At 46.0% G+C, this 72,089-nt stretch overlaps 1 protein-coding gene and 1 long non-coding RNA gene across 2 annotated transcripts in view; one reads left to right on the forward strand and one right to left on the reverse strand.

The window, feature by feature from the left end:
* Positions 1–5,344, reverse strand: part of LOC149327907 (uncharacterized) — a 9,632-nt gene extending 4,288 nt beyond the window's left edge. Inside the window, exons 1-3 of the mRNA XM_089564996.1 lie at positions 5,268–5,344; positions 2,736–2,835; positions 665–785 (exon numbers count right to left, since the gene is read on the reverse strand). Coding sequence (XP_089421122.1) covers positions 665–785; positions 2,736–2,835; positions 5,268–5,344 — 298 coding nt within the window. The remainder of the gene's footprint in view (positions 1–664; positions 786–2,735; positions 2,836–5,267) is intronic.
* Positions 5,345–24,375: 19,031 nt separating this feature from the next.
* On the forward strand, positions 24,376–35,633 carry LOC149327908 (uncharacterized). The gene is made up of 3 exons (XR_016286091.1): positions 24,376–24,876; positions 25,962–26,035; positions 35,406–35,633. It is a non-coding gene; the product is annotated as an uncharacterized LOC149327908 (long non-coding RNA).
* The last annotated feature ends 36,456 nt before the right edge of the window (positions 35,634–72,089 follow it).

A 72,089-nucleotide genomic window follows, 5' to 3' on the forward strand; every position in this document is an offset into this window, starting at 1 on the left:
TAGTTGGCGCTCTGTGGTGTTATTCTACGTTTTGTCCTTGTCTGCCGCGCCGAAGCATTTCTTGAAACAAGATATGCTCCACAGTTTATATCGCGGCACAGTTGTCACAGTGCGGACTGTCCATTTGTCTAAAACGGTATCGTAAGCCGTTTGTATATGCAGCATTAAGACGAAGTCGATGATAAAGTGTTTCCAGATGTCGAGGAATTCTGGGTGAGAGTCTTGATCTAAGATGTGGGTCGATTGAGTGAAGAAATTGGTACTGATATCTCGGCAAACTCCAAAGCCGATACATTTCTTCGGAAGCAAAACTTTTGGCCACCTAGGACGCATCAGATTTCGTAAAAAAACTTCTAATGTATCTCCGATGTTGATGGCCCTTACGGGCCGCTTCATCTGCTCTTTCATTAGCCTGAATGCCACAGTGAGCAGGTACCCACTGAAATGTTATGCAGTGGCCTGCGGGAATAGCTAAATGATGTAGATATCTGATGTCCAGGGAAACTGGCTGGTGATTTGTTTTCTTCAGCAGGTTGGCCAGGATCTGGAGAGATGCTTTTGAATCGGTGAAGATAACCCAACGGTCGGCGCTCGTCCCAGTTATTCTAACGTGAAGACTAGTCGAAGTCGCGAACGACGTGCCTGGACTTGAAGCACCGCTCACCTTGCTGGTCTGCAGCACGGAAAGGCTGATGCTCCGTCGCACAGGCTGCACTGCAACACCTCCCACTGGGGCGATGTGAGGGGGAGGGTGTCCGCACTCGGGCTATGATCTTCTTCTGCACCTGTAACGGCACACAAAAGCAAAAGTGTCGATAAGCGCGCTCATGAAGTCACGCCTCGGGGTACGGGAAGAAGTGGAGTCTAGAGCCGGTGAAGAAGTGCATCTTTGAGGGGTGCTGCAATGGTTAGCATAGCGACAACACGCATCTCTCCTGTTCAGTGTAGCGACTTCCTGCATATGAAGAGCTGCGCGGAGCGTGAAGACTCCACACACAGACGCAGCCATTTGAAAAAGAACACTAAGATAACGTGCTCGTATTTGGATGCAGCGCTATATGGCACGGTGTCGTCAGCGGCTGACACACGCTTTCGAGCTGGAAATTAAACTGTCCCCAGAATATTGTGTCCACACAGTATCCGAAAGCTTTTGAGTTGATCATACCGTTTTTGTATTTATTTGTATGTGCATTGTCTCGTCGTAAAGCAGGCCCAGTAACTCGCAAGCTTAAACATAGTCCGGCCTTTCAAGCTTTTAGCATATAACAGATGGGTAAGATCATGCTTAGGCTAAGTGTGCTTTCATTTTTAGGACTCGTTGACCAAAACGCTCACTAAGCTGCTCGAAGAAATTCAGACAATGTTCGGTTCATTATTTATCTTCATCTCCACCATTACTCTTCGGCAGTAAAAAATAAAAATAACATATTCAGATATCGAGCAACGCAAAAGTAGTTCAGCGCAAAATAATTTTTTTCACTCATGTAATTGTAGGCTTCATTATTTGTGACCCCCATATTCAGCAATCACTATTAATAAACTAAAAGGCGCCACCACCTTTGCAGGCCAACACCTCCTTCAAACACATATTGTTACGAGATGACAAGCCGATGAAGACAGGACTACATGACATATGGCGATGGAATGATTTAATGGCGGCGGCCCTGGCGCGAGCGCTCCTTGCCACGCCAGTGCCCACTTGGTCGTCTTCCATTCCGTGACAATATTATTCTCTGCAGTCTCGGACTTAATAGCTTTGCGAACAACTTCGCCATCAGCAAAATCATTGTTGCTTCCGTAGATTCACTCTCATTGTTTGTTCTTTGTTTATCCACAATATAGCTTTTCCTTTCTTTTTCAAAGAATTTTCACTGAATAACCAGGTTCTTGTTTCCAGGACATATTTGTTTTAATTTCTGTCGTTTTGTGCCTTTTTCTTACACAATCACAATTTTCTTTGTTAATACTGTGCTCACTTCTGCTTTGAGCATATTGCGGTCTAAAACATTAAATAACATTTTTTGCCTAAATTTGAACTTTTATTTCTAGAACCTAAAAAAATCAATAAATGACAGCCGCCATTTCCGATAACGTAACGCCGTAGTACGAAGATCTCGAAGCAGGGCGCTGGTAAAGGTAAAGACAACCATAAAAACCCGACAGACACATTTAAGCCTACTTAAGTGTGAGAAGGCGCAAGCCCCCCCGGTCACTTTATGAACGCGGTCGCCGCGCGCTCTCCGGCGTGATGTAACCCGATGCCACGCAGCTGGCAATTCTACCTCAGCATGGCTCTACGCAGCCGCCGCGGCGCGCTGCCGTCCTGGTGGCGCGCAATCTCTGTGAACGCTGTCGCCGCCGTACTGCGGTCCGCGCTGCACCTTAAGGGCATGACGTGATAGCTGATGGGTTAATGCCCGTATATGCACAGTACAGATTCCTAAGAGTCCTCCTCGCGCAGTGCAGCAGCGGTTAAGCGCAGCGTCACTGCAATGATATGGAAGGTGCTGCCGCCCGTGGAATTTGTTCGATCTAGGTAACTCTTTCCGAGCAACCTCGCGTGACCAATCATTAATTTAACCGCCTTCTTTTAAGTGTGTCATCGAGTGTTATCACACGCGAACAAGCACACACAAAAAGGCAGCTTTCCTCACAATGGGGCAACTAAGGCTGACGCCTGAGTAACAGGGAAAATGATAAGCTGCGTAGCAAGATACTGGTATCATCTGACTGACCTCACTCCACCCTTTCTCCGCTGTGGTGGAATTAGATGGAACCCGGGTTGCCTGCTCCACTCGTTGCGTGGGACTCGACGGGAGAGCTTGGCACAAGTGCCTGCAGTTTGAGAGAAGCATGAGTTTAGCACAGGAAAACTCGGAGTGTGTTCCAGCTTAACGGCGGCGCTGCACACGAGACACCTTTGGATTCTTCCAGAAGGAAGGAACAAATGTACATTGGCTAGCAAGGCCCTTTCTTCGAAAACGCTGAGCGCTTTCACCTTGACCTCATGACAATGCCCTAACAAAACAACCAACGATTATGTCCATACTTACTTGTTTTGCTTACACACGCATACATAGGTAATTTGAGCTTGGAGCATTATGCGCCATTAAACGCAACACAACAAAACACATAGGTAATAACTGAGAGGGAAACAAAAAAATTATCGATGATCACTTCGAACCCTTATCAAGATCCACAAATTCTGTGATGCGAACGAAGGCCGAAATAACCACATTATAATCTTTGCAATGAAAAAGAAAAGGGCTCGTGATAAAGAGCAAGGAACTGGAAGACACCACGGCAAAAATGTGGCCAGCGAAAAAAAATTTGGCGCGAAAAAAATTTTTCACGAAAAAGAAATAGAACTGCCGTTATCGGGAATTTGCGACGCTACTAGCAGCGCCCCTAAGCGTTACGGCCTCATCGTGATTTACATGATGAAGCTTGTTATATGCGCCTTTCCTTGTTGGGATCTTGCTCCCAAATTCGAACTCATGAGATTGTTGCTTCGCATGCATTCTCCTAACGTGAGAGCTCAGTTATCACCGCAAAAACGGTAGCCGCGCTTTCTTTCAAGTGCCACCCGTGCCCAATGGCGCTTATCTTGAAACCAAGCTCAATGCGAAGCTCTGTCTTGCGCAGCACGAAATGCGCGAAGCGAGTGATGCTTTTTACAAAGCACGGATGAGAGCGCTGTAAACGTGGCGCATTCGGGCGCACGGAGCGCGCTGTGACGTAGTATTTTTTAAACTTCGCGGGTTTTCGTTTTCTCCGAATAAAAACGGCCACGCTAAGCATACCTCGTTGGAAGTGCCTGGGTTGGATAATATTTATGGAGCTCCACAACTTTCCCCTTGACGCCTGAACGTTTCAACCTATATTTAAAAACTTAATTTATTTTTCTCTACTAATTAGTCAATAGGAGGAGCGAAAAAAATAGTACTGTAGCTTTAGATAAACCCTAAAAATATCCACGAACTTCAGTTCTGAAGAACGCTGTTTATTTATAAATTTTGGTCCAAGTTAGCTGGGAGACCCATATACCTATTACAAACGTCTTCTTCATAAAAGATTCTATGATTATTTCTTTTGAGTTAGAAGAGCTTTTTCAGCAGACCGATGCGGCCTGAAGCCGTGCTGAAATGCATGTAGCATATTTATTTTGGTGTGGTTATGTTGTCATCCTTGTATGCATTGATATCTCCATGCCTTATGAGAACACAGGTAAAATTGAAATAGGACGGTAGTTATGAAGGTTACTTCTATCGCCTTGTTTAAATATAGGCACCACTTGGGCTACTTGCATATTTTTCAGGAAATACACCAGATGAAAGCATTAGATTGTAGACGTGTGTTAAGAGAGGGCAGATGAATTTAAGCACATGCTTCACACGTACAATCTGGATTTTGTTGAAATACTTCCACTTGCCGTTTTTAGCAACATTACTATATGAAAATACTTCGTCACAGTCTCTCGGGCACAGAAAGAAAAGAGTGCAAACTGGTATTTAAGTCAGGTGCAGAGGTGCTAGCAGGCTCGACTTTCACTACCCTGGAGCACGAAAAGTTAATTAAGGGTATGCGGCAATGCTCTTGCTCCCCAATTTTTTTGCCTGCATGCGCGATAACACTGGGGAAAGTTTATTTTTTTTTTCATATTAGGATACAGAGCAGTGTTCTACTTTTTCCACATTACAAGAGATCAGCCCATTGTGTCGCTGCAGAACGTATTGATACAGTACATGTATTTGGATTTTTTAACATTGCTGTAAGTTTATTGGGGAATGATTTGAACTCTTTCAATATTAATGGACTGTTGATAGGTTAGCAGTTCTAAGGCAGCGGTGACTTTGAGGGCTTCATTAAGGCATTCCTAGTGGGCGAATTCTACATGCTAGGTACACACCTGCTACGACACACACGTTCAGGCAGTCGGGAGGAACAAGCCGTTAAGTTCGCGCTTTAATGCAGATTTCCTGCACGGCATCCAAATATCTTTGGTCATTTTTTAAGACTTATGTATGGATTTGGACAACAAAGATGGTTGAAGTCTGCTTGAGAAAAAAAAATGGATCAGATGAATGTTGCTAACGCTAGAGAGAGACGCGTTGGAGAAAAATGCTTCCACGAATGACTCGGTGTTACTATGAAGTTTAACAGCCTGTGTGCACCAAATTTTGAGATACTATCCACTGATTATATTGAAACTCTTGCCACGTGTTGCATAGCCGAAGCATCGCCGATTTTCAGAACGCCATACATACCGGTCTCTCCATTGGCTCGGTAAGGAGGTGTGGCCTCCGCACCTCCTCGTCGACTGGGCATCGCTCAGGGATATCATGATGACCAGAGAGCACTGACGGCGTTGAAAGCAAGGCGGCTGTCGCCCGGAAGCCTGTGGCATATCCATGCTTTGTGAAATGCCTACCTGAAAAGTACAATCAGTATTTAAAAAAATTATGGTTAATGGTTTATGGGGGTTTAACATCCCAAATTAACTCAGGCTCTGATGGAGGCCATAGTGTAGGGCTCCAAAAATTTTGACCACCTGGGGCTCCTTAATGTGCACAGACCTCGCACAGTGCACGGGCCTCTAGAATTTCGTCTTCGTAGAAATTCAGCCGCCGCGGTCGGGATTGAACCTGTGTTTATTGTTTTGATTACCGACGATGGGCCATTAATGAAACCATTGTTTGTACCTCAAAGTTGATGGAATAAAACAGCATCAAGCAATTTTCATGCTAGTATGATGCAGCAAACAAAATTCATGCACAAGAAATTAAATGCATTATGTTTAATGCAGCCATGTTGAAGCAATGTCTAACTGTCAATAGTGAACGAGTTCCAGAGGATGTGTCGGTGTTCCGGAATGAATACTTGCTTTAAGAGACTAACACATCGCTATGAGCACTCATTTTAGGAGAAGGGATACTTGGTTTGAGTGTGCGCCTAGTTTTATTTGCACGCATATGTGCTCTGCAATGTGCGCAGAGAACGAAGTTTACGCGCATGATTCCATCCATATAACTTTTGTGTCTCCTACAAAAGCAGTATCAGAACTCGCGTCAGCATGCAGTGTGTGGAGGAATCAAAGGGAACGTCTTAACCTCACCTCCTGCACCGCAGCCGCCTGTGGCTGGCCGCAGATGCACCGCAGTGAGTTGCATCCGCTGACGTGACGATGTCCGTGCAAAGGCAGGAAAGTCTCCTTGAGTTGGAGTGATTGAGCCAGACATTGGTTTCCAAGGAAGACAACCAGACTGGAGGGCAGAAGTTAAGCCAAGATTTAGAAATTCAACACAGATCAACTTGGGCATTGCGGCTAGAAGAATTGCATACTACGCGAGACTGACAACATTGTAGCTTCTGCATTACGGTAATTGTGCTCTTGGGTAGTCCCGAAAGTGAACTATATTTGAAATATAGGAGGCGTAATTACTCATCGGCATACACAGAAGTGCAGCTTTAGGGCTCCAAATAAAGCGAATAAAGTGTGAGTAACTTGTTTCAACTGGGAGTAACTGGTTCCAGCTGGAAGCCAACTGGTTCCGCTTTGAAACCCTGTTGCGGCCTAGTGGGCAGCAAATGGGTCTAGTTGGCCGCCAAAGGGGAAACATCATTTCCTAGTCAGAGCTAAATGGGAGGAACTGTGGACCAACTGGGAATAAATGGTTCCATTAGTGGGTCGAGTGAGAGAGAAAAATTTTTATTGAGGGTCAACTGGGCATAACTAGTCATGGGTAAAAACCAAATTGGAAGTTTTAACGCGCTAGCATTAAACAAGGGCCCCATGTCGCAGAAAATCTGGTGTCGTCAGCGGCATTGGCCATGGGCAAAAAATCCCAGAAGCATTGATGAAGAAGATTGAGCAAGAAATTGGCCGAGTCGGGTAATCGAACCAGGGCCTCCGGAGTGCGAGACGAGCAAGCTAACCACTTCGCCACGCCAGCTCAATGGTTTGGAGTGAACAAAGAAACGTCTAGTGAATACGGTGTCTTCGAAGGGTGCTTTAGAGACATGTACTGTGGTGTATATTAGTAATTATCAGCATGGAAATTACAGAAGTCACAATTTAGCGAGCAGGAGAGTACGTTTCTATTAATTTCTCTCTTCGCCTGATGCATACGTAGCGCCACCAGGCGGTGCCCACTTAAACCATTCCCTCCTCCTCCTCGCAATGTACGGTCATCGTCAAAAGTAAATGGAAGGCGACTTCGTCAAAAAAATTTAATTTCTTTAAATCTAAAGCATAATGGTCCATGTTGGTGCACACTGCAATTCGCACAGTCGCAACTCGTCAGCACATATGTATTCAAGGATGCGTGAATTGAGCGGGCAATGATTAAATTTTTTCGTTAATATTGCCTTCCGTTTACTTCTGACGGCACCTGTACGTGACTGCCCCAACAGACAGCGCGCGACGCAGCACTTCCCGCTCGTCTCGTTGGGCGCAGTGGGGCCGTGCGGGGACGCAGAAATCACGTGATGAGCGGCAAACAACACACGGCACATCCAAGTTGCGTTCACCACGAAGCTTGCGACTTGCTGCCCGTTCGTTCGTCGTGGAAGCTATGCTGCCGTTTGTTGCATCGGGTTTGTCGACAACAATGTTGGTTGGTTTGGTTGTTTTATGGGGTTTAACGTCCCAAAGCGACTAAGGCTATGAGAGACGCCGTAGTGGAGGGCTCCGGAAATTTCGACCACCTGGGGTTCTTTAACGTGCACTGACATCGCACAGTACACGGGCCTCTAGAATTTCTCCTCCAAAGAAATTCTAGCCGCCGCGGCCGGGATCGAACCCGCGTCTCTTGGGTCAGCAGCCGAGCACCATAAGCGCTGAGCCACCGCGGCAGCTGTCGACAACATTGTGCCGACGAACTACGGCTGCAGCTCGACTTTAGGTGAGAAGTGAGAAAGAAAAGGAATAGGAAGAGGAAAAAAGAAAGAGAAGGTGCTATCGCGTCTACTCTTAAGGCGAAGCTTAAGCGTCCTCCTATTTTTTTCGAATCCCTGGCACTCTTCCCGTGCAATAACATTATATATACCAAATCACGCCGAAAATTTTGCGCTTCAGTTTCATCGATATTGGAGGTCCTTGTGGCAGCGATTCCATTTTGAGGACCTTGCGCTCAGTAGCGGAACGTTATAGACAAGCAGCCTTGACTTCGGGTGCTGCTGAGCGATTTAAATGTGAATCGTTAATTGTGGCTTTCCAAGATTGATACGTGGGTTGCAAAAGACGGCGCACTTGATGGCTCCATATTGTTTAGACTATGCATGGTTCTTTAACATACGCTGGCATCGTGGATCACATGGGAGCCTTTTACGTTTTGCCCCCATGAAAATGTGGTCGCATGTGGTTTCGCTCGAGGTTAGTTCTCGTGGGGCCGCAACGCATTTCAAACAAACTTTATTGCTACTGCTTAGGCCATGAGCTAAGAAGCAGCAACCAGAAAAGACATGCTGTTTTACAGTTTATGGCAGAAGTTCAGCTGAACTGGAGATTTAGTGCCCTGCGCAGTTAAATTGGCTGATTGTCATTGAAAACACCGTTACTTCCTGGCAGGCTGCTCGTTGAATTCAACAGCCCTGTTTGCATTACGAAAGCAGCTACTCTCTCGTAGGTTGCCTGCTTAATTCAATAGCCTAGTTGACAATACAAAACAGTTGCTCGCTTGTAGGTTACTTGTTAAATTTAATACGCCTGTTGATATTACAAAAATAGTTACTCCCTCGTAAGTTGCTCGTTAAATTCAATAGGCCTGTTGACATTACAAAAACAGTTACTCCCTCGTAGGCTGCCTGTTTAATTCAATAGGCTAGTTGACATTACAAAAACAGTTGTTCACTTGTAGGTTACTTGTTAAATGTAATAGGCGGGTTGACGTTACAAAAACAGTTTCTGTCTTGTAGGTTGCATGTTAAATTCACTTGTTAAATTTAATACGCCTGTTGACATTACAAAAACAGTTACTCCCTCGTGAGTTGCTCGTTAAATTCAATACGCCTGTTGACATTACAAAAACAGTTACTCCCCCGTAGGTTCCTTGTTAAATTCAATAGGCCTGTTGACATTACAAAAGCAGTTACTCCCTCGTAGATTGCCTGTTTGATTCAATAGGATAGTTGGCATTACAAAAACAGTTGTTCACTTGTAGGTTACTTGTTGAATTTAATAGGCCGGTTGACATTACAAAAACAGTTACTGCCTTGTAGATTGCATGTTAAATTCAATAGGCCTGTTGACATTACAAAAATACTTACTCCCTCGTAGGTTGCTTGTTATATTCAATAGGCCTGTTGACATTACAGAAACAGTTACTCCCACATAGGGTGCTTATTAAATGGAATAGGCCAGTTGGCATTACAAAAACAGTTACTGCCTCGTAGGTTGCTTGTTAAATTCAGTAGGCCTGCGGACATTACAAAAACAGTTACTCCCACATAGGTTGCTTGTTAAATTCAATAGGTCTGTTGACATTACAAAAGCAGTAGCTCCCTCGTAAGTTGCGTGCTTAATTCAATAGGCCAGTTGATATTACAAAAACAGTTACTTCCACGTAGTTTGCTTGTAAATTTAATACGCCTGTTGACATTAAAAAAGCAGTTGCTTCCTCGTAGGTTGCGTGTTAAATTCAATAGGCCAGTTGACATTACAAAAACAGTTACTTGCACGTAGCTTGCTTGTAAAATTAATAGGCCTGTTGACATTACAAAAGCAGTTGACCCCTCGTAGGTTGCGTGTTGAATTCAATAGGCCAGTTGACATTACAAAAACAGTTACTTCCACGTAGCTTGCTTGTAAATTTAATAGGCCCGTTGACATTACAAAAGCAGTTGCTTCCTCGTAGGTTGCGTGTTAAATTCAATAGGCCGTCTAATATTACAAACACTGCGCCTCGTAGGTTCCCTTGTAATGAACCGCAGAGGGCAGTATATATGTGAAGTACTATACCGGAAGCTCGAGAATTATCTTTAGCAATTGTTACTAGTGCCATAGAGTTTCATCGAAAGCAGTCGCCTGAAAAATGTGGCGGTGTCCAGAGCGCTGATGAAAGAACTAATGATTTGACAAGAAGCACTCAATCCTTACACAAAGTTAACACCGCCTGATTTTGTACTCAGTCGATGTCATCGCGTTGCGTGGAATCAAATTGTTTTTGGAATTTACTGCCACAATAATATTTTGCCCATGCCCTCACACGACAACCATTTTATTCTCAAAGGGTAGCAGTTACCAATCCTGCAACTGCTGCACTTCCTCACCTTTCAAACACTGCAAGCACAAGCGTCGCCCGGCCATTGGAGCAGCATCCTCTCTTGTGCCGACCGCTATCTAGATAGCACCTCGAACAGCAGCTTCCCGGTGCGGCAGCTGCGCATACGAGGGGAATTGAGATATGCTTTCGAAGGAGGTTATGGCACATTCCAAGACGACGTCAGCTAGTTTATGTAGACGCAGCTCCACTTAAGAAAAAATGGTTTAGAGAAAGTTCATTTCGATACTTAAAAATCGAAAGACAGTTGGAAAGACAGCGGCTAAAGGCTGACGCTGTTTAATTTGCCGCACACAGAACACGCATTGCCGAGCATCGTTGGCTTAGTGTTTTGAATGGAGAACGGGTGAAAATTATACCTCCGATCATCATCGTCTCGGTCCAATGGCCGACGCGCTTGCAAGCTTGTGCTTCTCTGGCACCATTTCTGTTGAGTGACGCATATCTTAACGATGAACAGACCACGGCGCGTGCTGCACTGGGGCCGCGGGTCGCAGGCGCACAACCTGCCTGCAGTTTATCGTACCCTTCTCTTCAAGCTACCTTCGTTATCAGCAGTGGACATGTGCGGAGAATAGCGCGTATATAGCAGAGAGGCCATGCCACCAGCCTAGAATTATCGAACTTTTCATCCCAAAATACAAAAGATAAAGCAAATTTATACAAAATCTCTTAATGATACAACGTTTAACAAAGATGAAGCCGTGTTCTATACAAGAGTACTGTTGAGAGCCGTTTGACAGCCTTCAGTAACTTTCTTCTAAGCTAATTTGTTAAGCGACTAAAAACTTTGTAAATACTGCTATTCGGGTAAAATATAAATTCGCAATCCTTGATCATGTGAAAAAGGAGCAACCTGAAATATTAGGAATGAGGTAGCAGTTATGAACATCTCTGTAAGCGGTCGGCCCTTGCCTCTCTTCGGTCTTTGTGGAGGTTCGTGTCCATGTTTCTTGGTATTGGTGCCACCCTATACCAAGGAACATGGACCCGAACCTCCACAAAGACCGAAGATTGGCAAGGGCCGACCGCTTACAGAAAACACATGCATCCCAGGATACATCAGTGTATGTCGACGCTGCCACATATGCCATGAATAGGGGACAAGGCACCAACAACGCAGTGGCAACTGTAGTCAACTCGGAATTACACGAGATTACCAGCGCCTCACTGCAACATTGCACGATAGCTGAGGCTAAAGAAGCGGCCGTCGCTCTAGCGGCAGCGGAGGGCTATCGGACTGGGCGGTCACTGAAAATTCTTACTGATTCACAAGCAGCCTGCCGCAACTATCTTTGCGGCAGAGTCGGTCACAGAGCGCTCCGCATACTCCGCTCTGTAGACTGCAAGACGCAACAAACACATGCAAAACCACACAAGCCGATCACACATAAGATCATCTGGGTACCGGGGCACACGGAAGGATAGCTCGAGGATATACTAACTACCGAGCATCCAACATCAACGACCTTGAGGAATCCCTGCCAGTACCTCAGGAATACTCGGCCATACTCAACAACTACAAAGGCAGCAGGATGCGGTACCCACCACCGCACAAATCTTTAAACAAAGAAGAGGCTGTCACATGGAGACAACTTCAAACGGGGTCATATCCAAATCTAAACACACTAAGTAAAATTCACCCCACACTTTACGCACACAATTGTCTGTGCTGCCATGAAAAACCTACACTGTATCACATCACATGGGCATGTCAAAAAGTCGACATCGTCCCAGTTATACAAAACCCAAGTGTGCAGCAATGGGAGGGTCTCCTCTCCAGCGACTGCCGCGATGACCAGATCGGTTTGATACGGCGAGCTCAGCTGACGGCAGCATCCAGCGGAGCCCTGGAATAGGGGCAACCGACCGTTGCGGATGGACTCATCTGACCACATAAAAAAAAGCACTTGTGCTAGAGCCAAATAAAGTTATCCTATCCTATCCTAACAGACGAAAATGAAAGCCTGTGGAATACAATAGTGACCACGTGGTAACCGTGTTACTTGAGCGCCCCATGACACGGTATCTCTGGAGAAAAAAAACAGCTAATTATCAAAGTGCGTTCTGCGACATGACTGCGTTTGCAGTGGGCAGAAGATATTCAGCAGTAACTCTCAGCTCGATGGCGGCATTCGTTTTAGGGCGGCTAGATAATGTACAGGCGCGGACAAAAGTAAACGGAGCAGGCAACTGTCTTCGAATATTTTTCACGTGTCACCTAATTTAAATTTTCAGCAGTGGTACGCGCATGCTGGTAGAGGAGGTTGGTGGGCTTTCTTGTAGACAAACAACGTATTTCATTACCAATGGAGAAAGCGTGGTTGCACTTCGAACGCAATAGCGTGCTCCGTTTACTTATGGCCGAGCCTGTACGTATATGGTACCATCTTATAAACATTTCAGACTCCCGTTTGTCGTAACGAACTACAACTTTCGTATGCATGAATTTTTCCCGAAAACAATAGTAAACAATTAAGGTAATAAGCCTTTAGTTTTCACCAGATATAAAAAAAAATTGAGAATTACCGAAGACTAGGACAAACGGCACTCAACATCGCTCTTGGCGCCTATAGCAGAGCATCTTAATTTATTTAAAAACCTGCTTACATTTAGCTGACTCAGCCAGTACATTTTAAACATACGGCTATATTTTCAGTCATTTCATATGGCTCATTACAAAAATTTTATTGCGATTTATGGTCAGAATAATAATTCCTATATTGATATTTATTTGTTCACGTTTGAATTTTTGTTCATTTTGATCAAAATGTAATAAAATTTTTCTATCCCAATATAGCAAGAGCAAGAGCCTATTGAAGAAAAACCATGCTAGATACTTCACCTTGGCTTTAAAACTCCAAAAGTTGCGTCGACAGTCCGTCCACGGGACGACTACGATGCAGATGATGGCGGTCGCTTCATTCGTTGGGTGAGCTATGCGGCGGCCGCCTGCACCAAAGCACTTCCCTTCTATGAAAGGAAGCAGCACTGTGAGAAAACACGTCATAATAGGCTGGCAGTCGATTGTACGTGTCATAATTACAAACACACGGAACGTTATGCTAGGTGACCGCCTTTATTTAACTCCTTTTCAAGAACCGCCGGGGCAGTGTCTTGCAGCAGTCCACCATTCTTCCATATGTGCCTTTTCTTTCTACCGTACGTACATGACTCACGCAGAGCTTGTTTAGCAATGGAAATACGGAGAACAACTGAGCGAACCACGCATGCCTTTCAGCAGTGGTGTTGTCGTGGCATTGCAAGGATAACACAGCCGACAATTCTTCCTCTCCTGGATGATTCTTATCCTGAATGACACAAAACAAGCTTTTTGTTGCTGAACAAGTGGTAAAACTGACGACTTAATATTTTACTTCCATTAACAGAAATGGAACAAACTCCAAGCATTAGGGGGATGTCATATAATGGAAAGGTCCTCGCCAACTACAAACGTCGTGCATGCATTTGATTAGATGGATTGAGCGTCAACTTTGGGAGTGGAGATCTGGAAACAAAGGCTTGTCACAACCGTTCCACCGAGTGCAAGAGCCAAAACTCTACTCCCTTTGCGATTCCGAACAACTTCATTCACTTACTGAAATGAGAAGGAAGGTTATGAACTAAGTGTAGCGCTTGCCGCGCATATCTGAATAATCGGGACAGCCTGTGTTTCAGCAACATGCCTAACAAGTTTCAGCAAAGTCAATGCCCATCCTGTATGAGTGCACTTGCACTCTGTGCCTCAAATTCCACATGCTGGAGCATGGATGACGGAGCTATGGCCGCGTCTACTGCGTGCACAAAGCCGCTGGCAGTCTTCCTCACCTTCAGGATGCCTTTCCCGCCATAGTTGGCAGGGAATGGGCGCTGGACAGGATTCGGAGGTTAGCGGTGCTCACGTGATGATAACAGTCCAGTCACAGCAGGCGCATCTTGCTCCCACACTTGTGGTTGGCTCGTCCCAGAGTCAGACTGTCCATCAAGAGAGAGAATGTCAGTGGCATGGTTCCAGCTCGCGTGTGTCAAGTTTAAAGAACAATGACAAAATAAAGTTTGATTGCGGCATCGACGTTTCTGGCTTCAATTGCAGTCACACTTAAATTATGCGTTTAACATCCCTGAAACGACGCACTTCATATGAGCAGCGTCATTATCGGGGGTCTCAATTAAGTTATACTACCTGCGGCTCTTTAAAATGTGGTAATATAGCAGAGTGCATGCGCACCTTTTAGTTCAGCAGAATGCATATTAATTTCGACTACACACCAGTATGTACTGCTGGGTGGTTAATGCAGCAACAGAAAGGAACATAATTAAACATAAAGATAATATGAGAGGTAAAGCAAAGTTATCAACATACCCATCGTGGTGGTCGCTGCATGAGCCTGACGTTAAACAACAGCAGCAGTCAGCTGCAGAAGAAACAATTTGAAATTAACAGGTGTGCTAACTCACCTGCATTAAACAAACCCAATAGCGCCCTTTGCCTTAAGTGTCGGCACTGTTTCTTTTGACCAGTTCAGGAAAGCTGATATACAGAGGCCAAGAGGAGCCAAATATCATCAATCTTTTCTATCAGCGCCAAATTTGTCACCGTTGGTGCGCAAATATGTACGCCATGTGATGACACATAGAAATTGTTCGTGTTAATTTTCTGCAGAAGGTCCCTGGGACCCACAAACCTTGACAAAATTTTGCCCTGCAGCCACAATCTAGGCACCATTCTCGGAGCTGCCACAAGTATCTCCTACTTCAAGTTGTTCCGATGTTCGGTTTCATTCAAGGCTTCCCACAAAAAAAGCGCTTCGACCGACCTTTTGAAATCGGGGGCTAAAAGGCGCTGTGGGAAAAAGGACACATACGAAAAGTACCTCCAGACTTCAGCAATGCCAGACGTGCACACACAAAATTGCTGCAAAAGTTACAGCACTGTTTCCTAGCCTTGAGCGCTTCCTGTTGTGTTAAATATAATAGAGTTCAACTGAGGAAGCTCTAACCAGGCTTTTAACTGTACAGCTGCTGTAGCGATCCCACTTGCCTCGAGAACAGAAAATTATGGAATCCTTATTTAAAACACGAATACTATTCTTATCAAACTGCGCATTATATAATCATATCATATATAACATAATATACTATATATAATATAACATATTATATATAATTGCATAATATAACACCAACATCTCACCAAAGAGATCTGAACATCGGAGGTGAATATTAAGAATACGAGCATGTTCAGACACATCTAGCTTGTAAGTTAGACCCCCTCTTTATTATAGGCACACCCATGCACGGTTATTCCAGTGAGGAAAATGCTAAACTGAGCGGTGCAGTTCACGCCACTCGTATTTCACGGTTTGCATAAACTTGATTTTGAGTTTTGTGCTGTGGATTTTAAGTTATTACAAAATTCTGCGTACGTTTAGCTTTTTCTGCAGTTTTTAGTTGTGCCTTTCAGACCATGGACCACACAGTCATGTTTGCATCCGCCACGTGGAAAAGGCACGTGCAACCGTACTCACTTCCAGCCACTGCTTCAGTAGGGCTGAGGCACTAGGGGCTGCTGGACTACAGCTGGCCGCCAGGGGCACCCGCGTGATGATAATAATCCAGATGCAAGAGGAGCTCGCGGCTTGGACGGAGGGCTTGGCCAAGGGCTCGAGCTGACAATCAGAACGAAATAACGAGAACGTCAGTGACTCACTTAAGGCAAACATAACTTCGAAGTAATAAAACAAAAAACAGCAGGTGATGCTTTAACGTGCCGAAGCGACTCAGGCTACGGGGGACACAGCAGTCAATAGCTAAGGGTAAATCTGGATGCCGAGGGGGTTAGAAATGGGCAGTGATTGCGCAAAGTATGTGGGCGCTTTTGCGTTTTCCTTCCGACCAAACTCTGTCGCCTCGACCGAACTGAAAAAAAAAAATCGTCCTGCGGTTCAGCATGGAGCGCAGTAACCACCGAGTTGTAATAAAGTGGTTTCTGGTATAGCCTACACATTACATGAAAAAAACTACGCATCATAGTTTGTACGTTATGCACATACATTTTTTACGCAGCAAAGAAAGCTGCAAATACCCTAGTCATTTCCCAGTCATTACTAAATGGAAACAAAATATTCATATTCATCTTCAGGAGATCGGAATGCCTTAAAAGCATAAAGGCAGCAGGCTAGGATATACGCATGAATGATCCGCATCGCACGAATACTTATGAACTAAAAAAGCGGAAACTGCCGCACGGCTTAAGAATGTGCTGGATTTTTGCTGTATAGTATTTGCCAGTGCTATGTAGTGTAATTAAAAGTAAAAAAATGTCCAAGCTGTCACTTAATCCAGAACTCTTAAGGCCAGGCACAAAAACGATTAAGTCCGGTCTGTCAAGCACCTCGGGAATAGAACTGTCGTCAAAAACGATTAAGTCCTGTCTGTCAAGCACCTCGGGAATAGAACTGTCGGTGTTGATGCTGGTGTTAAAACGGTATAACTACCACCCAGCCTATCTATGTCCATGGACGCATTCCAAGGACAAGAATGACTGTTCTTATAGCTCTGGTAAGACACTTCAGTTGCTCCCATGCACTGCAGGATTCCTGTGGAATAACAACTCGCAAAATTCTCTTCTCGCTAACAAAGGAACCTGTGCAGGTTGCTCTGCTGGCCGGAGCAAAGACAGGATGTACAACTCATTTCGTGTTCTTCCCTTTTTATAGAAAAACACTTGAACAGGAAAGTTCAACTAGGGCAGCAGGAGGTTTCCTGGAAGATGACAGATCTGCTGTCGGTTCATTCGCTGTCATTGATGTAAAAATATAGTCACTCAATATATTTATGTCACTTCTGTCTCATGAAAAGCATGTTTCTTGCCCATGAGAGTGTCACGATTCTTCTTGTTAAGAAGTTTAATTCGTCAGATTTTTTTCTGAAGAGTTAAGAAGAGTACAATGTAGTAAATAAACGTAGAAACAGCAATGCAGCAGCTATTGGCACTCACTCGTGTTCATTGACGAAACAAAACATGGCCAGAACGTTTTTTTTCTAGTGCATGTTGTTGTGCTTCTCAGCCATGGAGTGTTGCAGTGAAGGAAGACCTGAAGCTAGCGAGCAAAAGTGCTCATATAGATAAGAGTTAATGAAGAATTCTAAGCAATCTGCAATTCGCTCATGACATCGCCTTGCTTAGCCATTCAGAAGATGAACTGCAAAGCATGATCAATGAGTAAAACAGCCAAGGGAGAACAGTGGGTGTAAAATTTAACGTTGAGAAAACCGAAGTAATGGAATATCGCAAGGGAACAGCAGTTCACAATTGGTTGCGAGGTGCTGGAATTGGTAACGGAATATGCCTACTAAGGAGAGGTAGTGACCATTGATAGGGATCATGAGAGGGAAATAGGTAGAAAAATGGGGTAGAGTACATATGGCAGGTTCTTTCATATCACGAATGGCAGTTCACGGATAACCGTCAAGACAAAAGTATAAAACAGCTGTAACTTACTGGTACTCATCTAGCATGCAGAGAAATAGAAGCTAACAAAAAGGGTTCTGGTTGAGTTAAGAACAACGTAGCGAGATATGGAAGTTAGGAGACCGAAATAAAGTTAGGAAACCAGAAGCGGGCACAGTAGGTATGGCAACAGATGTGAGTTAAAGACATCCTAGTCGAAATCAAGAGGAAGAAATGAGCTTGCGCATGACATGTAATGCAAAGGCAAGGTAACCACTGGTCCTTCAGAGTAACATAGTGGACTCCGAGCGAAGGCAAGCGTGACGGGGGGTAGCAGAAAGTTAGGTGGGGGGATGAGATTAAGAAGTGTGCCGGGATACAATGGCTGCAGCTGGCGAAAAATAGGGTGAATTGGAGAGAACACAGGAGAGGCCTTTGCCCTGCAGTGGGTGTAATCAGAATGATGATGATGATGATGGCGTATATGGGTCGAAAGCAAGCCACGTGACCGGAAGACGAATGGCGCTGCATATGTAGTATTAAATAATAAATACCCAGAGAAAAGAAAGCTTTGTGACAGAGCATAGACTGTTTTGCTGAGGATAGGCCAAATAATAAGTGCTAAAAGATTTGCAGGGCAAGTAATGGCGGAAGAAAATTCGCGTACTGCCTCTTTGCGTGGCATTCAGGCGATAATTATTTATTGCGAAAGACTTTGCTGGAGAGAGCTTTTATTGCAGCTGAGGGTTATGCCTAAGTTCATGGTGATAATTATCTTACGAGAACACACTTTAAAACGTCATTTTTATCAGCGGCACAATTGTTTCGGTAAACACTGACAGCGACACAGTTATGTAAAAAGAGGATTTTAAGAGAATAAAAATTTTTATCAACTTCAAAAGTGACAGACGTTAACAGCAGCCAGTCGTGTACCGAGAGACATTGATGGCGCTGATTTTCGTAGTGAGAGACTTCAATAGCGAAACACATTTTCGGGGACGGAGTGTTTACAGTATTAGATATTTAGGGTAACACCATCACGAATAAAAACAACTTTGACGGTGGCAGGATTATTCGTCATCTCACAACAAATTGCTAAATTTAGTGGCAGAACTGCTACAGTCTAGCCCGTTTATAACGAAGCCACTTATAGCGAAATAGCGGTTATAACGAAGGGATTTCAATTTCCCATTCCCATTTTTGCATTTTCAATACATTTTGGGTCCGGTTTTAACGAAGTAAATAAGAGCGCGTCATCGGATATAACGAAGAGATTTAATACCAACCGAAAAATAATCTGCCATTCAACACATTCTTGCGTCCTTGAGGCGATTTTTTTCCGCGAAAATAAGAGCAAAATTCGGCTGACGGCGTCCTTTCGTGGCGTCGTCTGCTCTCCTGCGGAGCGAAAGGTTGCTTCACTGCATCGCATGTGACGCCGGTCTCGTGTTGCGCCGTCCTTGAACGGCGTCACGGCGTAGAGCGGTAGAGCACGCCGCGCAGGAGAAAAATGTAAAAAAGAACAGAGACGATTTTTTTTTTCGATGACGTCGCAGAGAGCGGCCGTCTTGGCCAATCTCGGTTCTCTATTTCTCCCAGGCAGTCGGCGCCACGGCTGGACTGCAGTCTGCAGGAGGTATGGCAGCGCGCGCTTTGTTTTATGTCGGTGCCGCGGTGCGCAAGGCAGGGAGAAAGCACGGCAGCATTGTGAATGTTGGAAGCGTGGCTCATTTTTATCGTTATCGCGTTATCGCGGAGTTCGACCAGATCTTTGGTTCGCAGTTCGATGGTATGGAAGCCGCAATCCTGAAGTCCGCACTCGCGAAACGTGTTCAGGGGACGCTGGACGACTTCTTTCAGCGGCAATAAATCGGTATGCCGATGTTTGCATTTTTTTTTCGTAGTCCACATATAACGAAATAGCGGATGTAGCGAAGTGATTTCCGATTCCCGCCGACTTCGTTATAACCGGGCTAGACTGTATATGCCTTCATACATACCCGAGGAACGCATGAGCTTTGTCCTTTTGAAAACTTCTATGCAATGTATACCAGGTGCTTCAGGGAGGACGGCCCTACTAATCCGAGGTAAAGAGTTTTTGCGGCAAATAGAAGCTTTAATGGAATAGCAATAAAAGTGTTTGCTGACGTCAGAAAACAACGTCATGTTAAAAATTGAATATTTATAATAGCTAACGTTTCCGAGAGGCACGTGATTGCAATTTGATATTTCTGGCCACTCGTTAGTAATAACCATGCAAGTTTTTAGAATTGTGAAGTCGCGATGTTTCTCGCTCGAGGTGGTTGAAATAATGTGGACCGTTTCTCGCAACATCCGAAAACCATGCGCTCGCGGGAGGGCACAAAGTGACATTAATCCAATTGCGACACTCTGTGCCGCACGTATACCACGGGACACTCTGAGCCCCGCCCAAGCTGCAGTGCACCCCGCTCCTCATTACTTTGTTGCTGCAGTGCTGGTGGGGTAGAGAATATCATGTACTACATGATTCACACAGCGTCGACTTTTGATTGACGCAGCTACCCTGTTGAAAATTCCAGCAAAAGTCAAGTTGGAGAAAACGGTGGGCCGAATGGAAGTGTTGGTTTCCATGTTGGAGAAAACGGTGGGCTGATTGGAAGTGTTGGTTTCCACGCTGGGTGCTGTTGGAGCGAATGGGAGAGATGTTGGATGCACTAATGGCGACTTTGGGCCACCCTGGATTGAGTGGAAATTGTGGTGGCTGCACTGGCACTTCCAGTAAACAATATTGGGCTGAATGGAAACCACGCTGGACACTTCAGTGAACGCGGTGGGACGGGATGGGCTTGGTGGTATCCATCGTGATTATCTCGGTGGGCCTGGCAGGCAACACTGGACTATGTGGAAACCACGGTGGGAGCCTATGGATGTGTACAGTCGCGAGCAAAAAATATTAGCACAGATCACTGGCGATCAGAATTCGTATATCTCACCACGCGGCCCTGCGGTAGGCAGAACTGCCTAACGGGCCGTTTCCATGTTTGCAGCCTACGGGGGGGGGGGGGGGGGGGGGGGCGGCAGGAAGTAAGCTTTATCAAGCGTGCACCGCCCGAGCGTTGAAGTGCCGACCCTACGTGACTGTGCTTGCGGAATTTATTTTGGCTCGGTTATCATGAGCACAGATGGCTTCTTTTTATTACTGTTTTTTTATGTCCGCGATGGTTTGTCAAAAGGAACTCGCGGGAACAATATATGATAGCGCTGCTTTTAGTCAGCAGTTTTGCTGTCCGTGGCAGTCCGCTAATTTGCTGTCCGTGGCAGTCCGCAGTAATTTTACTGTCCGTGGCAGACCCCCTTAATACTGTAGAATGGGAACGGCCCGGCATTCCCGTTATCAGCCTCTCCGCCACCCGCAGTGCCAGGCGTTGTCATTCTGGCGCTCTGGTGTTCCGTCATGTGTGCTAATCTTTTTTACCCACGACTGTACCTACTTGTTTGGCATGGCACAAACCATGGCTGTATTTGAATGGCCGATGCTGGGCAGCAGATACTGCATGCATGTGCCTATATGGTTGACAAAATGAAACTCATCAATGCACTAACAATCTCAGTGGGTCAAATCCATCAAACGTACAGTCTTTGTCAAAAGTAACCAGGCTGCATGGTTGTATAGTGGAGCCCTTGTGTTATTCCTAAGGATCAAAACGTGTTGGAAGGTAATAAGACCCTCAGTCCTTACCTTTAGCTACCATTCCAGCTTTAGGGAAGCTGTGAGGGATCCACTGTACGAGCTAGAAGCAAACCATGCAGCCTGGTTACTTTTGACAAAGACTGTACACTTGGCACTTTATGCTGTTAGAATAAAAACTGCAAGACAAATTTCTCTTTTTTACACGTGCATTTGTTGACTTGACAGTTTCAGAAAATTTTTTTAAAAAGTAACGACTTATATACTTGGGCTTAGATTATCATTAGCAAAATATTTGAGAAAAAGTTTAACTTCATTGTTCACAAAATAATAAATTGCAGGTTTGCAGAGCCCTGCATGCCTGAATCCGAACACTCAATTTCATTCAGAAAATTTTATTGAGCGTGCATTTCAAGACATATACTAATTCAATTAACAAATTGTTAACCACATAGCTGACCACAGCTTCTTTGTAGAAGGGTTACGAATACAAATATATACACAGAATATTTCGACAAGGCTGCACTCTTATACATGCACCTCGGTACACAATTACCAGTACAACACTGTTTTTCAAAATAGAAATGCAGATATATATAAACTCAATATGAGGATATAAATTACACAGCATATTTCATACTAAGAATTGATTTGGTTTTCACGTTGGATGAGAGAACTCCACTATAAAAAATGCACACCTTCACTGTAGTCTCAAGAAAGCATATACCGTGGATTGATTGTAAAACATTTTATTCGCCGGGAAGAGCTTGGCAAGAGGTCGCGTTAAGTGGTCGAGAGTACATAGCCCTCGACGACTTTGTCAGCCCACTCCACCGCCAAAACTTGCGTTCTGGGGTCAGAGCTAGCCAGCACGGTCTCCCACCGCTCGAGAGAAGGAGCTGTAACTAGATCACCCGGAGGTGGCTCTATTTTGCAGTCCCACAGGATGTGATCGTAGGTAGCACGCTGGCCACAGTGTTTGCAGTTTGGGTTGTAAAGATCTGGATAAATGTGCGCGAGGAGTGATGGGGTGCGTATCGATCTCGTCTGTAGACGACGCCACGTAACCTCTTGTTCTTTAGTAAGTCTTTTGTCTGGAGGGGGGAAAATTCTCCTCTCTAGTTTAAAATGATTGGTGAGATCATGATATGTGATCATGGAGTCCTTCGTGAAATTCAGAGAGCCAGACTCATCCACTGCCCGGTCGACGAAACCTCGGGCTTTATTGTGGGCTGCCTCGTTCCCCGGATTCCCCGAATGGGCTGGGACCCATATCAATTGGGAATAATTTGGTGAGAATTTGGTTACGTTAAGGATTCTAAGGGAGATGTTTGTAATTCGCCCTTTAGCGAAATTATTGATACTCATTTTGGAATCGCTGAAGATGATGGTTGTTCTCTCGACGCGCGTTTCAACGCTGCCGCCTCTCACGTCGTGCTGCCGATCAAACAGCGTCACCATGTTTTTACGACAACCTACTCTCTACGACTGCTACGTTGGGTATTTTGTTAGCCTTGCTGATCTCCCATCAATATAAAAAAAAACTTCCCCATACAAACAGAAATCGGCATGTAATTTCGTGAATGAGCAAAGCAGCAAGCCATACTGCCGTGAGAACTCAGGCATTTTTCAACCGCAGCGCAAGCAACAGGTCGTTAATTCGCGCGTTTCTACCACTGATCTCCACTAGGGGAGCTGGATGCCGCATCGGGCGCCCGAAAGTGAAGCCACCGGAAGTAAGTGGCCTTGTCCCGGAAGTCAGCCTTTGGCAGTGCATGAAATCGGAGCTCAGCACGGTTTTTCAGTTCCAGTTTTGTTTTCCCACTTAGCATTTCTTCTTTTCGCCGTTCTCGTCTTTTTCCATGACAATGCCTACCTTTTGCGCCGCCAACTGAGCGAGGAGACCAGTGAAGGACGTTTCAAAAATAAGGGCCCATTGCATTTCAATGGGGCGACACTAGCAGACGACAGGACGCCGCTACGCACAGAAAGTATGGAGCCTCGTCTACTCGGCTCGGTGTCGTCTCGTTTGCCTAGCTTCGCCAACTGTGCTCTTTACTGCGATGCTTGTTCCCACGCTCAAGCCCAAGTTATGCTATCAATGGGGGATAAATATAAGAAAGAATAGGTTGAAACATTCACCAGGCAGCTTACTTTGCCGCGACCATTTTACCGAATTATATTTAGACCGAACCGGAGCGAGGGCTAGGCTACTATCTTGTGAGGTGTCGACGGTGCTCGGTTGGTTCACATTAGCGCCTCAGGTATGGTACTGCTTTTTCGACGGAGCGTGTCATGTACTGTTTCGTGTTGTAGCAAGTTAAGCCTGAATGGTCTTTAATTCGTGGTGCTTGGTGCAGTTGACTTCTAACAGCGCTTCTCACGCGCACTGCACCATTCGCCTTTCTTGTCAGTCGTTCCTCTCGCGCTGTGTCTTTTCTTTGCTGCACGAAAATTCGGTTTTAAGGTGACCTAGCCTCATCGTCATTCCACTACTTCTCCTTTACGCTCGGAATACAAGAACCAGGCAAGAACATAGTGTTTAATGCACGTACCCCTTTGCCGAGGCAGGGTGAGACCTGCATGCCTGTTTTCTTCACTTTCGCAGAAATTACAGGGTTCTGCACACAATGCTCACATTTCTCGCGTTCAGCTTGCTTGTTCCTTTCATATAACAGCAGACATCACACGAAAACAACGCAAAAAACTGAGAACGAAAGGGCGAAAGACACGACTTTTTGCATTGAAATACACAGCAGACACCCGACTTCCGGGACAAGCGGCCCAACTTCCGGTGGCTTCACTCGCGCTCGTCTCGGAAAGCGGGAATGCGGCATCCAGCCACCTAGTGGAGATCAGTGGTTTCTACCAGTGGTAATTGCTCGCAATCGCTGCAATTTCTGTGGATGCCGATACGGCTGAATACCCAATAAAAATACCAAAAATAAAATAAAAAGTAGGATACAAGCTTTTTCACAACGAAACCGAAACAAAAACTGGTTGTCACCGCCAGGTGGCTGCCGGTAGCTGTTTTTCTGTATAACCCTCATGGCGGTTCGGGTGCTGCGTCGCGTTCATCGCGCTTCGGCGCTTGCTACAATTCGCTACTTGGATTGTGAGCCGTCGTGAACTGTGTTGTGGTTTGCGTGTGTTTCTTCTTGCTCAAGGGTGCACAATCGCGCAGTGCTGTCGACGTAGCCTATTCGAGGCAAAGTGTCATTTTTCTGGTCTCTCTAACTTTTCAGTCTGTGCGCTTCTTTGTGTAGTCCAGGATGGGTGTCCGGGCACAAAGACGCGCGGGCAGTGTCGCGGTGGAAATGTTCCAAATAAGGCCCGGAATATTTTCTTCTGTGTGACTACGTGGTAGAGAGTGCCGGCTACGTAGCACTCGTGCTGAAATCTCACTGGTTGGTGTAGTGCCCGTGACACGAAGGCAAACAGCGTTCTGCACGACTACGCAATCATCTGAAAAGGTAAGCAGTACTCGTGCATTATCCGAAGCATATAATGCTGGAACGGTGACCTGTCGTCCTGCTGCAGTATTCGTGTTCAATGCTATAAAAAGCGTTTAAGGCGCTTTTGTTGTCGCCGCGGTGAGTTGCTCTGCCAAGAATTGTCGCTGTCGGTACTTGTTTTGGCGAAGGGGATGCGACCGTGCGTGCGCTAGCTTTGCATGATTTTGGTATGCGCATGTTTGTGCGTTTTGTTTCTTGTTGAGCACAGATTTGTCCTCGTATATGCCTCGTTCTACGCGTTTCTGCCCATGCTTGTTCACACCACCGCGCACGTTTCAAGGACCGGCACTTTGGCTGTGCGTAAAATGTATGATTGTCTTTCAAGATAGCGTTAGCACTTTGAGGGGGATTGAAACACTTTTTATTCGCCGCGGTTTTTGCTTGGCCCTAGACTGTTCAACCTTAGGTCGTGGGGTCGATCCTGATGGCAGTAGCCGCATTTCGATTTAGGTGAAATGAAAAAAAGAATGCCCCTGTGCTGTGCGATGTCAGCTCACGTTAAGAAATTCTAGGTGGTCTAAATTAATCCGGAACCCTCCAATACGATCAGTGCCCATTTTCCGCATCTGAATTCAAACCCCACTATAAAGAAAGCACTGTCTCAGGTTGCAGTTACCAACGAAAGTTAATTTCCGGCCGTCAGGATCTAATTTTTAAATGAGTATGTGAAGATTTTTTTTTTTTTATGATACCGATAGCGTTTCTGGCTACCCAGAGTATAGGATCTTGCATTTTGATCACTCTGCTGTTTGAAAATTGGTTTCTGAGGAAAACAAGTGACGCAATAATTGTCTCAGTTATTACGATGTTTATCTACGCTTTCGAACACAGATTTGTTTTGCTCATAGCAAGATTTCTTTACTAGTGCTAGGGGAACTGATGCATTTTAAACAGGGTAGTTTTCCTTTGTATTGAGGCGTATACTTGGGCAAGTATATTTTTCCTGATCTTTTTACATTCATGTGATATTCACTGTTGGACCGAGTTTGCATGCTTGTTTTTGTACTCCTGTCATAGTGATAATGGGAAATTGGTATCCGCAGGTGGCGCATCTGTCTTCCAGTCCGAGTCAATGGCATGGATTTTGTGGCCACCAGATGAAGTCAAAAGCTGTGTTGTAAGTTGTTACTGCATTGTGCTTTGTTCTTGTGGTTGCCATGAAATGTTCTCTTACTTTCATTGCTCTTTTCCTTAATGCTACTGCTTGGAGCAGTTTGGATAGCTCTGGCCTGATATGTTTACATGTTTATATGAGTAATATTAGTTGGCTGTCAGAATGGGCCGGTTGCAGGCCATTTGAAGTTTTACATTCAATATTGCTCGTCTTTTAACCGTTGCATTCTATGCATGAAGTGCGAAATGTCTGCATGTTTTTGGCTGCATTATGTGATACTATTTGACTACGAATATTAACATTATGATGCATGTGTGTTAACTTAAATATGTGTTTTTATGCCACTCATCGCAGGTCACAGATGTAAAAGAAAAAGTGCACACATGAGAACTGGTTTCATTACTGCTGCCTTGTTTTTGCTAAGCATGGAGAGCTGAGCTAATTGGTTCTGGGTAGAATTATGAGACATCATTCCAGTGTACAAAAACACATGAACGAAGAGAGTAGACTCCATAGACCCCATACTTCAACTGAGGTTGATTTCACAACATGAGCTTTTTACATGCAAAGTGGTACTAGTGACCCCTGTGGCTGAAAAGTGTTTCCTCGACCAGGTAACAATTATTCAATGTTGCAAAAACAAAAACATAGGCGTAAGGTTAGCTTGTCACTCAAGTTGAATGCATTGGCGTGACTAAACATTGCCTACCTGGCTGACCCAACACACATTTGCGTTGAGATAATCTATTTCTTTTTCTGCCTGCCTGCTCCAGTCGCCTTACTTCGGCATTGACGCTGTCACGACTCTGTGACACCATCAATGCGCAAGTAAGGAGACTGGAGCAGGCAGTTTTCACAGGAGAAATTGTAGCCTTAGTGGTAGAAAGCCAGGTTCGAGAGATAAGTGTGCTGGGCAGCGCAAGCCGGAAGACAACGCACATTCGCAACAGTGACCTGTCATTGTGCCGTATTGCCATCAGGTGTCACACCGCCTCAAGAAGGCCAGTGACAAACACGATGTACATGTTGTATTTTCAGCTTGGGAAAGCTGGGATGCATGTGCCACCTGATAAATGACGTTACGAAAAAGCCTGCCTACAAAACTAAGCACACCAAACCCCTCGTTAAACATGAGGTTGACATGGTGTACAGCATCCTCCTTGCCTGTGGCAAACATTACATTAGACAGACGAGGCTTGCATCAATGAACGCTTGCTTGAACATTGCAGGACAGCTGATTCGTTAAGTGGCAGAGGTCATTTAGCTGAGCACATTCGCCTTTGCTCGCACAAGCGAGCATGCAAGGCGTTTTTGAAAGAAACACATGCCTTGTGCAAGTTTAGCACTTGAAAGGGCTGGGAAATTTTTTAAGCCTTTTGTATCTCTGTTGAAAAAGAGAATTACGTCAGCAGCCCTTCTGCAGCGCTCCAGAAAAAGAAATAGATTATCTGGAGGCAAATATGTTTGTTGGGTCAGCCAGGTAGGTGATGCATAGGCGTGCCAATGTGTTTAATGTGAGTGGCAAGATACCTTTACCCCTGTTTTTTTGTGTTTTGGTTTTTGCCGTCCTGAATAATTGTTATCTGGTGGCGGAAATACTTTTCAGCCCCAGGGATCACTAGTACCCCTTTGCACATAAAAAGCCTGTGTTGTCGAATAAACCTCAGTTGAAATATGGTGTCCATGGAGTCTACTCTCTTCATCCGTGTGATTTTGTGTGCCGGAATGATGTCTCATAATTCTCCCTTGTTTTCAGTGAATAAGGAGGGCTTCTGGTGTCTCTTTTTTTGTATGTGATGGTTATAACAAAGTGGCTACCCATAAACTGTCATTTTGGGCTTAATTGAAGGATCCTTGGGAATTTGTTTGACAGCATATTCCATGGGCACTTTCTTGAGAAAAATCAGTTATTTGTTTCCCATTTCACTGCATTAACCATTGCTTCTCATCATGTCTCGAAAGTCATTGATAAGCACAAGCTTTCGAGTACCTGAGGGCTGTGTGAGAAGCCTTCTGACATACTTTAAACTACTGAGGATATCTGAAGACAGATTTTACCAATAATTGTTAGCCAATCCAAACCTCTTGGTTCTATCCCTGACAACCTGAAGCTGACCTGTCAATAATTAAGGCTGGAAACCGTTCTGATCCCCAAACTGTTCTCCTATTTTATTGATGTGCATTTTGCATGAACTGTTAGAGCACGAAATGAGTCCGCATATTACTTGCCACCATAATTCAAACTAATATTTCTATACCAGTCATCACGGCTCCCATTCTGTTTACTAATGTGCAATCCAACTTTTTGAATTCACAACAGATTTTCACCCAAATTTAGATTCTTTATTTTAGGCAAGTGTCATCGACTTGAATTTCTCCAAAGCTTTTCATGTTTGTCATTATAACCTTTTAGCTACACTCTCATGCTTGAGCCTTCATTCTTTGATATTAGTGTAGATTCATTGCTTCCTGTTCTACGGCTGGCCTTAAAAAACTATTGTACTTCTTCTCTTATGAAGCCCAGCATATCAATATGCAAAATCATAAGGCGTCCCTCATCCTGAGTCACTTTGGGATGTTAAACCCCCATAAACCAAACCAAGCACATTACTAAAGTACATTAATATTAGCCATTCAATAACAGTCTTTGTCTGTATGTCCCAACCTTGTCTTTATGACTGCATTATTCAGAAGGATGCCCCAACTATCTCAGCTACTCTGACTGTATTGACTTTTGCAAGACGGATGAATGGTCTTGTTTGTAATTCATCGTGTCAAAACAGCGCAAAGAAGAGAAAGATGAGGAAGGAATGCGACGGTGCGAGTGCTGACTTTCAAGAAGGTTTATTGGAAAGCGCATCAAAATATATACACTGTGGCCTAAAAAAAGAATGAAGAAAGGGCGCCTTGTAACATTCACTTTGGATCTGTCAAAAACAAAACGAAAGTTGAATATGAAGCATTTAAGAGCATGAACTCTTTCTTAGGGAGCGATAAAGAAGGTGTGTTAACACATTGATTGCGTTTTTTCTACAATTTCAGTGGCCTCGATCATCTCATGCACAAACTTTTCTGTGTCTGTCTAGCACAATGCAGCACAAGAAATTACGCCTCACAGCATGAAGGATGTGGCAAACGATCGCAGTCGCGACAAGGAAACATCAGATTCCCCCTGCTAGCTTTGTTCACATCGTAACGGTGGTCTTTTGACCTCTCATTGGCACCTCTGCTAGTTTCTTGCTGAAGTTGATACATTAGCCAGATGGTTCAACTTTAGATTATTACATATAGTTTCTTGGCTCTGGACCATGCTATTAACAAATCAGCTGTTGTGTGACACTTGAACTCAGAATTAACTGCCTCCGTTGCCTTGGACAGAAAGACGCCTTTAGACATGACCACAAAACCACCTTCTTTATCAGCAGTTGAATGCGATAGGGCCCACCGTCTTAAACCCGTTACAGTTCAGCCTGCGGGCAAGTTCCTGGCATGGTTCAAACCACGACACCCCATCAACCAACGCCCCCTGAAACACACCTGTCACGCTCAGGTCCAGGCACAGGAAGGCAAGACGTCAAAGTGTGGCAAACAGCTCCAGAATAGTCCTCTTCGAAGGAACAATGGCAAATTTTGGCCCGTATATGCTTCAAGCAGCAGACGAGGCAGCAACTCAGTGTCGACATTGTGCACCTTGTTTTCAGACACTCGTGCCTTGGCTTCTCTGCTCCGGGCTAGTGAGCGCAAAGTGGCTGCAAAGTGGCATTCCAGATGGCTTTCACCTGGTCAACGGTGCGTGACACCGTCAACCAGCCACTCCCTGGCTTGTTTTCAGGCACAAGAGTTTGACAACAAGGTGCACACCTTCAGCTTGGAGTCGCTGCCTCGTCTGGTCCTTGAAGTGCTTATGGACCAAAATTTTCCGTTCCTCCGAAGAGAACTATTGTGGAGATGCTTGCCATGGTTTGACGAGTTGCCTTTTCCACGCACAGACCTGAGTGTGACAGGTGTGTTTCGGGATGTTTTGATGCAGTGTCACGGTTTGAATCCTCTTTAGGAACTTGCCCACAGGCCGAACTGTGTCGTATTTAAGAGGGTGGGCCCTCTTGCTTTCAACTGCTGATAAACGGTGGTTTTGTGGTCGTATCGAAAGGCGCCTTTCAGTCCAAGGCCACAGATGCAGTGTATTCTGAATTTGAGTGCCACTTACTATCTGATTTGTTAAAAGCAAAGTCCAGTGCCAAGAAACATTAACAATCTAGAGTTTAACCATCAGGCTAATGCCATCAACTTCAGTAAGAAAAATTGTCCAGCTATCTTCTTTACCGCAAAGACCCATAAAGGTGACTGCTCCTTGAGGGTTGTAGTTTAAGAGAATGGAACCTGTCAGAAACAAATCGCCTTCTCTTTGCGACATAAAATTAAGTTGCTGAGCATTGATGACTCCTCTCGTGTAAGATCTGCAGAGAAAGTAACGCAGTTTCTACACAATAACTCTCGCACCAGTTTCATGGGGTGCTATGTTGACATCAAGGATTTATATTACGCCATCCCTCAATCAGGATCAATAATGTGTTGAAGAATTCATTAACCTAAATGGAGCAGTGGCATTCCAAACGTCTCAGGCGTTTTGGTGGATAATTTTGTCGCACTTTTAAGCTCATACCTTCAGTCCATCTTTATTACATTTCAGAATAGCTTGTTTTTGCAAAAAAAACTATTAGCGCCGCTGTTACGTGGCTTATTGCAGGATCTCCAATCCTGACGAAGCATTGTCTAAGGTGAGAGAGGAGTTCAGTCAAAGCCTCAGTCCACTTTGAATCACCACTGAAATTATAGAGGATAATATGTCATCACATTTATTGGATCTCAATCTTGGGTGGTTACACTTGTTGGGCTTACGAGCCAAGGGAAAACAAGCTACTTTTACCATTTTCTTCGGTTCAGTCTAAGCTGGTCAAGAGGTGTCACTAACCTTTGCTTCAAAAATTCCTTAATGAAATCCTGTTTGATTGCCATGACATCCAGTTTTGCCCAGCTCATATGCCGTTTGTCCTTTACTGGATATTCAGAACCTTTGTCAGTGTCTTTAGCCGATTGCTTTAAGCAGAAGTTGAAACATTCTTTTTGTGCCCCCGTCGAGACTGTAACTCCCAAAAGGAAGTTTGTACGTACCTTTCCCTACATCCACAATTGGTCGCACCGGTTAAATAGGCAGTCGAGTTGGCGTCGATATTGTTTTTCTAACCCTATGAAGTTTCAGTACCTGTAGTCAACCGAGATTATCCATCAGAGTCTCTTCGTGCACTGCACAGAAGACATAGTGTGTTCGAACGCCTTGAAATGCGGCTATGTTTACATTGGGAAAACAGGCAAGTGTGTCACTGAGAGGTTTAAAAGACCACCACGACGATGTGAACAAAGCTTGCGGGAGAACTTTGATGATTCACTGTCGCAATTGCAATTGTTTGCCAGATCCTAAACGCTGTGAACCGGAATTCATGTTCTGCATTTTGCCTGACAGACACAGAAAAGTTTGTGCGTGAGATAATCGAGGCCACTGAAATTTAAAAAAAAACCGCAATCACTGTGTTAGCACACCTTCTTTATCGCTTCCTAAGGAAGAGTTCATGCTCTTAAATGCTTCTTTGTCAGTTTTTGTTTTGTTTTACACTCATGCAATGTGGTTGACACAAGGTGCCCTTTGTTCGTTGTTTTTTTAGGCTACAGTGTATATATTTTGACGTGGTTTCCAATACACATTGGCGATAGTCAGCACTCATGCCATCATATTTATTCCTTCGTTGTCCTTGTCTTGTCTGCATTGTTTTGTCACAACGTATTGACCTCCTTTCCCACCTCTAGGGTTAATGGTATGGAGAAACCTTAACCAGATGCAGCCCCACATACTTGGAGCATGTCACGATACATGCTGCTGGCACCACAAGGGCACTCGGGTTTATCAGGAGATGTCATGATCTGTGTGCTCTTGCCATGCTGCGCAGTTTATGCATAAAAATTTTATTGATTCCAAACTGAAGTATTCCCTAGCTCTTTCAATTTTGCACCAAACTGTTTGATGCTACGCCACCAACTCCCTTTAATCCAACAGCGACACTTGGTACAGCATATGTGTAATCAGTCATCTCATTTGACCACCAGACATCACTGCATAAAAGGGGAAACGCTCGTTTAGGTGTGTTCCATATACTCTACAATACTTTTCCACAACTTAATGTTAAATGTTGCTGCCCCGCTTCAGACCAGGATGCCATCACAACTAAATCAAGAAATTTTTCCTGTTCCCATTGAAGAATAAATCAAATCAAAGTTTATTTCCCATCTAGCACTACAGATGGAGGAATCGTAGAAAAAAGCTGCCCTTGGGCAGCTTGACGAGTCTACAATCCTTATTATTGACAGGGAGGCAACGCAAGAGTTTATACAATTTTAAAAAACAAGCACATTAAGGAAGCACCGGAGAATACACGAAACAGCAATATGTATACATAATGAAACTTAAACAATGTTATGCAAAAACAAATTATGTAGTTCATGACATGAAAAAGAAAACAAATCGAGTTTAATGTGGATATACCTATTTAGAAGAGATGGAAGTGTGTACTGAAGGCATTCCCTACCAAGATTTAGTCGAGGTGTTGGCACTGTCCATTCTTCGCCACGTCTTGTTGGATAGACCGATTCTTTTTTCCTTAGTTCTGCAAAATTTTTAAGATTTGTTACATTCTTCTTGATTTCTGTTTTAAAAGTAACACTGAGGCGATATTTATAAAGATTATGTGCTTTAATAACTCTGGAACGACAAAAGAAAGCTGCACTGGGATGTTGGAACGGTAAATTATATGCATTTCGGAGATATCTTTTTTGCATTAAATGAATACGTTCAAGGTTAGTGAATGTTGTAGTGCCCCACACCAACTGGCAATAGTTTAAATGCGAGTTGAATATTGAATTGTATACCAGCATCTTAGTTTTTGTGGGAAGTATGTATTTTAGACGGCCTATAACACCAGTGATTTGAGCTATTTTTTTCAAGATATAATTGACATGATAATCCCATGACATACTGGCAGAAAATATGACCCCAAGGCATTTAAACTGCTCAACAATTTCTACAGCCCGCGAGTTTAATATAATATTCTCGTGCAGTGGGATAACTTTATTTTTCGGCCTAAATATGACAGCTTTGGTCTTACTCTCATTTATTTGCATCAGGTTAACTGCAGACCAGACCTCAAGAGGCATTGTGGCATTACATTGTTTGATAAGTTCATGAACATTTTCACCCGAAAAAAATACGCTCGTATCGTCTGCATAGATGGAAAACTTTGTATTATCGCTAATGTTGACAATATCGTTTCGGTAAATATTGAAGAGTAGAGGCCCTAGCGTACTGCCTTGGGGGAGACCGTAGAAGAGCGGCTTCGGTTCAGACTGTATACCATTTATGTACACCACTTGCTGTCTAAACGACAAATAAGAACTTAACAATGAGAGCGCTTTTCCTCGGATACCATAGTAGTGTAATTTATTTAGTAAGATTTTATGATTTACCAGGTCAAAAGCCTTTGAGAAGTCCACAAATACACCAATGACAATAGATTTGTTTTCAAGTTGCTTTATTATATATTCCTTTTGTTGGAGTAATGCAAGTTCAGTGGATTTGCTTTTGCAGAAGCCAAACTGAAATGGTGTTAGCAAGTTAAATTTATGGATGAAATTTGACATTCTTAGATGCAGCATTTTCTCACATGCTTTCGAAAACGCTGGCAAAATAGAGATTGGTCTGTAGTTGGCGAGGGCGTTGCGATCTCCTTTTTTGTAAAGAACAACAACTTTTGCTAATTGCATTTTTTCCGTAAAAACTGCAGTTTCTAAACAGATGTTAAAGATGTGAGCAAGTATGGGAGCAATTATGTCAACTACATGCTTGACTGGCCGTATTTGGATATCATCAATGTCACAGCTACTGCTATTGTTAAGATTTGTTATCACCGACACTACTTCGTCTACCGTGACTGGGTGCAGAAAAATTGTTTCATCATCCTGAATTCGAACATATTTGCAAGCGTCAGATCCGGCAGCACGTGTTATAGCACGGGTAGCCAAGCTCGTTAAAAAAATATTGAATACATTAGCCAGTTCGACGCCAGAAACTTCCTTTCCATCAATATTTAATTTTGTTAATGCAGTGCGTGAACTGTCCCGCTGCAGAAGTGTATTTAATCTCGACCATAGTACACCATTTCGAGCATTCTTAACATCTAGAAGTGACACGTGATAGGCTGTTCGTGCAGACCGCAGTTTTTTAGTCAATTTGTTCCTATATTTCTTAAATACCGCAAGGTCCTCAACCTTCCGGCTGCTCAAAAATTTTCCGTACAGCTTGTCTTTCATTTGTATTTCTCCGCGAAGCTCTGGCGTTACCCATGGCTTGCGGATTCTGCGACTTTTCACGCGTGTTACAAGAGGAAAGCAGTCGTGATATATCTGTTTACAGCAATCGACAAACGTATTATAGGCAACATTTGCATCATGAAGTTCAGCTATCTTACTCCAATATACTTTCATGACCGCATCCCTAAAGGATTTCAATGATGATTCTGTAATAGCTTGGTATGTGATTGATGTGGACTTACTTCCTATTGTACTAGTGTTCTCAATGCAAGCAAACACAGGAAGATGGTCACTAACACAACAAGATAAAACACCAGAAAAAGCATTCAGCTGCATAGAGTTAGTAATAATTAAATCGAGAACAGAATGGCCTTCGCTTGTGATTCTACCTCACCACATTTTCATTGCATGTGGTCCCTCAAAATTATGGAAATAAGTGATATCGCTTGGAGCATTGACACTGGTTTGTTTTACCTTTTCTTTGCTGCTGTTTTTATTTTTTGCAACTGATGTATCAATGGATTGTATGCCTCTTTTCGTAGTGTATCGTCTGCGACATCTCAGCTGTGCTACTGCAGTCACCCTTCTGATGTTACCTTTATATTGTCCCTCTTATTAATACCCCACTAAAAGCCTTCAGAGGACAAAAAACGATGGCTTTTTTATTTTGCTCATTATGGCACACGTCAGGCTTATGTTTAGGGATATAGGAGAGGCCTTTGTCTTGCAGTGGTGCTAGTTATGCTGCTGATGATGGTACTTAATGACGAGCATATGATATATTGAATAAGAACCTCAAATTATTTTTCTTTTTGAGTGCGAATAGCTTCAGTGGTTCTTGATTTAGGCTCACTTTATTCCTGTGGCCACAATACGGAGTTTACTTTTTTAGCGCTCTAATACTGGCAAGAATAAAAACTTGTGGATCCTAATTCTTTCATTTCAATCTTTTCTGCAGAGTGCATCGCCCAGTTTTCCCAAGCCCTCATGCACCGGTGGTATGTTGGGGAGGAGGGATAACCACAAACTTGACAGGACTGAAGATCGAGAAGAGGACAGGACGAGCGGTGGTACATCAACAAGGCTGTTTCATGGGGCCCAGCTGCATTGACAAGTGGCTAAAGAAGAGCAAGAGGAGCATGAACACAAAATAAAACTGGCTGTAGGAGCTTCATCTATTTTGAAATTTGCTGTCTCATTGCGACAGACATAACATTGCTGCATGGCCCCTGCCCCAACATCTCCCAGTCATTCCAACATGCCCAGTCATTCCAACATGCCCAGTCATTCCAACCTGCCCAGTCATTCCAACATGCCCAGTCATTCCAACCTGCCCAGTCATTCCAACATGCCCAGTCATTCCAACATGCCCAGGCATTCCAACATGCCCAGGCATTCCAACATGCCCAGTCATTCCAACATGCCCAGTCATTCCAACGCATTTTCCATTACCATAATCCACCAAGGTTTCCAGTGTTGGTTTCCAATATTTACATCATTGCCTTTTTTTCCAATAGGGTATCTACCCTACATGTGCGCGGTTTTCGAAGGGTGCGAGAAACAGCTCGAGTTAGTCGAGCCGCAGTGGCAAGAGTAATAGTGTTCTCAAAACTGGTATGGCTACTACTAACGTCCAGCTACAAATCCCTAATTGCAATCAGGTACCTATGTCTAGTAGTTAAAAAGTGAACTATTAGAATTTAGGTATTCACTTTACTAATTAACATGATTCCCTTCTTTTCTGACATCCGCCAACGCGGCTATTACTTTTCAGAAAAAAGCTTCTCTTCTCCTCAAAAACTCTACGTTTAAAAATTATTAGCCGGCTTCCCTGAAAAACCTGGCATATGCTTCTCCCCTTTATGCTTCAGTTGTTTTTGACCAGGTAAGGATGCAGAGTTGCTTTTTGAAAATGTTTTGCCCAAGCACTCAAAACCGCACTGATATAGAATGATCCTCTGCTTGTGAAAGCATTACAAGAGAGCAGCTTTAGGTTTAAGGGAGCGCAAACTGGCTTGGAATGCTTCCGCAAATGGCACAGTTACTCGAAGCAAACTCGTATCGGTGCGTTCCGCGAGGATATAGACATAGAATTAAATGTCAGGAAGAGAATTGGGCGGTTAAACTTCAGATTTTCTAAGTGGGCACGCTCAGGCATCGCCCTATTGTGCGCGCAGTAAACTTACAAGCCGTTGAATAAAAGTGAGGCAAACGGCATAATTTCAACAGCAAGACCAGGCATCCTCCCCAACCAGTTACGTGCCATGACTGCAGATTCATCATTATCTGTAAGAATCCGCATAGTGCACAAGCGTACTAAACTTATATCTCCCTCAATGTCCTCACTCACAGTGCTCTTCAGGTTCACACACAGAACGAGAGAAAATCTTTCATGGTATTAACTGATCATCTGGAGCACTTACTGACGCGCTTGGTTTTAGCAGCGGTTCTTTTCGCGCACTTTCTTTCTCATTACATGTTCACAATCCCACAATGCAATATTATGCCCTCAAACAAAAACTGAAAAGTAGTCGGCTCATTTATTTGAAGTAAGGGTCCCTTAATTGCACTTTGTCCTGGTCACTTGCCCTCCTAGACTTGATACATACCAACACAGATCGCTGCCATTTACGTTCAGCATGTTCAAAATATTCCGTGCGGAATAAGAAAAAGATTAAAGACCTGACACAGTTCGAAAGAGGGTTTTATGCACAGCTTTCTTAAGCGTCAACGGCTCAGTTAAGTCGTAAGACAGAGCGCCCCCATTCTTGGGCTGCTCAATTGATCCGCTTGAACTCTTATTTGCATGCTGCTCACCTCTAGGCACCAATTTTACTCTCCTCATCGTTGCAGTGGAAAGGAAGCAGGCCTGAGCTTCCGCTGGCACCCACTGGACGAAGGCGCCCAGTGCTGCTAATGCACATGGCTTCTTCCATCTCAATGAGGGTTCGATGAGCATGGACTTTTGCTACTCCTAGAAGGCACAAGGAAGAAGGTCAGTACTTATATCACAGTGACTGGCGCAGCTCTAGAGACGGCCAAACCAGTTTTGGGAACCTTAAGTTTAGTTTAGTTTATAGGGGCTTAACGTCAAAAGAGACTCTGGCTATGAGGGATGCCATAGTGAAAGGCGAATAAATCTATCCTCTAGAGCACTTACTGACGCACTTGATTTCAGTAACTGCTGGTTTCAGTAACGTCAACAGCAGCGGCTTTGTTCGCGCGCTTTTTTTTTCTCCGTACATGTCTACAATCCCACAATATAATATCACGCATTCAAACAAAAATTAGAACGCAGTCGGCTCATTTAGTAGAGGTAATGTTCATTTAATTGCAATGTGTCCCGGTGACTTGCCCTTCTAGACTTGATAAGTACCAACACAGATCACTCCCATTTACGTTCAGCATGTTGAAAATATTCTGTGCGGGATAAGAAAAAGATTAAAGACGTGGTACAGTTCGAAAGAGGGTTTTATGCACAGCTTTCTTAAGCGTCGACGGACTGCTCACCTGACCCACTTGAACCCAATTATTTGCATGCTGCTCACCTCTAGGCACCCAATTCACTCCTCTCATCGTTGCGGTGGCGAGGAAGCGGGCCCGAGCTTCCGCTGGCACCCACGTAATGAAAGCGCTGAGTGCGGCCAACGCGCACGGCTTCTTCCTTCTCAATGACGGTTCGATGGGCACGGACTCTTGTCACTGTTGGAAGATACAAGGAAGGAGGTCAGTATTCATATCACAATGAGGGGCGCAGCTCTAGAGATGGCCAAGCCAGTTTTTGGAATATTTAGATTAGTTTAGCTTACATGAGTTTAACATCCCAAAGCAGATCAGGGGTGTCATAGTGAAATGCGAATAAATCTATTATATGCTATCACTGCGTACCCTGCACACAATCGGCGACATGTGGCTACAAAAGAAACCGTCATCTAATATCTGCTAAGAGGAGGAGGACGCCATGGACCCCAGAGGAGTCAACAGGTGACATATGACACCTGCAATGAGAAAAGTTTCATTTTTTTGCTGTATGGGGTTCAACTTCTCACAGCGACTTAGGCTCTGAGGGACGCGATAGTGGAGGGCTCCGGATGATTTCGGCCAGCTGGGGTTCTTTAACGTGGGCTGACATTGCACAGCACACGGGCTACTATCATTTCGCATCCATCTAAATGAGAATGTCGCAGCCAGGATCGCACCCGCGTCTTCTGAGACAGCAGCCAAGCACAATAACTATCGAGCCATCCCGGCAAAAATTTGGCTTTGGGTAAAAGGATCACAGCTAATGTGTGCCTTGGGCACAGATGGAGACCTTCCTTTTCCGATCTGATTTGGGCAAAACTCAGGGGACGCACTGAAACAAGTGCTAATGCATGTCCCATAAGACATGCATTATGGATACAGCACAACACTGCCACTAAGAACTAAAAATGAATGTAACTCGAGCATTTGATGAACATATTTGTTCCTATGAGTGGGTAGGCTAACTAATTAATGACGCTTTATGCTGTGCTCGCAAGTAATTACATTTCATCAAAAACCAAAAAGAAGGGAAGAGTTAAGTGCTTTTTGGGAAAGAACAGGTCTCCCAGAACAATCAGTTTTTTCGAGACACACTGCAAAAAGTTTAACTGTTTATCCCTATCAAAAGTGTGCAGCTGATAGTGCCCAGAAGCAGCCATTTCAAGGGGAAAAAAACGAGTGAAACGTGTGAAGGTAACGCACAGCGTAGTTTCTGCAAGCACTTATTACACATATAATATGAAAGGAAAAAGGAATAAACAGACACGAACCCCCCACGATTCGATCTTGCGACCTTCGGAATGAGAATCGAACGTGCGTATGACAAGGCCATGTGTGTGTTCAGTGTAAGCTCGTGCAGTGTGCATGTGCGTGCAAGTTGGGTTTACGTTGCATGAACAGCTGAGGCTATCATCCGGCAAAAAGTTTCGGGACGCTTAAGCTTCGCCTTTCAAAGCCGAACGCGACAGCGTGTTGCAGTGCTGCAAGGCCACTGGATTCACGCACGCATCAGCACACAAAAGCACTTCAAGTCAGAGTGCACAATGTATTCACTAGGTCCACTTTTTATGCAGTTCCAACCACTGTGCCTTCAGTACTGGTGGTCTCGCTTTAGTCCACCTCTATGTCTGTCAGATGGTTCCACATTTGATGTTTTTCCAACACACTGCACACCAAATAGTGCGTGCATTTCTGGAAGTGAATTTAGTTCACGCTTTACCCAGCATCATTGGCTCTTATTGTTTCTGATCAGAATGGCTTGTGCGAATTTATATATAAAGTGCATTTCTCTGTTGTTTTCCTGCTTGTTCTTTTTTCCCTGAGTACCTTTTTTGGTGACGAGGAAATGGTTGTATATATTTTTTTTTGCTCTTTCCTCCGCCAATGTCTCGCGCGGTTATTTTAGTTCACCGGGCCGTGCCATACTCAAGAGGGTACAAGAAATGCCCCTCACACTATATACAAAAACAGTTTTCTTTAAGCTACGGGCTGAGACATTACTAGTTAATACATGGCTAGAGAAAAGGGGAATTTTTGCATCTATGGTGAACTGTCACCTTTGTGATGCTCGTGAAATGATTAAGCACTGCTTCAACAACTGTGAAGGGGGAATACTCTAAATTGTAATGACGCTGTAAAGAGGCAATAAATGTAAAGAGGGAATACTCTGCAAACTGTAAAGAGGCTGTAAAGAGGCAATAACTATAAAGAGGCAATAACTGTAAACAGACAATACGCAATACGAGATGACTTCCACAAAGCGTTCTTGGTATTGACACTATTTCCATTCACCAAGGATTGTCTTTAGCAGGAGCAACAGTCAAATGGACAGCGGCTTTACCAGGTTCAACAATCAAATTGACTGCCATTTTTATTAGTTTACTCTTTATTTGTGTCGAGCAATCTTTGTGCAGAATATTTACTTTCCCTAGTTTTCTTTGAAAGCTCCAGCCGCACAAGCATCGGCCCTTTCAGTAGCGGCTATGCTGGCATGGCTCGGGCGCAGCATAATTTTACTTCTTGTGCATGTTTTTGTTGCTATTATGTGGAATTTAGGTGCTATTAACGAATGAACTGTATTTTTGGAGTGTAATGCTGTTAGCATGCTTTGCGGGTCAGTAGATAAAATTTTTCTTATTGTGAGAATGAATTTTCCTTAGTTCTTTTATTTTACTTTCTAATTTCGACGCAAACAGCGTAGCATTCAGCTGCGTCCTACACGCTCAAGCTATACTTCTTTGCGGCGACTCGTTCACTGTTAATCGCCTACTCAGCAGTCAATCTGTCGAGTTTGCGCGCGGCACGCATTTGTGGAAACAGGACTGAAGTGTGCAAAATCAGAAACTCACTGCGCGTTGCGTGGGGACTCAAGTTCACTTTGTTCCCCTTCAGCATCACTCTTCTTCTTTGGTAGCACGCTGTAAACCCACAGCAGGGGAAGCCATTGCCCCGCACTAGAAATCCCCATCGCTGTCACAAGAGCTTGCGAGGAAGAGTACACCCAGTCGAACATTCAGCTAATAGTGGGATGCAGCAAAAACCACTGACGACGATCAACTTCCGGTAGTATCCACTGCACAGCCTTAGCCACAAATATTGCGGCCAGAGCACGTCTTTTTAATCAGCGTAGTGGACCCCCGACGAAGTATCGAAGGCCCAGAGAGCTGAGAGCGAAGGCGCCCTTTACCTCCCACTAAGCCGTCACATACTTTCTCTTTTAGGAACCGCACGTAGTAAGCTCTCTCTGTGGGTTTTTGTTTTTAGTGCAAAAGCCTCACTTCACTAGCAATCTGGAAAGAGTGGACGAATCTCTAACGCCTCGATGTTGTGATCTTGTCTTTGACTCTTGAGTTGAGCTTTTAGCCTTGACCTTTCCCCTTAGAGAAGAAATGATTTGTATGCGGTGTGGCTAGGAGAAGGTCACGTAGTACGAACGTTTAACAGAAATTCTCTTGGTTTGGTTTATTGGGGTTTGACATCCCAAAGCGACTGAGGCTATGAGGGAAGCCGTAGTCAAGGGCTCCGGAAATTTCGACCACCTGTGCTTCCTTAACGTGCACTGACATCGCACAGTACACGGGCCTCTAGGATTTCGCCTCCATCGAAATTCAGCCGTCAAGACCGGGATTTTGCAGGACAATGTAAGGAAGTGTGTAGGTAAGAGTCAAGACAGTTCGAAGGACAAGTTAAGGTAGTGTTTAAGCAATAGTCAAGCTCATTCGAATCAAACGCTTTCGCACGTCATACTCGGTTTAATGGCATTCAAGCTATATAATTTTCTGCACGAAAGGGAGATTCGGGCCCTGGTCTGCTAATTACTTCCTAGGAGCTTACTGTGAACACAGCAGAAACAATACCCAGACCCATCTTTTAGATATTTTTTGTTAGTTCTGTTGCCCTAACTTTGTTTACGAAAACGGTTCTGCCTGACCTGAACATGCTCCTAGTGAAAAAGGTAGAATTGACAAGGCAGCTCTACTGAAACACTATATACGGGTCGTTCTTATCGGATTATGGCATCCATAATATATGGAAAGACAATGACATCCATACGTTTTCTGTGTGGATTTCATAAACTGCATGAAATTTTCATACAGCTTCCATAAAATGTGCACGATGTCAAAAGGGGTCCCTACATTTCCATATGCACTTTCCATAATCTCCATACCAGCTCCATCATCATCAACCTGACTACTCCCACTGCAGGGCAAAGGCTTTTCCCATGTCCCTCCAATTAACCATCTACTTTATCAGTCCCGGCCACCGTATCCCCGCAAACTTCTTAATCTCATCCGCCCTCCTAACTTTCTGCTACGCCCTGCTGTTTGCCTTTTCTTGAAATTGACTCCATTAGCCTTAAGGACCACCGGTTATCTTGCCTTCGCATTACATGTCCTGATTAAACCCATTTCTTCCTCTTGATTTCGACTAGGATGTAATTAACCAGCGTTTGTTCCCTCACCCAGTGCGTCCGCTTCCGATCTCTTAACGTTACACCTATCATTTTTCTTTTCATAGTTAGCTGCATTGTCCCTAACTTAAGCTGAACCCTCTTTGTTAGCCTCCACGTTTCTGCTCCATATGGGAGTACCGATAACATACCCCTGTTGTAGACTTTTCTCTTGAGGGATATTGGCAAACTGCTATTCATGATCTGAGCGAGCCTGCCATATGCGCTCCACCCCATTCTTCTCCTTCTAGTCATTTCCCTCTCACGATCCGGAACAGCTGTCACTACCAGCTCTAAGTAGAGATATTCTCTTGCTACTTCCAGCTACCAATTGCGAACTGCTGTTCCTTTGCTAGGCTGTTGAACATTACTTTAGTTTTCTGCATGTTAATTTTTAGCCCCACCGTTCTTCTCTGCCTGTCTAATTCATTAATCAAGCTTTGCAGTTCATTTCCTGAGTGACTTAGCAAGGCAATGTCATCAGCGAATCGCAAATTACTTAGGTATTCTCTACTAACTCTTACCCTCAACTGTTCCCATTTCACACCCCGGAAAACCTCCTGTAAACAGGCCGTGAATAGCATTGTCGAGATCGTGTTTCCCTGCCTGACACCTTTCCTTATTGGAATTGTATTGCTTACTTTATGGAGGACTGTTGTAGCTGTGCAATCTTTATAAATATCTTCACATAACAGTTTTCCCATAACAGTCGTCTACACCCTCATTCCGCAATGCCTGCATGACAGCTGAGGTTTCCACTGTGCCAAATGCTTTCTGGTAATCAATGAAGGCTATATATAGAGGTTGGTTATATTCTGCGCATTTCTGCGCATTTTAGCAAGGCTTGCGTATTCCCACAGAAACCGCAACTGCGAATCTTGGAACTGAGAATTGTGTGACTTAGTAGAACGTTAAGTTTGGCGAGTTGGTATGCGTTCATGGTTGAAAAACAGCGCACAAAAGACTAGAGACAAGAGTAAAGCCAACGACCGGACAAGCGCTGAACTCACAACTGAACTCAGCGCTTGTACTGTCGTTGCCTTTTCAACCAAGAATTTTGTGATTGAGCCAAATGTCTTTGAAAAGCCTATGTATAACCTATTACCAATGTCTTCTTCACAAAAGATTTGCTGATTATTTCTTTCTAAGCAAGAAGAATTACTGACATGCTGAAAGTCATGTAGCAATTTATTTTGGTGTAGGTATGATGTCATCCTTGCATGCATTATTCTTCTGAATGCTTTTTGAGAATATGGGCAAAACAGATATAGGGCAGTAGTTATGAAGGTTATTTCTATCGCAATGCTTAAATATAGGTACTACTCGGGATTCTGAAGAAGAATTGCTTTTTTATTACTGGGTCACGCCCCTTGACATGGTCGTGTTTCCTAATAGAAAGAGGCCTCATGAAAATGCGAACCGCCCGTTGGACTCTAGATAAGCGTCGCCTTTTTGACCGGAAGCCTTCATATCTTCTGAGGAGAGCGGTGGATTGAGGGGTGGGGGAGGCCCCTTCGCTGTAGGCAACGTGGAAGGGCTCCTGTAATTTTGACCACCTGGGGTTCTTTACCGTGCACTGACATCGCACAGTACATGGTACTCTACAATTTCACCTCTATCGAAATTTGACCACTATGGCCGGGATCGAACCTGCGCCTTTCAGGTCAGCAGCCGAGTTCCATAAACGCAGCCACCACGCCGGCCGGAACTTTAGAGAAATGTCATGAAAGTACTGAATTTCTTCCAAGGCTATGTAAAAACAGAAAGAAATACTGTTACAGGTTCTATTTACAAAGGTATTTACATAGGCAGGTCAAACCGAGCCTGGTGCGTTGGCGGAGAGGTAATGAAACTCCTCTTTGTTCCCACGTGCCCACTTCTTGGCTGGTCCTTCAGGGTCCATGAGTAGACCACATAGTAGTTTGCTTGGGACTACATTTACAACCTCAAGCCCGCGAATCGCTATTTCGTGCATCAGCATTAAAGAGCGACTCCCCGTCATCCCCGTGTACAAGAAGCTATACAACTTCCTGAGCAAGGCTCGCGTTTAGCTTCGTCTTTAATTGGACGATTTATTTCTATATAGATAAATTAGAATACAATGCTCACCCCAGTAATTCAAAGAATGGCCCATCAATCTCTTTCAAACCCACAACTTAAACTTAGGTCCATCAATTAAAGTTTAGTAAAACCTCAAAGGACTTTGACCATTGTGTACAGCAAGATTGCCCATCATCTCGGTGGACACCCGAACTGTGTCGCATCGTAAGGGGAGAGAGGAAGGCGGGAGGGCAGCCATTTATTTCATGGTGTAGATTTTCAAAACTTTAATGAGGACGGTCTACTCTGGGATCGGCGGAATGGGCTCTATGTATCCGTTGTAGCTCTTTTGCTACACAGTTTTTAGTGCTTTGGATTGCGGTTGAGGTCCCCCATGCATGCAACTAATTTCGTGCACCCTAACGAGGGCAAAACCACAAAATGCTGAAATATGGTAATTTGCCCCAAGATGCTTTTATATGATCAGGTTATTGGTCATCACAATAAGTGGACTTTCAGCAGTTCGAGTGAAAATATTATAATAATATTTGTGGGGTCCCCCACGGTCTTGGTTTGAGGCTTCCTTATCTCTCTTTTTAACAGCGACCTCCCAGAAGCGTAGAGAGCTCAGAGGTTTGTTTTATGCAGATGTCACTCAACGGTATGCACCGGGTTCTTGCTTCTGGCTTGAAAACTATATGAATAATGAATTACAACTAATTTTGACATGGTTTCACAACGAACACTTATCTTTGAACAGTGAAAAATACAAATGCGTGATGTTTCTTTAGGAAACAAAGGTTTGTTGAGTAATATGTTATTTATATATCGAAGATATTGTCATTGATAATGTCGTCTCTTCTGAATACTGAGCAGTCGTATTAGATAGCCACTTTTTAAGGAACAGCTGCTCAGTGTGTGTAAAATCGTTGCACAAGGTTGTTTCACCCTGGCAAGAGCACGCACCCTGGCAAGAGCACGGCAGTACTTCCCTCAAACTGTTATTCGCTCCGCGTACTTTTCACTGTGTCACAGCCATCTCAATCACTGCAGTGAATCAAGGGGAGCAAGATAGAAAACAAGTTTATTACCATTGCATAGTGTCCAAAAACGCGACTAGCTAGCCACACTTGCAGTACTCAACTATTCAGTGAATACTGCTTGTTTGTTTTTCAGGAATGAGTCATTTAACAATCTTGAAGAATTCGTGTCGTGTCCAACCTAACGCAATAAAAAAAATCTAACCCATGACTCTTCGAATGTTCTGTATACCCGTTTGCAACACAATGCACGCTAGGAATGATACTGTTTTTTTGGGAGGATAAAACTTGGAACTCCTTCCCGATCGAAATTAAAGCAGCTACGAATATTGAACTCAGCTGCAAGTGACAATTCATTCTAAAAGCTGGAGCTGCCCAGACGTTCAGCTTCTTCGCTGTTTACTGAAGACACGTGCATGAACGGGGTTTGTAAAAGCCTCCAGGACGCGTGACATGCAATCCAAGTGCACAGGTCACATACCCGCAACCGATAACCACTTTTCACTATCAGAGGCAAGAACATGTGAGTCCATCGGCTGTCAGCTTCAACTGCTGCTAACGCATCCTGTTGGGTATAATTGCCAGTAGTTGTGAATAATGAGCCAATAACTGTGTCTGCATTTTCTTAGCAATGGTTAATCTTGAGAAGAAGTCAAGATATGCTTTTTTCTTCAAGACCTCATTAGCAACAAAGGACGAAGAACAATGTGTTTTCTTGCTAATTTTTTATTGGTTCTTTATTTACGCGGATACGTGAATGCATCCGCCCATGGCTTTTATGAAGTTAAAAAGAAGAGTATAACGTGTATCTTTCACCCGTCTTGTGTCTGGTCGTTCATGATAGGTAGAGAGCAATGCATTCTGTATTTTTTTCCCCAACTAGCCTACCTGCAATCCTTAAACATAATCCCATTTTATTAAGTGCAGTGCTTACCAGTGAGAACTGCAGCTAGATAGTGCGCGCAAGCCTTGCCATGGCAGCAGCAATCGTTTAGCGACATTGTTATTCCAAGTGTCCTGGTAGATTTCTGCGTGTGGACTCAAGCAACAAGCGTAGCTTGTAAGCAGCTGTCAGGAGAAGTGTTACTAGGGGATCCCATTGTTTCAGATTCCCCTTTAGGAATTGCGGCGCCAACTGTGCAGAGCACCCCTTAGCAAAAACTAATACGTTTGGAATATACAGTGGGCTATTTAAAATGTATTTTAAACATATTTTGTATTCATGAATGCACTAAAAATATGTAGGAAATACGTTTCTGAAATTTCATGCTTGGTATTCGAAATATATTTTTAAAATGTGCCAAAAATACCTCACTTAAAGCATACTTCGAGTACTTTTCAAATACGTGAAAAAATATGTATGCTGTTTTAGCATGTTGTCAATGTATTAAAAGTGAACTTTCGTAAATGTGAAATTAATTCATCCGAAATATACTTCAATTCTAACAAACGGGCAGTCCTTTTAAACGTCTTTGCACAGTTCTAGCTGCCGTTGAACAGTCGAGTGCTCGAAATCGCGTTTCGGGAAATGGCATTTGCGTGTCGTCAATGTATTTGAAGTGTACTTCCGTAAATACGCAATTAATTCGTCCAAAGAACACTGAAATTCTAGCAAATTGGCAGTCCGCGTTAGCATGTTTGCAGCGCACTACAAGCTGTCGTTGAACAATCTAATGCTCAAAATCGAGTTTCGGGACATCGCATTTTGGTGCTGGCCATCTATTTAAAGTGTACTTTCGTAAATACGCAATTAATCCGTCTGAAGTATATTTAAATTCTAACATATGGGTTGTCCGCGTAAACATATTTGCATTACACTTCAAGCTACCGTGGAACGATCTAGGGCTCGAAATGACGTTACAGCGAAGAGTGAAAACTTTCCCTTTCTTGTCATCCTTTCGTTTATGGTAACTTCTAGCAGGAAGGTGATCACCACTTATACCCCTGCTACAGGGGCGCTTCGAATGCCTTCCAGCCGAATGTCATCTAAAGATGCTACACGTGTTCTGTCTAGGGGAGTGCTTGAAGATAATATTACGCCAATGAATATTAACCGCGTCAGCATGAAATTTCCCCAGGAGTGCGCCGATGAGGATGACTGCACTCATACTGTTGTTTACATCGCTTGTTTACATAACATAAAACGCAATCTGCGCTTTCGTTCTATTAAACAAACTGTTTTCTTTTTTACTGGTTGTACTCGTGCTTGTTTACGCAGTGCGACAATATGTGGGAAGCGATGATGCGATCGCACGCCTGAGAAAGCCGGGTTGTTGGCATCGCGCAGGACTGGCGCTTCTCGCTTCTTGTCCCGGCTTTCTCCGACGCGACCAGTACTTTTTTTTAAACTACTTTATCCAAAAGTATGTCTGGCGACTGTTCGCTTTAAAAACGGCCTCACTTGTTATCCACAAGCTAGCGACGGCGACGACTGCTGCTGGCCGTAAAGCACGGCTCGGCAGTCTGGGTCACACCGGCGATTCCCGTTCATCGTACGCGAGCCCTGCGATGTAAGCAATAGTTGATTTCAGGTCACTGTTGCCAAAACTACACCTGGTGACCATTTGCATTCACTAAAGCTTGTGATTCGCTCTTCACAACCGCCGAAATCACAGATCCAACCCTGCGAACTCGCTGGGCCTAGTCGTCGCGGAAGGGAACAGAGCCGTCGTCGATTGAAATTTATTTGGCAAGCGCTTATCGCTGGTGAGTGTTCAGGTGTGCACACGTGAAATATAGCCGTTCGTTTCGCTCATTTAGAAGCGCGAGCGTATACACACCGCCGCCTCATCACCGTGCTCTCGCTCAGCCGCCGACAAGGCTGCCCGTCCGCCGACCGGATTCGTCGGTGTCGTTGGCCTGAAAAACGTGTCCCTCTAGAATCATATTATAGTAAACTAGATATTTCACTATAATTACATGCTGTTGTTCAGCGTGATATATACTGTCGTTGTCGGACTAGTGTGACCGCCGTCGTCGTCGTCGCTGTGCACTGAAAACGAGCTGAGGCTTTCGAATGCGTTTCGAAAGTGTCGTGAAGCACCGCGGCAGTCCGTCGTGTCCGAATGTCATTCCTATTCTCGAATGTCATTCCACTCAACGTCATTCGAACATTTCTGTGTGAGAACGTGATAGCATTATACCAGCAAAAGCGCCTTGGGTACTTCTGGGTCCGAATAAGCTAGCGGAAAGGACCCCGTCTGGCAGGGCAGACCGGCTCCCTTACACACCCATGTATCTGTTGGTTGACAGTTCGACTCCTGACCTGTGCCTGACGCAAGTTTCAACTAGCAATTCCGTTCTCAATTAACCCCAGATTCGAACGCGACCAGTAGGGTACTTCTGCGATAATTTGGCAGCCCACAGTATTTGCGCAAAAAAAGGCCTCACCGTGCAAAATAGTGCGTCGCTTTCTCTGGGTATATATACGGCAAGCCAAGTATAGCGCTTGTCGTAGGATTTGTTGTTTTCTGTGTCACTGTCGTCTTGGTATGCTGTGTGTAGGTATCTGCCGTTCCCATTCAATCACGTGACCTTTTAATATGAGACTCCTGTTGATTAATGATAAATACCCGCGTACGATTTCTTCTCCAGTTGAAGAATTAATCCGTCTCATTCCATGGAGCCGCGCAGTATACTTTTTTTCAAGCCCGAGTAAAACACATTTTTAATGTATTAAATGTATATTTTTAGTATATTTCTAATGTATATTTTGATTATATTTTTAATGCATTTTAAATATGCTAAGCGGGCAAAAATGTACTTTTCACGTATTTTTAAGAACGTTTAAAATATTATTCCTAGTATACTTAGAAAGCATTCGTGTTGCAGTTAAGGCATAGGGACAAAAAAATGCGAAATAAATATGAAATTAATACAATACGTTTGAAATGCAGTTTTAGCACACCCTCTTTTTCGCTAAGGGACGTTACGTCCTTAAGGCTAGGAAGACAGGTCTGATATATTTTTATATTTCATCGACTAAGCTCTTGAGTCCCAACAGCGGAAATATTATCCAGAATGTTCAGCAGTGGAATCTCAGATGGGCACCCATCAAAGGGATGCTGTTTACTGTAAAAAGTGGTATATTATGGAATGATACGGTATGATAGGGCAGGTTAGGCTAGGGTAGGGTATGGGCAAGGTATTAAAAGGCATGATTATGGTTTGGTATGGTAAGATATGGTAAGGTATGGTGATAAAGTACGGTATGCTATGGTGTGGATAGTAAGATATGCTAAAGTACTGTAACCCTTTGTGGGACAGCGGGACTAATAAGTCCCTCTTTTTACATGGTCCTGTTTTGCTTTTTGGGCTGAAAAGCGCTGAATTAATTCCACTTAAATATCCACTGCAAACTCGTGGATGGTGAAACAAGCTGTTTTAATAGCTATTTTGAGTGTAAAGGCGCGCTTACAGGACAGACATGCGTCTCAAACGAACCGTTCCACTTGCGTGCGTTGCATGCTGGTTTCAGAAGATTTTGGGGCTCTGTACAGCGGGTTCATTATGAACGATAAGTCTAATGAGTTTTCTCATTACTGACTCGTTCTTAAAACTGCTTTATACATCAGTTCCTTTTGTCCTGTGTGTACTTTCTACCAAAAATTTCTTCACCGTTTCTCAGCAATGTATTTCTTGAAGCATATCCACTCTAACTCTGTGTGCCACCCATCGGTGCATGGCAGTTTCATTCTGCTTCATGCACGTAAGTCTCTGTTGTGGAGACGCCTTCGTCCCCTGCGTTCGCTTTCCCGCAACGCACTAGTTCCCAGTAGTTATCTCCCCCCAAACGCATCCTTCTCAGTTTGGTTACTTTAACTAAGAGGGGAGGGCGCTCGCGTCGCAGCGACACCAGCGCCACGGATGGCGTTTTGCTGCGCGCTCGCGGCGAGCGACCGGCTCTCTTCTCCCTGGGACCGGGATAGCGCGCGGACGTTTCGCTCGCGGTTCTGCTCTTCGTCGACGGGCGTCTCGTGGTCGGAACTTGCTCCCGCCACCCCGTCCCGTCCGGCCTCGGAGCTTGTCCCTTTGCCCTAGCGTGGGCGAACGTAAGCTCGTAACCGTGCTGGTGAGTCGGACATCCTCGATTTTTTCAGTGTATTTTGCTGCTAGCTGGCGTTATTGTTCTTATAGCAATAAATGCCTTGTTTGTGTCAGCCAGTGTGTCGTTCCTTTGTTCCTGTAGAGCAAGGCCCGCCGTGGTCGCCGTGCACTCGGTAGCGCTCGCGACCACGGGGTGGGGTCCGCGCGGTTTTTAACCGAGTCAGCCGCGGTTAAGCGGAGAGAACGGATTTATCTCCAAAATATTTAAACCCCACACTGTCCATGCAGGAATTAGTTGAGCTGGTGTTCAGACTTGTGAATGACTTATGTCACAGTGAAATCCATGACGACCTCGTGGAGGATGAGGATGATGCAAATCTATCGTTAGCGAGTCATATGTCCCACTTTATACGTGGTTGCATAGACTTTTGACGTGGGAACTGCGTGAATCAATTTCGTTTTAACTTCTACTACCACCTCGTGGATGTCCAAAGAAGTTGTCTTGATGGCTGTTTAAAAGGTAGCTGAGCGGTGGCAGTACATACCTGTGTCTGAAGCAAAGCGATTTTCTTGCGTGCGCTGCATGTTGGTTTAGAACATGGTTAACATGCAAAGTCTTCGACGTGCCCCTTTGTGTAACTTGCTTCTTGCCTTTCCACAACGGAAACTAGCGCACCCGTGTTCGGTCTCCGAATGTGACAGTGAGTACATGGATATAGCAAGACATTCTTTAGATTTTTCGTCTTAGAAAGTAGGCTTTTGTATGCTCTGTCTTTTGTTGCTTGTACTCCGACAGCAATTTCACATCACAAAATAAACCTACTTTTTTTTCTTAAGCACCTGTTCTTTAGTGGTCAGCGAGACACATAGGTGCCACTTGCTCAAACGCAGCCATGGCGCGGTGGGACTCCTGCGACCCACTATTATCCAGAAAACTGCTAAATCTAGAGAACTCTAATTTTGCATATTTCATAACAATGTGATAAGAACGTGAATCCTGGCCTGAATAGCCGGTGTGCATTGCTCACAACTTCATGTCTTATAAAGGGGTAAGGCAAAGTATGGTGTGGCATGGTGAGGTAAGGTAAGGTAAGGTATGGTATGGAACGTGATGTGGGCTTTAACTCTGACTAGTTAACATGGGTTCTGAAAGACGCCGCATGGCAGGGCTTCAGATTAATTTCCACGACTTGGGTTCCATGAATACAAGTTGACCTCACACAGTGCAGCGCCTCTGTATTGCACAAAAAATGCGTTTTTATATTCTTAAAATGCATCGTTTCCTAACACATGAGCATTTGTTAAACGGGAAGGCCGGAGTCAAGATGCCCAGTTAGCGGTGGAGGTCAAAAAGCGCAGGTGAAATAAAACGCGTTTAAATGCGTCACACGGCAATTTTGAGCACCAAAATGATACAAACACATTGCCGTACGGTAACTGCTTCGTGTGCACTTCAATAACTACGGAATTTTCAGACAGTTCATACACAGAAATTCTAGACAAGCGCGTGCTTCAAGAGAAGCTATTTATGAATGCAACTTTGTCATATATGGCAAGATCCCGCTTCAGAATAAATATATCCGAAGCTCCCTCCTCGGCAGGCTAGCATTTTTGATATGAATGTTTTTGCTCTTGTCAGATACGTTTCTCATTGCTTTGCCATGGCTGTCTTAACTACTCGACACTGTCGATGAACAAACATTTAAAACAAAGATTTATTACGCACCGGAAAAATTAACCATTACCTTCAACATTCGCGTAACCATGCCTTATAATATTCCACAGTTGCCTCAAAATAAAATAGGCGTCCATGAATGCAGTACTTGTGGCCATTTCAATGCACAGAGTGAAAGTTCTCAGCGCCTCCGAACGAACTGCATTTGTGCGCCTGAACTAGTTATGATATTCGAATCGCTCGAAGAAATTTAGTGGTAGAATTTACACTCATGCCTGACACAATAAATGGCAGCTTGGTTCGGAGTACACACAAAGCCACAAAGTGTCCACATAGGCAACATGGCTGGTTGGCATGCAAAATAAATGAGAAAAAATGCGCGAGGCGCGCAGTTTGCTCCTAGGGACATGAAGGAAAACAAAAAAGAGCTCTGTGGGTGAGAATAAACAGTACAACAATATTAAAAGAAATAAGATGGATCATGTTCCCTTACAATGCAACAGCTTGGATTATCACTTTGACACGCCAGACACCAGAGCGCTGGTACGCGTATTGCGCTCCACAAGGCGCACACAGTAAAGATCCAAATCCGTAAACAAAATGGGCTGAAATCGAAACCGAAACAGACTCTCCAAGCTCAAGTAGAGACTGGCAGTGCCATCCGTTGGTGTTTCATGCAACTATAGGCGCGAGGTGGCGCTCATGCTAACAAACAAAAATGGCGTTTTTCAGCCCGGAGGTTTTCTATCGACGCCGCCAAGGTAAATCGTTTTCCTACATTTATAAATGCTGTGATGCTCTTGAATATTATTTTACGAGCTCATGAAGGACTAAGGTCTCCTTCACAACCGCTATATCTGCCTTCACTTGTCTGTTTTCTTCTTTATTTCACTCGTAAATTCGATGTGCAACAGGTTGCACGTCAGGACAATGTTGACCCTTTGTGACTGCTTTTGGCAGAACACATTATTTTGATTTTCTCTTTCTCTGTCTTGAAATTAGGGGTCTATTTAATGCAAAAAGTAATGCAAAATCTCCTTAGATGCCGCCGATGCTTCTGCCATCCAAATTCTTGAGAGCATTGCGGCAAATGGAGACAATTCCGACTTGGACTTGTCAGACTCGGAAGATCCCCCGGATGAAGCAGAAGTGAATGTGCAATGCGACCGAATTCGAGGTAAAATGTCGTGGACTTCGTTCGTTTTGAAATTTTACTGCAACCCGCTTCTGTCCTTTTATATCAATTGTTATATTTATTGCAGATGAAGAGGAGCAGGATTGCCATTACGATTCAGACACCGATGTCGATGACAGCGATAAAAGTGTTCCCAGTCAACTCATGCCTTCTCGCGAAAGGTGGCCTCGGAAACAAGACTACGCATCTGTCCTTCCCCATGTACCTGATGTACCGTTGTCTACAGCCGACGAAAGAGATGGCTGGTGTGCGAATCAATACTACTCAAGGTACATGGATGAGCAGGCATTTGAACTTCTCCACGAAATGACAGAAGTTTCGTACCTCCAGCGCGCAGGACGCTCGCTGAACTCATCTCCTGGGGAAATGAAGATATTCCTTGGAGCTTCATTGCTCATGAGTGCCTTGGGTTATCCTCGAGCAAGAATGTATTGGAGCCAAGGAACGCGTGTCGCCGCCGTAGCCAACAAAATAACGAGGGATCGGTTTTTTCTCATCCGATCTAACCTCAAGGTCGTCAACGACCTCGCTATTTCCGACAAAGATAAAGAAGCCGATCGGCTGTGGAAAGTCCGTCCTCTTCTTGACATCATTAGAAACGCTTGCCTCACTCTGCCGCGCACACCAAACATATGCGTTGACGAGCAAATTATTCCTTTCACCGGTAAGTGTCCGGTGAAGCAGTTCGTTCCTGGAAAGCCCAACCCGACAGGCCTGAAGAACTTTATCTTGGCAAGCCCTGAAGGCCTTGTGTTAGATTTTGAGATCTTTCAGGGGAAAGGAAGCCTCGCACAAAAGAAACTACATGGAATCGGTGCTGCCGTTGTGCTGAAGCTTGTGGCGACTCTACCGTGTGGAAGCTCGCTGTATTTCGACCGATATTTTACCGGAACGCATCTTCTTGAGTCATTGGCTGAAAAGAACATCAGGGGGACAGGCACAATCATGAAATCACGGCTTCCGAAAGGGCTCAAGCTGAAAGGTGACCGGGAAATGCGTACGGAAGGTGGTGGAGCAATGTCTCAGTGTGTCGGCACTGGCTCTAACATATGCATCACCAAGTGGTATGATAACAAACCGATCATGTTGGCCTCCACCCACGTGGGCATGGCTCCTGTGGATGAGTGCACACGATTTTCAAAGCAGGAGCGAAAGAAAGTTGCTGTCAAGAGACCAGCAGTTGTCGCAGAGTACAACACTTACATGGGGGGTGTTGATCTCTGTGACAGAATGCTGAGCTACTACCCCACTACCACGCGCACAAAGAAGTGGACGATTCGGACCCTCGTATTCATGATGGATGTTGGAGTTGTGAACTCTTGGCTGCTTTACAAGCAAGACCATCGAGAGCTGGGCACACCGAGAAAAGACATCATGCAACTGCTGGACTTCAAGCTCGAGCTCGCCCATTTTTTGCTTGCCTCTGACAAGGGGTTTGCCTCAAGCGAAAGCGATTGCGAAGCCTTGAAACTGCGGAAGCCAGCAATTGTGCCACTTCCGTCACCATCCGTGCGCGCACTGGGTGCGTCACACATGCCGGAGCTCGTGGACCAAAAGTCCGCAAGCAGGTGTCGGAACCCCGGCTGCAGCGAAAGGACAAAGTTCCGATGCTGCAAGTGTAACTTATTCTTGTGTTTGACAGCTGGCCGCAACTGCTTCAAAGAATTTCACAAGAAATGAGGTCAGAGCGATCAATAAAAGCATGTGTCTGTGAAATCATGTTCCATGGTTTTTTTGACAACTTAGTCCCAGTGTGCAATATATTGCACATGTGATAACTTTTTAACGAAGCGTCATAGAAAATAAAGAATAACATCAGAATTATCTGTTTACTCTGATAAACTCAATTATAAAAAAAAATTAACTGGGTTTTACTACGTTATGTCTCGGGTCTCAGGAGGTTATACGTCCGCTTTCGTTATCGTTATGTTTAACATGATAGAAAATTCAGTGCGATGGTAAGAGTCCTGGTTTCAGTTTTATTAATTTCTGCACGATGACGCGCCGATGTGCCAAAGTCGCAAAGACACAAGCAATATTTCGCTGCCTAGTTTGTAACTCTATATAAAAAAAATCGCCGACAATTATGTCACTTCCTAATGCGACATTTGAGTGCGGCTCATCAGCTGTTTCAGCTTTTCGATAGATAGAGGCAAAGAATTCGAGCAAGACATGTGTGTACAGTTATAGACAACTTGTTATTCTTCACCCATATTCCTTCTTCAAGAAACACTCCACTCTTGATTGTCACGAAGGAAGCTTTGTGGGCGGTGAAATAGATGGATATATTGTCCTCATAGTACATGCATACACTCTCGTTGTGGCGCTGGTTGCGCGAGTGTAACGCAGCTTCTGCTCGCTCTCTACGGTCTGCATTCGGGAAAGTGGCTATGAGATTGCGGCAGAAGGCTTCCTAGGATGTAGACGAAGCTTCATGGTTTTCGAACCACGTCCGAGCCGGCTCTTCAAGCGCAAAATAGACATTGTGGAGCTTACGGTCGTCGCTCCAGCCGTTGTAACGGACAACACGTTCGAAGATCTCGAGTCAATCCTCGGCGTCCTCGAACACGTCGCCATGAAACGACGGAGGTGTTCGTGGCTGGCTGGTGATAGAGGATGTGCGCCGGGAGCCTGGTCTCAGTTGCCATGGCAGCTGGTGCCTCCGATGAGCGAGGTTGCGTCGCCATGGTTGCAGCTGAAAGGAGTCCGAATTCAGGGGACGCTCCACGGAGGCGGAGGCCGCGGCGCTGGTGAACTGGGGTGAGATCGGTATTGGTCGGTACCCTACGCGGGTATGGAAGCGTAAGCAGCGCCTCCACCAGATTTGTCACGAATATTACACGCCAGACAGAGACACAAGAACTGTTCCAGACTGCCGAGCGGTCACCAGCAAGTTGGTGAAGCACTTCTTCCTCCACCTCTGAGCTATATCATGGCGTGCAATATTCGTGGCAGTATGCTCGATTTGCTGCACCAAAATTGCCTGGTTCTCAAAGAAGAGGTCTTTTTCGCGATGTTGTCACAGCCCTGGGAGGCGTTACGATCGAGAAGAACGAGTTGTTCTCTCCCACAACTGGAAAAAATTCTTGTCTGTCTTTATATCTACATTAAAGTCCTCACCTACCCTTCCACCCTGGTAGGTGGCAGTTAATGGTTGATTACGAGAGTTCGCTCACCGTTGTCAGCGCTAACGTATGCAGCCCACATTTCTCTCATCACCCCACGTACTATCGTGTTCAGTATGAGCTACACCGAACCTATAGCGCTATTCAGGCATCCACTGACACAGGGAGCAAGTTATGCGCACTTACTTTCCTTAAAATGATCAGAGTGTAAAACGCTGTCAACGCCAATGCGAATGAACGCAATGAACGTCGACAGCCTATGGCTTCAGCGCCGCTTTTCTGGCACAACGTTGTCACTGCCAACACGCACATCTTTCACTACCGCCAACGCCACGTAGCTTAAAACACGATTGAGGTGTCCACTATTCAAAGAGGGCAGTTATGCGCCCTCCCTCTGGTTCAGGTGTCCACCGTGATGCGTGAGACATATACTGCGGCATTTCCTTTCCTCATAAACCAATTTACCAGTCTTACCCTCCGCTTTCTAAGCTCCCGCTCTATTGGTTTCGCAGCTTAAAGGGCGACTATGGTGTCCACTGCTGTTTACGATCGAGGGACAAGGGCGACGCCGCGAAACGCCGAAACGGCCGCCAAAAAGCAGCGCTCTAAACCATTCTAGGGCAAGACCAGCCAGTGCCCAGTTCAAGCGTGGCTCGTTTCTTAACACGGATACACGTTTTAGGTGCCGCCTCATCGCATCGAACGCTACAGAAAATTATCTTGCAAAATTTTAGCGCGAGAAACACCGACAGAAAGAGTAGACGACACGAGCGCTGCGCCAGAAAATTATGTGCGGCGCCAGACAGGCATTGGTTCAAGTAGCAACAATCCGTAACGCGGGCTACCCGTCGCGGCTCACTCAGGGATATGGATTACAACTGTTGCTTCGTCGAATCGAACGCCGTAAAACATTCCACGCGGCACAGAGCGGGAATCGGTTCAAATAGACCTCCGTAACGCGGGGTACCCGTTTAACTGTCGCTTCGTCGAATCCAACGCGAAAAAACATTCTGCGTGGCACAAAACGCGCATCGGCTGAAATAGAGTTTCGCAACGCGGGGTACACGTCGCGGCACAATCATGGATATGGATTCGAACTGTAGTTCAGTCGAATCGAACGCGACGAAATATTCTCCGCGGCTCAAACCACGCATCGGTTCAAACAGCGTTTCGTTACGCGGGGTATCCTCTGCGGCACCATAAGGGAGACGTGCTGCGTTCTATTAAACACGATAGTAAATTCTACGCGGCGCGACAGGATCCAGGGCTCCGTAATATGGGGCACCCGTAGTGGCACAATCAGAAACACGTTTGAAGTGTCTCTTGTCGTATCAAGCGCGGCCAAATTCTACGCAGCGCCAAGCAGGCTTCGGTTTTAATAAACTTCAACGCGGGGCAACCGTCGTAGAACAATACGATGACGCACTGGCAGTGTCGCTTCATTCTAGCGAACGCGACAAATATTTATGCGGCCCCAGACAAGCATCGGTTCAAAGAGGTCTCCACTAATACTGGCACCAGTCGTGGCACAACAAGGGAGACGCACTCGATGTGTCGCTTCGCAGTAACGAACGCGACATAAATTCTACACGCAGGCCAAACAGGGCTTAATTCAGATATAAAACTTAACACGGGACATTCGTCGTAGCACAATAAGATGACGTGTTGCAATGTAACTTCATTCTAGCGAACGCAACAGAACGATGTCAGGTGGCGCCAGACAAGCATCGGTTTCAAGAGGGCTCCCAAGTACGGGAATTTTTCGTGGCACAGTGCGGGAACACAGCCCGAAGTGTCGCATTCGTTTGAGGAACGCAACAGAAAATTCTGCGCAGCGTCAAACAGGCCTGAAATATTTCTTCGTAACACAGGACACCCGTCTTAGTACAAGCATCGAGACGGCTTCGTTCTTATCGATCACGACTGAAAATTCAATGCGATGCCATGGAGGCAACGGTTTCAAAGAACGTCGTTTCACGACTAACCCGGCGCAACGCAGCCAAATAAACGCGCTCTGTCTGGCTTCGTCGTGCCGAATACGATTGAAAAATTACGTGTCTCGATAGATGCGAGAGCTCATTAGGTTCGGTAATAAGGTATGCCCGTCGCGGCAAGTTCTCGGCGACGCGCTTACGAACACGACAGGAAATTCAATGCAACGCAAGAGACGCTGCGATTCGTCAGGCCTGGCAGACTAGCCCGACGGGGCCCAACCAGGCAGACGCGCTTTATGTCTGACTTCGTCCCGGCAACATTAAAGCACATTCTATGCGATGCCAGACGCGGATTGTTCATATGATACCTTAAAGGGAGCGCTTAGGTGTGACGGAACGGCAGCCTATATAAGCCTTGTTTCTGTCTCGAACGAAAAAATTCTGTGGCACCATTTACCGCGCCTGGATCGTTGGGCTCGTTGCGCGGGGCGCCCGGACGTCGCATTTTAGAGCCCAGCTCTTTGGCGTCCGTTCCTGGGTTTCGCGTCGTCGTCGGCGTCGGCGTTGTCGTCGGCCTCGTAACCAGCTCCGCCCCCCTTTCATCCCCCCAGCGCTATCGGCGTCAGCGGCATCAGTCAGTCGCTGCTATCTCTTCCCTCCTCCCTTTATCGTGTTGTCCGCTTGCTGCGCGCGCTTCTGCCCCCATCGTTTGCCGCTGGGTGTACACGCCGCCCCCCTCCCCCCTCTTCCTGCGAGTCTCCGGTTGTCAAAGCGCCGGCTCGAACTTAATTCCTTTCTTCGCTCCTCCTCCAATGCAACCCATGTGCGGTGGCAATCAGAGAGCCCGATCGGTGGCGGCGGATCTGTATATGTGCACCGCCCGAGCCGAAATTGCGAATACGTGTGAAAAATAAAAAAAAAAATTCTGTGATAGCGCATACATGTGTTGCTCGATTTCTTTGCCTCAATCTATCGAAAAGGTGAAACAGCTTATTTGCTGCGCTCAAATTTCGCATTAGGAAGTAACGTAATCGTCGGTAATTTTTTTTGCTTCGCTGTGGCGCACGCGATAAAAACTTCAATGCGACGCATGCACACGGCCACATACCACACCTCGTGCAGCTCATCAGATATCGGCTGAATCACATCGAATAGAATACTCAGGAGCAAAAAGGAAGCTCACCTGAACATTTCGTCGTGACATACAGAATTATAGCGGGAAATGAGGAGCTGTTATAGGCGTTACAAAAAAAAGCTTTTTAAACCACTTTACTAGAAAGCAGAGTAATTCACTCACCACTAAACATTGACCGGGAATTCCGCATTCGTCGTCACCGCTCATTAGTGTCGGGATGGATAGGTCTTTGGCACAGGCTGTCCCGGGTCGGTGGGCGTCCGGCGCTCAAGAACATCAGGAAGTGATTTAGCAGCACGGCCTGAGTCGAACGTTCTACGCTGACGAGTTGTTGTGACTGAAAGAAGAATGGGAAGGAAACTAATTGCACGGGCCTGTCCACTGGCTCGTGCTGACCCACAATCGCTGCCACGTGCAGAGTTAAAATGAGACGCATGAGAGATGGTTGATATCAGAGGCACGTCCCTCTTGCGTTCTACTTTTATAGCGGCGGCGTTCGGCGAACGTTTTTGACAAAAGGAAAGGCGCTGAAGTTTCGTCACATCTCGGTAGACACCCTAAACGCGCTTTAAGGGAAGGGACTAAGGTGAGTGAAAGAACAAAGAGACAGCTGCCTTCCTTTCCTTCTCGCACAAACCTGTACAGCTGAAGAAGCTGTACGCGCGGCGGTGGTGGTGGTGAAAACTTAATTGCTGAAATAGAGTTTGGGAGCCACAGAGTGGCCCCGCTACATGGTCGGCGTCCCTCATCCGGGGCACCGCATGACAATGCACCGTCTCTCGCCCGTTTCACCAGAGCCCTTTGGGACTCAAGCGAGGAGCAGTTGAGGAGGGCAGTCTCCCATGCCTCTCTCGAAGAGGTACGGGAAGGGGGGAGGTGGGGATTTTGAGTACATGCCCACACCATGTGGGCATGTACTCAAAAGATATCACAGGATATCACAAGATATCACAGGTCTCCCCAGAGTGCGGGCATCGCCCATCCGTGTTAGGATCGTAATGTTTTAAGATTGCAGGACAGAGTAGAGTACCTGTCTGCAGGCGCCTTAAAGTTCGCTCCTGCGTCTTACTCAGCCCCTTTGCAGGCGCCGGGAAAAGCCGGTGGTTGTCGCTATAATGCGTTATTATATCCCTGAATCGCAGCAGCGGCTGGTTAGTCTCCGAGCCAGAAGAGCTGGGATGAGGAGCCCGGAGAATAAGCGCTCGGGCAGCCGCGTCAGCGGCTAGAGACCGCGATCTCCCAACCGTCTAGGTCTGTGAGGTTCCAGCGAGATGGTGGTTGGAGTTCTCGGCATATTAATAGTATGTGTTCAAAGTTTGCTCTCGGAGCCCCACAAATCGGGCTTGTATTGATCCGGGTGTATTAGTGCCAGATAGGCCGGTGAAGGAAACGTTCTGGACTGGAGTTGCCTCCACATAGTCTGTTGTTCCTTCGTGAGGGTGTGGTGTGGTGGCTGATATGTGAGCCTTTCCTCTCTGTAGTGTAGCGTGATTTCATTGTAGGTGATTAGTCTGTCCCGCGCGCAATCCCTCTCCACTGTTCGGCCTGCTCGGTTGACGTACGCTCGAGCAAATAAAATCTTAGAGTGGGTCGGCCGAAAAGTAGATACGGGCATATGCGACAAGGTCGCCCTACCGCCACAATGTCGCGAGAATATCATCGTTCCCCCCCTCCCCCGCAACATGCACCCAGAACATCACCGGGAAAGACGGGAGGAGAGGGCGGAGGCGCTGGTTAAAAGGGCCGGAAATTTCAGGGCGAATGAGGTTGCCTACGTGGACGCAGCGAGTGGCAGGTCGGGGGCGGCGGTCGCCTCAGTAGTCGACGGCCGAGGTGCACCAGTCGCTGCCGCCTCCATTAGGAGTAGAAACATAGATACGGCCGAGGAGGTCGCAATAGCGCTTGCTTGCGCCGGAACCAAGGCTAGTTTGATTCTTAGTGACAGCAAAACAGCAATCTGCAACATCGGAAAGGGCAGGGTCTCGCCAGAAACGGCTCGAATTCTGTCCGCAGCCAAAATTGATCGCAAGATCACCTTAATTTGGGTCCCAGCACACACATCCGTCCCCGGTAACGAGGCGGCCCACTTGTTAGCCCGAGATCTCTACTTCCGGGTAACTGTAGAGCCGCCCGACCCCCAGGGGATGGACGAACGTTTGCAAACGTACGCGGAAATCGCCGTGCACTACAGGTTAGGCAGGCGTCTAATGCCACCACCAGATCCAAACTTAACCAATACAGAGGCCATCGCCTGGCGACGATTACAGGCCGGAAACTTCGTTAACCCTGTCTGGTTATTTCAAACCACGTTAGACGATAAAAAAGGTGACAAATGTAAGACCTGCGGAGCGAGCGGGACCCTCGATCATATAATTTGGCAATGCCCTGGATCCCCGGGTGCTGAGGACAATATTAAGAGTAGAGAAGCCTGGGAGGCCCTTCTGCGAAGCGAGGTCCCCGCCGACCAGAAACGAGCTGTCCGCCTGGCGGCTGAAGCCGCGAAGAGACAATGTATCTTCGCCAGTCTTTAGTCGCGGAGGTCCCGTCCCCCGTCCTCTAGGCCTGCGTGCAAGGGACGGGGAGTAGGGGGCCTCCTACATCGGTGGAAATAAAAGTTGTTATCAATCAATCAGAGTGCGCCTCCTCGTTTCCGGGGTTGCCTGCGTGGGCTGGCACCCAAACTAATTGAATTGATCTGGGGTCGTGGGGGTTTGATTGGAGAATTTTGTAGGTGGCAGAATGGATCTGTCCCTTTGCAAAATTCCTGATTGCACTTTTGGAGTCGCTCATTATGAGTGTGGCAGTAGAAGATGCTATGGCCAGTGCTATGGCCGCCTCTTCCGCTTCAAGAGAGGTGGTTGCCCTTATCGAGGCCGAAGCCTTGTGTTTGAGGTCGTATGACACCACGCTTAGGACGTACGCTGGGTTGCATGGATATTCTGCCGCGTCTACATAGGCTGCGTCTTCATTGTCCGCGTGTTTTTTATACAGGGCTTTGGCGCGTGCTTCGCGTCTTTCCCGGTTGTGGGTTGGGTGTACGTTCTTGGGTAGTGGGTGGACGATTAGCTTTTCCTTGATTTGCTTAGGAATGCTGTGGGTGTTGTCCGGAGGGGGACCCGTTGGTTTGATGTTTAATGCGGCTAGAATGTGTCTGCCCGTGTTTGTGGAGGATAGTCTGTCCAATTGTGCTGTGCGGTGTGCTTCAGTCAGTTCTTGTAGAGTGTTGTGGACCCCCATGCGGAGGAGTCTGTTGTTAGAGGTCGCTTGTGGGAGATTTAGGGCCGATTTGTAGGCTTGTCTTATTAGCGAGTTTACTTTGTCCGCTTCCATCTTTGTGAGGTGAAGATAGGGGAGTGTGTATACCATTCTGGTAATCACGAATGCTTGCACTAACCGCCTTAGGTCATGTTCTCGCATGCCTCGGTGCTTGCTTGCTATTCTTTTTAGTCTGATGGTTTGATGTGTTATGATCGTGAGTTTGGAGAGTGTCTCTGTATTGAGGCCGTTGCTTTGAATGAACATTCCCAGAATGCGGAGTTTCTGTACCTCCGGTACTGGGAGGCCGTCGACCTTCACGTGTATAGAGGGGTTTCCCATTTTGTGACGGTCCGCGGTCGGGTGGAGCAGCAGGATTTCGGATTTGGTCGGCGAGCATGCGAGGCCTATACAGGCCGCGCACTCGGCTACCGCGTCCGCTCCCGCTTGGAGGGTTTCCTCCATTTCGCCGACATTTCCCGTGGTCGTCCACAGGGTAATGTCATCTGCGTAGAAGGAATGGGACAAATGTGGGATGCGCTGTAATTTTCGTGCCATCGGTATGAGGGTAATGTTAAAGTGTAGTGGAGATAAAACGGAGCCTTGGGGTGTGCCCCTGCTTCCTAGGGGGAAGGGGGAGGATTCCTCGGACCCAAACCTTATCTCCGCCGTTCTGTTATTCAGAAAGGCGGTTATGTAAGCGTGTGTTCTAGTACCTACGCCTAAGTCAGATAGGTCGCTTAGTATGGCTGTGTGCTGGACGTTGTCAAACGCTTTCGTGAGGTCTAGGGCTAGTAGTGCTCTCGTGCGCTTGGCGTGTCTAGGGTGTAGAATTTCTTCGGAGATCTGAAGCATCACGTCCTGCGTGGACAAGTTGCTTCTAAATCCCAGCATCGTATGGGGGAAGAGATCCTGGTGGTGCATGTGGTTTTGGAGACGGCGGAGAATGACGTGTTCGAGGAGTTTCCCCAGGCATGAGGTGAGCGATATGGGACGGAGGTTCGCCAATTGAAGTGGTTTTCCTGGCTTTGGAATAAAGGTGACCTTAGCGTGGGTCCATTTCGGGGGGAGGGAGCCCTCCCTCCAGTGTTTGTTGAACAGTTTGGTTACGGCTTGGATCGAATTTTCGTCCAGGTTCCGTAATGTTTTGTTCGTGATTTTATCTCCACCCGGCGCCGACGTGGTGCGCAGTTTGTGCATAGCTGCCCTCACTTCCCACGTCGATATGTCGTCGTCGAGCCCGGGGTTCAGAGGGCCTGAGTATTGGGGGAGTGGGGTCCTAGGTGTGGTTGTGAGATACCTGTCTTTTAAGTTCTGGATCAGAGTGCTGTCGTCCACATCTAATTTGTGAGCGATGCGGGTTACGTTACGTTGTTGGATGGCTTTAGTGTTCTCTGGTTCCAAAAGGCAACGTAGAAGTTTCCACGTGTCTTTCAGTCCCAGATTTCCCTCCATGCGGTTGCATATCTGGCCCCACTGTTGACGGGTTAAGTGTGCTGCATGTGTCTCAATCATTTTTACTAAGGCTGCTATCCTTAGTTTTAGAGGTCTATTGTGTTTGTTTTTGAGCCACCTTTTTTGCATACAGGAGTGTGCTTCCCACATGTGAAGAAGTCTGCTGTCCACGATGTCCGTTTCCCGATGGCTGGGGACTTGGGATGTGGCACTTCCGATGTCCTTCGTGAGCGTATTCACCCATGTTGAAAGATGTTCTATCTCAGCAGGGGATTCCTTCCGGAGATTCCTGAATTTATCCCAATCTGTGATTGTAAGTTGTCGTTTTACAGAGCGGGTGATTGACTTCAGTACGAAGGTTGTTTGAATGATGTAGTGGTCGCTGCCTAGGGAGATCTGCGTGTTGACCCACTGACATTGTGCGATGTTTTTGGTGATTGTGAGATCTGGGGTGGTGTTTAGCTGCACGCTGTTTCCTATGCGCGTGTGCTGTTGTGTATCGTTAATGAGAGTTAGGCCCTCATTTTGCATTAATGTCCAGAGTTGTGATCCCTTTCTGCAGTTATGCTTGTAGCCCCAGCTTATGTGTCTCGCGTTAAAATCTCCTAGGATTAGTAGCGGGTTTTTCGCGCTGATCTTTAACGCTTTTCTAATGACGGCGAGAAGAGGGGCTCCGCTGCTTTTTGGGGTGCTGTACGTGTTGAGGATGAATAAGCTAGAGCTTCTTCTAGTTTTTGGAAGGAGCTCTATCAAGTGGCAGTCTATATTTTCTTGTTCGATTGGGTGATCTGTAGCGGTGTAGGCTCTATGGACAAGGGTGGCTATCCGCGGGGTGCTGGATGTGTTTGGTTGGTGAGGGGTGTAGTTGAGGAGTTTTGCAGGGGTTTGCGTCTCCTGCAACGCGATTACCGCTGGGATCTCCGCGTCGGAGAGTGATTGTATGTAGAGCTGCAGGTTGCTGCGTTTAGAGCGGTAACCTCTGCAGTTCCACTGCCACACTCTCTTGCGAGTTGCTTCCATCGTGATATAACTTAGCGGGGGCGATTGGGTTGAATGTGGGTTGGGTGGAGGAGAGAAGCTGCTTTGATGGTGAGCAATGATAGCATCTTGTGCACTCATCTTTTGCTCGAGCGCTGCCAAGCGGCTGTTGACTGTTGCTGCCGAAGTTTTTGTTTCGTTGGACATGTTTTCTATCTTTTGTTCGATGACATTAATAGCCCTAAAGATTGTCTCGAGGGACATTGCGGGATCGGCTGTGGTAGAGGTCGGTTCCTTAGCCTTGCGTTTCACGGGGAGGCATTGTGTGGGGGAGCTTGGTGTGCTGGCAACTGGTGTACGAGTAGGTGTATCTCTGGGGATATCCATCTTTTCTGGGGTGGTTGATTTTTGCATTAGTAGTTGAAGCTGTTTGCTAAGGTTCTCGATTTGTTGCCTTTGTTGCTGGATTTGCTTGTTCTGTTTTTCTAGCTGTGTCTTTAGCTGGTTATTCTCCCGGACCAAGGAGGGAGATCGCGGGCCCATCTCACCTGTTTTTCGGACGCTTGGCCTCCGCTGCCCAGGGGTGGGAAGGACGGTGATCTGTTCCTTGTTCCTTTCGGTGGAGTAGAGTTGTTCCTTGTTCCAGACTTGGATTTGGAGCAGGAGTTGGCGCGGCCTCTCGAGTTTGACCGCTGCCGGCTTCGTGACTGTCGTTGGGTTGACGACTGCTCCCCCTCCGTTTCTTTGGTAGAGTTGGCGGTGATGCCTGCTTTCTTGTTGCCCGGGCGGTTGAAGCGAACCTTGCATTCTTTTGAAGCCGTAAAGTGCGATCCGTTGCACAGGATGCATTTCACGTCGCACGTGGGTGGCTCGGCTGGTGGATGATTCTCCCCACATCTGCGGCAGAGATTTTGGCCAGGATCCGTGCACACATCGCTCCGATGTCCGGGCTTCCGACAGTTGAAGCATGCTTCGTCTTTCGCCAAGAAAGGCTAGCAGTTGTAGATTGCCCCATAGAATTTGAGTTGCCCGGGGACCTTCTTGGTGTTGATGAAAGTGACAAAGATTGACTTCGTCTTGCCCAGTTGCCTCGCGTCGGAAATGGTGTAGGAATCACTCTTGTTGTAGGTTTGAAGGTCGTGGACGATCTCTTCTGCCTGCAGGTCATAGATGGCGTTGTAGAGTACGCCTCGGATGGCGTTGTCGGGTTGGGCTATGTAAGCTTTCACCGGGTACGTCGTGTCCCCGACGAGTAGGGAGGTGATCTGCACGTAGCGCCGCGCGCTGTTCTGAAGGCGTACTCACGGTGAACGAGTTGTTACGGGCATTTATACGGATAATGCCTTGTTGACGTACAGCTTCCACGGGGAGTTTCAATATGGTGCACAGAAGGGAGAGCAGGAAGCCCCCTTCGTGCTGGAGAAGGTCTAGGCCTCCGTTGGGTCGGAATATAACTTTCAGGTCCAGGGTAGGCAATTTCGGTAGCGGAGCCTGGCGCTTGAGTTTAGGTAGAGTGGGCGAAGACGACTTGCCTTTTTGGGGCTGGGCCGGTGTGCCGAGGCCGGCCGGTGGCGAAGACTTGGGTAGCGAGGCCATGGCAGAGACGGCTTGCTTGGACGAGAACGAAGCCGGGTGCGCTAGCTTGCGGGCCGTAAATGCCCGGGTCCATCTCGGATCGGTAGCAAACTCTTGGGGCGTGATGTCTTCCCCTTCAACTTGGTAAGCCATGCTGCTGCAGGCACGCTCGACGTTGAGAGAGGCCATGGCGTTGCACGAATCGGGTGGTTACGCCTGGGCTACGCCAAGGCGTTCCGTGGTCGAGCTATGCCTGGCGCGAGGCCAAGCGAGGCGTCCGCCCCGCGTTCGGAGCAATACTGGAAAATTTCACGCAAAATTCGGGCTCGAAAGTCCCGAGACGTGGATGAAAATGATGTGGAACAACTTTACGAACCGATTGCAGCAGCTTTCAGGTCATGGGTCCTTGAAAAACCGCACAAAAGAGTAGAAAATTCCGGAGCCGACGCGACACACGTTCGCTCGCTCTGGTGGCCACCTGGCGGTCTGCAGGAGCCCAATTGATTCTTTTCGGTGTTGGATCAGCGGCACTCCGTCTTAGAATGCAAGCAGCTAAGGGGGAGATCTCCCCTGCCAAGTAATGGTTACATGCTTTTCGAGAGTCCGTAATGATCATTCTCGAAATGGCGTGGGCGGCAGCAAGCGTGGTTCAGTGGTTAAGGCGCTCGTCTGCTAAGCCGGCGTAGCCGGGTGCCCCTCCTGGGCGCCACACCAAGCCCACCTGCCCTAAATCCCACCAATCTATGGCAATAAAGTTGTTTCCCTCTCTCTCTCTGGGTCAGTGGACGCCTAAATCGCGCTTATAGGTACGTGGTGTGATGAGAGAAAGATGTTGGGTGCATGCGTTAGTGCTCACAACGGTGAGCGAACTCCCGCGATCAACCATTAACTGCCACCTGCCAGGGTGGCAGGGCGGGCTGGGATTTTAAGGCGTAAGCCTTTAATGGCTCATACTGTCGTTAGTAGACGCGTCGGCAGCCGTGTCGGCAGATTTGTCCGCGTTTCGGCGTCGCTGCTTAAAGAGAAACTGCGCCGAGGGTGGGAATCGAACCAGGGCCTTTGGCATTTGAGGCGGCGACGCTACCACTCCGCCACAAAAGCTCAAGGTTCGAGCATGAATAAAGGCGCATGTAGTGAATGCATGGGTTTCATAAATAAAATAAAAGGAATAAAGTCAAGAAAAGGACAAATAATAAGTAAAGAGCAAATAAAGAGCAAAATAACAATAGGAGGAATATAAAAATAAAAACAATAAAAATAAAATAAGGAGCAAAAATAAAAAATATGAAAAAGAAATTAAATAAAAAACAGAGCGCCAGAAAACGCTTTCGCCTTGCAGCACTTTAAGGAGCCAAAGTGCCCCCTGAATTTTTTGAGGTACATATAAAGACAAAGAGAAATTTCTTACCACTTATGCGGGAGAACATCCCGGTCCTCTCGCTTGTAACGCCTTCCACGGGTGTGACAACCTCGCGAAATACTTGCATAGACCTTGTCTTTGAGAGCGAGGCATTGGTGCAGCAAGTCGAGCATATATCCATCTATATCTTCGAACACAAAGCTTCCTTCATGACAACCAGGTGTGGAGTATTTCTTGAAGAAGGAATTTGTGTTAAAAATAACAAGTTGTCTCTAAATGCACATACTTGTCTTGCTCGAATACTTTGCCTCAATCTATCGAAAAGCTGAAACAGCTGATGAACTGCGCTAAAATTTTGCATTAGGAAGTAACGTAATCGTCGGGGAATTTTTTCATCACAATGTGATTTTTTATTTCATTTAAATATCCTTCTCTTGTTTTTCATCGATGCATCTTTCGAAATTCAGTCTTGGCTCTGATATTTGGTCGTAATCGCCAATGGAAATCTACTTAGTTACGCCACTATACTTTGGCCTATTCCCCCATGTGGGTATATGCCAATTCTTAAGACGGAGAAGATAACCTACAACATAATGTGCCATTAAGCCTGAGGACATCATAATCATCATTAATCAACTGAGCCCTCAGCTTGTGTCGCGAAATGAGAGCTCGTTATCTGCAAGAACCGTTGTGGCCTTGCTGATGCACGTGCCCCAGTTTTTCCTCAGCCTCCCGAGGGGTCTTATCCCTGTGCTTGTGTAGCACTATTTCTGTATTCAATAAGGGCGAACACTCACTGCGCGTGAGAAAAAGCTTGACAATGTGGGAATCTGGGTCGTTGTTTTCGGCATTTTGTTGTGTTCACGAAGGCGCGTGTTCAGGCATCGTCCAGTCCGCCCTATGTACTTGGCTACGCATGATATATTTATCTGACACACGGATATACTACGCGTTTATTGCACACGACCAAATGCTTCTGATGGCGTATAGTACAACTCTTGCGTACACCTCGGCTCGATGCATCCAGCTTATAATGCACCTTTGGACATATGCGGGCCAGTTTCAAGGAGGCGGAAAAAAGGCGGTCAGTCCGACACCGCTTTCGTCCCAGTCGTTATTAGCGCTCTTGTTTCATATTGGACCTATACCAACTCGATCAACTCTCTGTTCTTCTACGGAGGAGGAGGAGAAAAGCATTTATTTGGTAATGTACAGAGAGGTGCTCGGGGAGAGGCCCCTAGTGGGTCTCACCCCTTACAATACTAGTCGGAGTCCCTCATTCCGGGATCCCGTTGTTCGAGACCGCTACACAAGTCCGCCGAACCAGGGCCTGCTGGGCCGATGAGTAGGGCCGCCTCCCAGTCCTCTCGGGTAGGGGAAGGGGTGATTGGGGGGAGAGAAGGATTTTTTCTGCATGCCCAAACCATGTGGAAGGTGTCGGCCACCTCCCCACAGAATGAGCAGCGGCCGTCAAAAGAAGGATTAAAGTGCTTGAGAACCGCCGGGCACAGCAGGGTGTTTGTAAAGAGCCTGAGGAGAATTCGTTCGCCAGCTTTACCCAGTCCTTTCATAGGAACTGGGTATCGCCGGTGTTCGGCACGATAGTGCTCAGTAATTTCTTTAAAAGAAAGGAGAGGGCTGTGATCTGGGTTAAGCTCCTCCCAAGGGACGCCTGGTGCCCGGTGAGTGAGTGCGCGTGCTGCCTCATGGGCGGCTTCGTTACCTGGCATGCCTTGGTGGCCGGTGACCCATATGATTGAGCGATGCGTTGGATCGCCGTCGCGGGTACTGCGGTGCAAAATTTGGTGAGCGAGCGGAGTGATCCAACCGAACTCAAAGTTACGACAGGCTCCTCGAGAGTCTGTGAGGATGAATTTAGAGTCGGGATGGGAGGCTGCGAGGGCGATCGCCACCTCCTCCGCATGCGTTGAGTTGGGCGCTCTGAACGAGAGGCCGTCCACCTGTTTTCCCTCGTGTATGACTGCAGCCGTGTACCATTCCCCCCTGGAGCGGTAGGGGCCTGCAATGTCGACGTAGAAGACGTGTTTTTTTGAGCCATAGTGGCGGCGCAGGGCATTCGCCCGCGCCTGGCGCCGGCCATTATGGTCCTCCTTGTTCATCTTAGTCGGAAGGGGTCGAACGTAGAGGGCGCTTCTCCACAGTTCTGGCACTCGAACCCGTTCCATGGTATGGTGATCATGTCTGATATGTAACCGGTCCAAGAGGCGGCGACCGGACACGGTCTGGGCGAGACGCGTGTATTGGTTAACGAGATGCGCCTCGCGGAGTTCTCGATAGGTGTTCACCACCCCCAACGCGAGAAGTCGCGCGTTGGAAGTGGATATCGGGAGGTCGAGGGCTCTCTTGAAAATTTTGCGGAGTTTTTTTTTTTCAAGAGAGCCCTCGACCTCCCGATATCCACTTCCAACGCGCGACTTCTCGCGTTGGGGGTGGTGAACACCTATCGAGAACTCCGCGAGGCGCATCTCGACCTCCCGATATCCACTTCCAACGCGCGACTTCTCGCGTTGGGGGTGGTGAACACCTATCGAGAACTCCGCGAGGCGCATCTCGTTAACCAATACACGCGTCTCGCCCAGACCGTGTCCGGTCGCCGCCTCTTGGACCGGTTACATATCAGACATGATCACCATACCATGGAACGGGTTCGAGTGCCAGAACTGTGGAGAAGCGCCTACGGCGATTTAAATTTTTCATTCGTTTTATGTAGGCACTGCAAGAACCGCTAGATGCCGCTGTTAAGCTTTTCATTTTCTGCAGCAAACAAACAGAAGGGATGAAATAGTTGAGGGAATCCTTAGGAAGCGTTTCGTATTCCTTAGCACTCGGGCTACAGACGCAAGCGAGGCTGCGATAATGACCAAATGGGCACACGGCGAATCGTACCAATGGACCAAATTCATTGTCTTTTATAGGTAATACTGCTGTACAACACGCTATTTCAGAGCGGGCAGATAGATGACAATAAGATGTAAACACAGAAGTCCAGCGCTGCGGGCTGCACTTAACCATCATGTCTAGCCGAGCAGTATAGCACTACTGCACACAATGTTCAAGTGCGCCGAAAGGTTAGGTTTCTGCAATGAGATTATAATTTACTGGCAAGCATACGACCGCTATCAGCAGCGGTACATGCGGGTATAAATACCGGTGCTACCTGGCGCGCGGTTGCTGGGCTATAAGAAGAACAAGTATTAGACCGTGGCTTGACGTATCTGGCTTCGCGGCATATACAGCACACATGCGCTGTGAGAAAGTTCGATATAAAAGTAACTGCAATTAACTGAAAATCGTAGTTGAGTGTCATTACTTTTACTTCAAGCAGTTATCGCACAGGCGCATTAGGTTCTCCATACTGCACCGGCGACAAAGCAGCGACCACTTTTGTTGAGCGCCGAACATCTACCTCTTATCGAAACTCCTCCTCTCTGGACTGTTGGAAACCCGTTCCGCCGCCACTTCCACCTTGCAAGCGCGAGGTGCTCAAGACAGTCCTGCGAACAATATGGCAGCGCCCAGGGGCCCTTATTGCAAAGGTCTATAGAGATATCCGTCACTGGAAAACATGAAGAGGAAACCTGAGCCCCTAACTTCAACCACAGTTCCCTCGACAAGCTGGTCGGCAAACGGGGACCAACAAAGGGGAGCGTGGCGAGCGGATCCCGCCACTTGTTTAAGCATGAAATGCTTTTAGCTCCCGTTGTCGGCAGTGCGATGACGTCACGCCGAGACGGAGAGCCCACGTCCGGGCATTGAATTCCACTCATCCGGGCGCTGAATTCCTCACATCCGGGAGCTGAAACGAGAGCATCCGGGAACCGTACGAGATTTAACAA

This window comes from Amblyomma mixtum, chromosome 10 (genome assembly GCF_055824585.1).
Source record: "Amblyomma mixtum isolate Tamu chromosome 10, ASM5582458v1, whole genome shotgun sequence".
Classification (NCBI taxonomy): Eukaryota; Metazoa; Arthropoda; class Arachnida; order Ixodida; family Ixodidae; genus Amblyomma; species Amblyomma mixtum.